Below are 70,635 nucleotides of genomic sequence, written 5' to 3'. Positions count from 1 at the left end.
CGTAGTATGAGGAGTTCATGTATTCACTAAGTGCTAATGCTTTGGTCTGGTTCTCTATTAAAAGGAGGCCTTAATATCCCTCAGCTTCCATTAGGACCCCACTGCCACCGGGGGAGAGGGCAAAAGATGTCATGCAAGTTGTTTTCCATAAGCACGAATGACTATATTCGGAATACATGCCTATAATATATTGATGAATTGGAGCTAGTTCCGTGTCACCCTAGGTTATAACTGTTGCATAATGAATGCCATCTGACATAATTATCCATCATTGATCCATTGCCTATGAGCTTTTCACATATTGATCTTTGCTACGTTACTTTGTCGTTGCCACTGTTACAATTGCTACAAAACTGCTAATAGTTTTGCCACCGTTACCATTACTTACATACTACTTTGCTACTAAATACTTTGCTACAGATATTAAGTCTTTCAGGTGTGGTTGAATTGACAACTCAGTTGCTAATACTTGAGAATATTCTTTGACTCCCCTTATGTCAAATCAATAAATTTGGGTTGGATACTCTACCCTCAAAAACTGTTGCGATCCCCTATACTTGTGGGTTATCAGTGGTTAGGAAACCTTAACCATCTTTGATCAATGAGCTAGTCTGGTAGAGGCTTACTAGGGATACAATGTTGTTTATATATTCACACATGTATCTAAGTTTTCGGTCAATATAATTCTAGCATGAACAATAAACATTTATCATGAACAAGGAAATATGATAACAACCAATTTATTATTGCCTATAGGGTGTATTTCCAACAACAAAGACAATGAGTACACACCCGACCTCTGCATAGTTAGGACGCACACAGCCAACACCAATGCACACAAATAAACACGCTGGCAAATAACAAAGTCATATTAGACCAAAGTTCTGCCTAAGTGAGGAAAAAGAAAAGACAAAAGCAATCAATGCAGCGATCGACGAGCTACAGAAATGACTAAATCCGCATCAATCATTTCCTGACACCATAAGGACAATAAGAAAGATTCTTCGACAATAATGCCTTCAGGGAGGGAGTGATGCTCAAGCGACGCCATTACTAGATCCAACCACCAAAGGCCAGATTCTAAGTTTCCACCCTAAAGAACAAGTCTAAGCATACCCGAGCAATGCCTTCAGCAAGGTCACGACACAAAAACATCGTAATTGCCAGGTAAAACCAACTCGGTTCATACCGGGTTTTCACCTCGAAGCTCCAGACCGGGTACTCGAGAAGCACCAACAAATCAAAGTCAAGCATGTGTTGTCACCACCACTTCCCGCAATCCCAACAGCTACATGTGTTGTGTCAATAATCCCATTGCTACCGCTGCACAACCATTCCTCCATGTCAAGCCATTGTTCATAGGTTGCATCTCGCTATTGAAGGCAATCATGCCGAAGTGGGAGCCGCCAAAACTCATAAAGAGCCTTCCGTCAGCATCTCATAACATAGCGAGTACAAGCCACCAACAATAACCACCAGATCTGGAGAGTTTTCGGCGTCCACGCCCGAGGGCCGGTCGGTGCCGCCATGTTCAGGTCACCAGATCCAATCCTCATGAGCAGTCGTCACTGGGGAGATCCACTGATGGACTAGTCCGCACGGCCGGCCAGATTGTGACACCCTCGATTCAACCGTACACTAGTCATACATGCAAATGTGTACGATCAAGACCAAGGACTCACGGGAAGATATCACAACACAACTCTAGACACAAATTAAAATCTTTATGTTATAAGCCAGGGGCCTCGAGGGCTCGAATACATCAGCTCGAATACACAAGAGTCAGCGGAAGCAACAATATCAGAGTACCGACATGAGTTAAACAAGTTTTCCTTAAGAAGGCCAGCACAAAAGCAACAACGATCGAAAAGGCAAGGCCTCCTGCCTGGGAGCCTCCTAACTACTCCTGGTCATCGGCGGTCTTCACGTAGTAGTAGGCACCCTCGGTGTAGTAGCAGTCGTCGTCGAAGGTGGCGTCTGGATCCTGGGTTCCACCATATGGTTGCAACAACCAGCAAGAAGAAAGAAAGGGGAAAAGGAGGAGCAAAGCAACCGTGAGTACTCATCCAAAGTACTCGCAAGCAAGGATCTACACTACATATGCAACATTATCAAAGGAAGGTTGTATAAGTGGACTGGGCTGCAGAAATGCTAGAATAGAGGGGAAAGCCTAGCCTATCAAAGACTAGCATCTTCAAGTATCTTCAAGCATCTTGCAGCATATAGAAGAGTACAGATCAACATAATGTAAAGTAGTAGTAGTAGTGTTATCAACCTCGGCCAGAGATCCTTTCTTGACTCCCTGCGAGAAAGCAATCCCAGAGCCATACTATCCATTTCTCATAACCATTTCTCATCTCAAGTATCCAATTCTAGTTGTATCGATCGGGATACAACTCCAAGTGTCCATTACCGTAGGACAGGCTATCAATAGATGTTTTCTTCCATGCAGGGGTGCACCAACTTACCCACCACGCTCGATTAACTCCGGCCGGACACACTTTCCTGGGTCATGCCCGGTCTCGACCAAACAATACGCCGCAACCCGACCTAGGCTTAATAGAGAGGTCAAGCATGTCGGACTAAACCTATGCCCCCATGGGTCATGGGCCATCGCCCCGGGAACTCCTGCACGTTGCATGAGCGGCCGGTGAGCAGACATAGCTACCTCCTTCAAAAAGGCAGGTGCTTACGCAGTCCAACCCAGCGTGCGCCGCTCAGTCGCTGACGTCTATTAAGTTTCGGTTGATGTATACGATGTAGAACGCCCATACTATGCCCACGTGATGGTTAGTGCTATCGGGCCAGAGGCCCCTCGGATCAAATATCCAAATCGTAGTGGATTAGGAACGCAGGGTAACAAGCAGAGACTCAAGAAAGATGTGACCCCATCGCCCCGTCTCGAGGACTTGCGGCAAGGGCTAAGAATGCCCGGCCACGCCTCGTAATTATCTCGCGGGCACCCTCCAGGTCAACCCGTCTCCACATCACTCACAATTAAGCTCGGGCGGTACCCCTCAGGGCCGACCCGTCTTTAGTAACACGGTCCAGTTGTAAAGTCATAGTAACCATAGTAACTGTGAGTCTAACATCAAGGGGAAAGTGTTGTGCGGTGCCGGGACCTGGTCTTCGATCCCGTTGATCGGGTCTTCTAATAATCCAGTGGGGCGGTCGGGACAAAGTGGGGGCCTCTGATGGGTCTCTACGCAGCCTATACTAAACAGTTTAGGATAAGCAGGTAGGTAACAACAGCAGGTTACAATAAACAAGCTATGCATCAGAATAGGAGCAAACAATAACAGTAGCAAAATCTAATGCAAGCATGAGAGAATGGAATGGGCGATATCGGGATGATCAAAGGGGGGGCTTGCCTGGAAGCTCTGCTGAAAAGGAAGAAGTGTCATCGTTGACGTAGTCGATCATAGGGGCAACATCAGTCTCGGGGTCTACCGGAGAGAAGAGGGGGAAGAAACAGTAAATACAGAGCAAACAGATGCATCACTAAGCATAATATGGCAATATGATGTGCCGGGTGTGACCTAACGTATGGATACACGATAAAGGCGAAGGGGGAATTCAACCAGGAATGTTTTCCCAGTTCCGGACCTGTGTCAGACAGATGACCAGAGGGGGAAAGTTCCATGTTCAGATAGTTAGAGGCATCTGACAAGTATCTGGGTAGCGTATTCGGGTTCGTCTCGTCATTCTGAGCAACTTTCATGTATAAAGTTTTTCGATCCGAGCTACGGTTTATTTTATATTAATTTTCAAAGTTTTAAAACGTTTTTCTGGAATTACTTAAATTAATAGAAAAGGAAAATGACGTCAGCATGACGTATGTGTGACGTCTGAAGTCAACAGTTCGGTTGACTAGTCAAAACTAACACGGGGGACCCACCTGTCATAGACAGTGGGTTAAACAGAGTTCAAACTAATCTAAATTTAGTTAGTAAAACTACTAGGCCCACCTATCAGTGCCTAATTAACTAAACTAATTAGTTTTAATTATTAAAATGTTTTACTCAGATGATTAAGCGGTGGGACCCGCACGTCACTCTCACTGGGCAGCCCAGTCAGCAGTTGACTGGGTCAACCTAATCAACTCGGACTCGTGGGGCCCACGGTCAGCCACCCATAGGTGGGGCCTGGCCTTGCCACGTTGGCCGGCCGGCGGCTGAACATCGGCGAGCACGAAAACACGACGGAGGGCACTCGCCCTCGTCGGAATTTGCCTATAGGGTGTTTCCGGGGCTGGGGTTAGACGCGTTCAAACGGGGAGTGAGCGGCGCAGCAGCTGGTGGTGGTGGTTTTGCCGAAAATGGCCGGAATCGACGCTGGCGACGAGCGGAGGCAGCGACGTTCTCGGGCGCTCGTCGAGCTAGGTGCTAGGGGCACAGGAAGGCGTGTGCGCGTGCGCGTTGGGCTCTTGTGAGCACTAGGAGCTCGATGTCATGCTCAGGCGAGCACGACAGGGGCCGTGGCCACGACGGCGAAGCGTACTGTGGAGCTGAGCTCGGCCTAGGGCGGCGAGCATGGCTACGGGCGAATAGGGGTGTCGCGGGAAGGGGAGGAAGGAAGCAGAGGCTCACCGGGAGCCTGCAGGTGTGCAATCATGGGCTCGAGGGAGGCTCGGCGGAGCGAATCGACGGCGGCGAGCTCGAGCGTCCCGAGGAGGAATATGGGGTGGATCCGGCGTTGTGGTGCCTTCCGGCTCCAGCGGCGGGCACCGATCGACGTGGAGGAGGACGGCGGACACCTATGGCATGACGGAGATGCGGGGCGATGACGGTGGCCGCGGGGTCGACGCGGTGTCGGCGGGCGCGATCAGGCAGTGGGTAGAAAAGGGCGAGTGCGAGCAAATGGGAGAGGGGAGTGGATCTAGGAGGGAGAGGGAGAGTCAGAGAGGCCGGGGGGTAGTGGGAGAAGGGCCTGAGGCGCCGGGGGCATGGAGGCCTTATCCTCCTCGTCGCCGACGAGCGGGTCCGTTGGGGCGCGCTAGGGGCGCGCAACAGGTCGGTGGAACAGGAGGGAGGCGCGGTGCAGGGAGCTAGGCCGTCCGGCTGGCCGAGGTGGGCCGAGGCCCAAGGGGAGGCCAGGGCTCTCCCACCCCTTCTTCTTTCCTTTTCCCTTTTTTAAACTTTCTGTTTTAGCTATTTTAGGACATTTAGACACTTTGAAAAAAATGTTGGACCACCACCAATATTAACAAAGGATTATTTGCCACATGATGAACATTTTAGTTTTCATGTTTAAGCAATTTAGAATTTCACTTAGCATTTGAATTCAAAGGGAAAATTGAAAGAAACATGAGACAATAATGATCAAAAACTTGTTTAGCAAAATTATGAACTTAACCCCAAGGGTTACTGTAGCGTCATTACACAGGGGTGTTACAACTCTCCTCCTCTAAAAGAAATTCTTATCCCGAGAATTAAGAGGTAGAAGGGAACAGGTCGGGGTATTCATCCCGGAGGTTATCTTCGCGTGCCCAAGTGGCTTCCTCTTTAGTATGATTCGACCATTGTACCTTGAGGAACTTGGTAACCTTCTGGCGGGTTCGACGTTCAGCTTCTTCAAGAATGCGGATCGGATGCTCTTTGTATGTGAGATCATCTTAAATTTCAATCAATTCCGGATCCACTTCACGTTCCGGATCCTTGAAACATCGACGAAGTTGCGACACATGGAAGACATCATGGACGTGAGAGAACTGAGGTGGAAACTCCAATTGATAAGCCACCAGTCCACGACGGGCGAGGATGCGGAAGGGACCAATGTAGCGCGGAGCTAGCTTTCCCTTGACTCCGAACCGATGAGTGCCTCTCAAAGGAGTGACATGCAGATAAGCTTGTTCACCAGGTTGATAAGTTGAACCCCAGTGTTTCCGGTCATAGTTGCTCTTCTAGCGGGACTGGGCCGCCTTGAGATTATCCCGGACAATGCGAACCTGCTCTTCAGCTTATTGAATAATGTCTGGACCAACGAGCGTCCATTCCCCGGGTTCTGACCAATTCAGAGGGGTTCGGCACTTACGTCCATAGAGCACTTCAAAGGGTGCCATCTTCAAGCTGGCTTGATAGCTATTGTTATAAGAGAACTCCGCATAAGGGAGAGATTCTTCCCACTTCTTGTCGAAAGAAATAACACAAGCTCAAAACATGTCTTCAAGAATTTGATTGACTCGCTCAACTTGGCCTTGGGATTGGGGATGATAAGCAGTGCTCCAAGTAATATGAGTTCCCATTGCCTCTTGGAAACTATCCCAGAACTTGGAAGTGAAAATACTGCCATGGGCTGAACTGATCTCCTTCGGAATGCCGTGGAGTGACACAATTCTGGAGATATACAAGTTTGCTAATTGACTAGCAGTGATAGTCTCCTTGACTGGCAGAAAGTGAGCAACCTTCGAGAATTGGTCGATGACGACAAAGATAGCATCGTTACCTTTCTGAGACTTGGGGAGGCCAGTGACGAAGTCCATTTGGATCTTATCCCACTTCCATTCAGGAATCGGAAGCGGTTGTAGAAGTCCAGTCGGTTTCTGATGTTCCGCTTTGACGCGACAACAAACGTCACATTCTTCGATATATCGAGCAATGTCTTGCTTCATTTTAGACCACCAGTACTTCTGACGGATGTCTAGATACATCTTGGTACTTCCCGGATGAATAGAGAGAGGGGTGTCATGCGCTTCTTTCATCATCTTCTCTGTAATAAGCTCGAACTGGAGCACTACAATGCGATCTCTGAAGTATAAGGTTCCATCTTCACCAAGTGAGAAATCTCTGGATTTCTCTAAGGCAAGATCCCTTTTCATCAAATCCACATGAGCATCTTTGGCTTGTGCAGACTTAATAGCTTTGAGAAGAGTTGGTTCCAGGACAAGGTTATTTAGAGAACCCTGTGGAACTAGTTGAAGGTTTAGCTTGCATAGCTCTTCATAAAGGCGGGGTTGAGCTTTGTAGACCTGGTGATTATTGCAATAAGACTTGCAGCTCAGGGCATCGGCCATTACATTAGCCTTACCAGGGGTATAGGATATACCACAATTGTAGTCAGCAATAGCTTCCATCCATTGCTGCTGACGGAGGTTCAGATCCGGCTGAGTAAACAAGTACTTCAGACTCTGATGATCAGTGAAGATCTCACAACGATTACCGAGAACGTACTGTCGCCATAGCTTCAGTGTAAAGATAACCACAACAAGCTCGAGGTCATGAACTGGGTAGTACTCTTCGTGAGGACGCACTTGATGGGAGGCATAAGCAATCACTCTGTGCTCTTGCATTAGGACACAGCCTAATCCTTGTCGTGAAGCGTCGCAATAGATGACGAAGTCCTTGCGAGAATCAGGGGGAGCAAGCACTAGGGCAGAAGTCAGCTTGTCCTTGAGTGCCTGGAAACTTTCCTGACACTTTTCAGTCCAATCAAACTTAACACCCTTGTGAAGCAGATTGGTCAGTGGCTTGGCAATCTTCGAGAAGTCCTCGACAAAGCGGCGACTGATACGTCTCCAACGTATCTATAATTTTTGATTGCTCCATGCTATATTATCTACTGTTTTGGGCAATATTGGGCTCTATTATCCACTTTTATATTATTTTTGGGACTAACCTATTAACCGGAGGCCCATCCCAGATTTGTTGTTTTATGCCTCTTTTAGTGTTTCGAAGAAAAGGAATATCAAACGGAGTCGAAACGGAACGAATTCAACTGGAGAAGTTATTTTTGGAACGAAAGCCACCCGATAGACTTGGACCCCACGTCAAGGAAGGAAGGAGGAGCTCACGAGGGTAGGGGCGCGCCCACCCCCTAGGGCGCGCCCCCTGCCTCGTGGGGCCCCTATGGCTCCCCTAACGTGCTTCTTCTGCCTATATAACTCCATATACCCTAAAACTTCCAGAACGCACAATAGATCGGGAGTTCCGCCGTCTGAAGCCTTCGTAGCCACCGAAAACCAATCTAGACCCGTTTCGGCACCCTGCCGGAGGGGGCAATCCTTCTCCGGTGGCCATCTTCATCATCCCGGTGCTCTCCATGACGAGGAGGGAGTAGTTCTCCCTCGGGGTTGAGGGTATGTACCAGTAGCTATGTGTTTGATCTCTCTCTCTCGTGTTCTTGATATGATACGATCTTGATGTATCGCGAGCTTTGCTATTATATTTGGATCCTATGATGTTTCTTCCCCCCTCTACTCTCTTGTAATGAATCGGGTTTCCCCTTTGAAGTAATCTTATCGGGTTGAGTCTTTAAAGACTTGAGAACACTTGATGTATGTCTTGACATGGATATCTGTGGTGACAATGGGATACCACGTGCCACTTGATGTATGTTTTGGTGACCAACTTGCGGGTTTCGTGACATTGGGAACCTATGCATAGGGGTTGGCACACGTTTTCGTCGTGATTCTCCGGTAGAACTTTCGGGCACTCTTTGAGGTCCTTTGTGTTGGTTGAATAGATGAATCTGAGATTGTGTGACGCATATCGTATAATCATGCCCACGGATACTTTAGGTGACATTAGGGTTTTGGTTGATTTGTGTCTTAAGGTGTTATTCTAGTACGAACTCTAGGGCTGTTTGTGACACTTATAGGAATAGCCCAACGGATTGACTGGAAAGAATAACTTTGAGGTGGTTCCGTACCCTACCATAATCTCTTCGTTCGTTCTTCGCTATTAGTGACTTTGGAGTGACTCTTTGTTGCATGTTGAGGGATAGTTATGTGATCCAATTATGTTAGTATTGTTGAGGGAACTTACACTAGCAGAAGTATGAACCCTAGGCCTTGTTTCCTAGCATTGCAATACCTTTTACGCTCACTTTTATCACTTGCTACCTTGCTGTTTTTATAATTTCAGATTACAAATACCTTTATCTACCATCCATATACCGCTTGTATCACAATCTCTTCGCCGAACTAGTGCACCTATACAATTTACCATTGTATTGGGTGTGTTGGGGACACAAGAGACTCTTTGTTATTTGGTTGCAGGGTTGCTTGAGAGAGACCATCTTCATCCTACGCCTCCTACGGATTGATAAACCTTAGGTCATCCACTTGAGGGAAATTTGCTACTGTCCTACAAACCTCTGCACTTGGAGGCCCAACAACGTCTACAAGAAGAAGGTTGTGTAGTAGACATCAAGCTCTTTTCTGGCGCCGTTGCCGGGGAGGTGAGTGCTTGAAGGTATATATTTAGATCTTGCAATCAAGTCTTTTAGTTTCTTGTTTTATCACTAGCTTAGTCTATAAAATAAAACTATAAAAAAATGGAATTGAGTTTGTCTCATACGCTTCACCTTTTTAATATCTTTCGTGAGTATGATGGAAAGGATAATTGTGCTCAAGTGCTAGAAGAAGAAATCTATATAATGTTTGGCACTTAATATTTGAATGATGAGCATGATTGCAATGTTGTTAGTATGAATTCCTTGAATATCTATGATTCTAATGATATGCAAAGCCACAAGCTTGGGGATGCTATGTTTGATGAACATGATATTTTTTATCCCCCAAGTTTTGATGAGCAAATTTACTATGATGAAAGCATGCCTCCTATCTATGATGATTATTGTGGTGACACGTATGCTTTAAAGAATAATGATAACCATGAAACTTATCATCTTGATCTTAATTTCCAATCACATGATGGTTATTTTGTTAAGTTTGCTCCCACTATTATTCGAGAAGAAATTTGCTTATGTGGAGAGTAATAAAATTTCTATGCTTATAGATCATGAAAAGAATGCTTTAGGTGCTGGTTATATTGTTGAATTCATTCATGATGCTACTGAAAATTATTACGAGGGAGGAATATATGCTTGTAGGAATTGCAATAATATCAAGTTTCCTCTCTATGTGCTTAAAGTCTTGAAGTTATGCTTGTTTTACCTTCCTATGCAAGTTGATTGTTGTTCCCACAAGTTGTTTGCTCACAAAACCCCTATGCATAGGAAGTGGGTTAGACTTAAATGTGCTAGTCATATTCTTCATGATGCTCTCTTTATATTTCAATCCTTATCTTTTATGTGAGCATCATTGAAATCATCATGCCTAGCTAGGGGCATTAAACGATAGCGCTTGTTGGGAGGCAACCCAATTTTATTTTAGTTACTTGCTTTTTGTTCCTGTTTAGTAATAAATAATTCATCTAGCCTCTGCTTAGATGTGGTTTTATGCTTTTAATTAGTTTTTGTGCCAAGTAGAACCTTTGGGAAGACTTGGGGAAAGTCTTGTTGATCATGCTGTAAAAAACAGAAACTTTAGCGCTCAAGAGAATTGCTGCCATTTTTATTTGGATAGTGATATTTAGTTAATTCTTTTTGAAGAGATTAATAGATAAATTCCTCAGGTCCAGCAATTTATTTGAGAATTTTATGAGTTACAGAAGTATACGTTTGATCCAGATTAATACAGACTGTTCTGTTTTTGACAGATTCTGTTTTCTATGTGTTGTTTGCATATTTTGATGAATCTATGAGTAGTATCGGAGGGTATGAACCATAGAGAAGTTTGAATACAATATATATTACACCAATATTAATTTATAATGAGTTCATTACAGTACCTTGAAGTGGTGATTTATTTTCTTATACTAACGGAGCTTACGAGTTTTCTGTTAAGTTTTGTGTTGTGAAGTTTTCAAGTTTTGGGTAAGGACTCGATGGACTATGGAACAAGGAGTGGTAAGAGCCTAAGCTTGGGGATGCCCAAGGCACCCCAAGTTAATATTCAAGGATATCCAAGAGCCTAAGCTTGGGGATGCCCCGGAAGGCATCCCCTCTTTTGTCTTCGTTCATCGGTAACTTTACTTGGAGCTATATTTTTATTCACCACATGATATGTGTTTTGCTTAGAGCGTCAATTTATTTTGTTAGTATTTGCTTGCTGTTATTTATAACAATGTTTTGCATCTTTTATTTCAATAAAAGTGGCATTGATAGCCTTTACTATGCCTATGTTACAAGTATACATGTTGCTGTTTGAAAACAGAAAGTTTACCGCTGTTGCAATAATTCCCTAGAAAAGTCAGAATGTGATAAAATGCTGAAACCTTTTGCATATTAAGCTCTGATAAATTTACTACAGTGGGAATTTTCTTTCATAATTTTTGGAGCTAGGGAAGTATGGATGTTGCAGCATTCTTTACAGACTTTCCTGTTTAGGCAGATTGCTGTTATGTTTGCATTGTTTGCATATGTTTGCTTCTTTAATGATTCTATTTGAGGATAGGACCATTAAATATGCAGAGGCATTTAGTATGCAATGTTGAATAATAATTTTAGTGACTTTCTACAGTAGAGTATGATAAGGTTTTTGCAATGGTTTATACTAACTTATCTCACGAGTCCTTGTTGAGTTTTGTGTGGATGAAGCTTTTGAGATTTAGGGAGACCGTGATATGAGAGGAATTAAGGAGATACAAAAGCTCAAGCTTGGGGATGCCCAAGGCATCCCAAGATAATATTTCAAGAAGTCTCAAGCATCTAAGCTTGGGGATGCCCCGGTTGGCATCCCACCTTTCTTCGTCAACAATTATCGGTTAGTATCGGTTGATCCTAAGTTTTTGCTTCTTCACATGATGTTTGCTATTCTTAGAATGTCATTTTCTTTTGCTTTGCTTGCTGTTTGAATAAAATACCAAGATCTGAAATTATTAAATGAGAGAGAGTCTTCACATAGTTGCATAATTATTCGACTACTCATTGATCTTCACTTATATCTTTCGGAGTAGTTTGTCAGTTGCTCTAGTGCTTCGCTTATATCTTTTAGAGCATGGTCGTAGTTTTATTTTGAAGAAATAGATGAACTCTCATGCTTCACTTAGATTATTTTGAGAGTCTTAAATAGCATGGTAATTTGCTTAAAATCCTAATATGCTAGGTATTCAAGAATAATAAAATTCTCTTATGAGTGTGTTGAATACTAAGAGAAGTTTGATACTTGATGATTGTTTTGAGATATGAGGATGGTAATATTAGAGTCATGCTAGTTGAGTAGTTGTGAATTTGAGAAATACTTGTGTTGAAGTTTGTGATTCCCGTAGCATGCACATATGGTGAACCGTTATGTGATGAAGTCGGAGCATGATTTATTTATTGATTGTCTTCCTTATGAGTGGCGGTCGGGGACGAGCGATGGTCTTTTCCTACCAATCTATCCCCCTAGGAGCATGCGCGTAGTACTTTGTTTCGATAACTAATAGATTTTTGCAATAAGTATGTGAGTTTTTTATGACTAATGTTGAGTCCATGGATCATACGCACTCTCACCCTTCCACCATTGCTAGCCTCTCTAGTACCGCGCAACTTTCGCCGGTACCATAAACCCACCATATACCTTCCTAAAAACAGCCACCATACCTACCTATTATGGCATTTCCATAACCATTCCGAGATATATTGCCATGCAACTTTCCACCATCTAGTTCATCATGACACATTCATCATTGTCATATTGCTTAGCATGATCATGTAGTTGACATAGTATTTGTGGCAAAGCCACTGTTCATGATTCTTTCATACTTGTTACTCTTGATTCATTGCATATCCCGATACACCGCCGGAGGCATTCATATAGAGTCATCTTTGTTCTAGTATCGAGTTGTATCATCGAGTTGTAAATAAATAGAAGTGTGATGATCATCATTCAATAGAGCATTGTCCCGAAAAAAGAAAAAAGAAAAAAAAGAAAGCCCAAAAAAAGAAAGGCCAAATAAAAAATAAAAATAAAATAAAAGGGACAATGATACTATCCTTTTACCACACTTGTGCTTCAAAGTAGCACCATGATCTTCATGATAGAGAGTCTCCTATGTTGTCACTTTCATATACTAGTGGGAATCTTTCATTATAGAACTTGGCTTGTATATTCCAATGATGGGCTTCCTCAAAATGCCCTAGGTCTTCGTGAGCAAGCGAGTTGGATGCACACCCACTAGTTTCTTTTGTTGAGCTTTCATATACTTATAGGTCTAGTGCATCCGTTGCATGGCAATCCCTACTCACCCACATTGATATCTATTGATGGGCATCTCCATAGCCCGTTGATACGCCTAGTTGATGTGATACTATCTTCTCCCTTTTTGTCTTCTCCACAACCACCATTCTATTCCACCTATAGTGCTATGTCCATGGCTCACGCTCATGTATTACGTGAAGATTGAAAAAGTTTGAGAACATCAAGAGTATGAAACAATTGCTTGGCTTGTCATCGGGGTTGTGCATGATTTAAATATTTTGTGTGGTGAAGATGGAGCATAGCCAGACTATATGATTTTGTAGGGATAGCTCTCTTTGGCCATGTTATTTTGAGAAGACATAATTGCTTAGTTAGTATGTTTGAAGTATTATTGTTTCTATGTCAATATTAAACTTTTGTCTTGAATCTTATGGATCTGAATATTCATGCCACAATTAAGAAGAATTACATTGAAATTATGCCAACTAGCATTCCACATCAAAAATTATCTTTTTTATCATTTACCTACTCGAGGATGAGCATGAATTAAGCTTGGGGATGCTTGATATGTCTCCAACGTATCTATAATTTTTGATTGCTCCATGCTATATTATCTATTGTTTTGGGCAATATTGGGCTTTATTATCCAATTTTATATTATTTTTGGGACTAACCTATTAACCGGAGGCCCAGCCCAGATTTGCTGTTTTATGCCTATTTCAGTGTTTCGAAGAAAAGGAATATCAAACGGAGTCGAAACGGAACGAAATCAACTAGAGAAGTTATTTTTGGAACGAAAGCCACCCGATAGACTTGGACCCCACGTCAAGGAAGGAAGGAGGAGCTCACGAGGGTAGGGGGCGTGCCCCCCTGCCTCGTGGGGCCCCCGTGGCTCCCCTGACGTGCTTCTTCTGCCTATATAACTCCATATACCCTAAAACTTCCAGAACGCACAATAGATCGGGAGTTCCGCCGCCAGAAGCCTCCGTAGCCACCGAAAACCAATCTAGACCCGTTCTGGCGCCCTGTCGGAGGGGGCAATCCTTCTCCGGTGGCCATCTTCATCATCCCGGTGCTCTCCATGATGAGGGGGGAGTAGTTCTCCCTCGGAGCTGAGGGTATGTACCAGTAACTATGTGTTTGATCTCTCTCTCTCTCTCGTGTTCTTGAGATGATACGATCTTGATGTATCGCAAGCTTTGATATTATATTTGGATCCTATGATGTTTCTTCCCCCCTCTACTCTCTTGTAATGAATCGGGTTTCCCCTTTGAAGTAATCTTATCGGATTGGGTCTTTAAAGACTTGAGAACACTTGATGTATGTCTTGCCGTGGATATCTGTGGTGACAATGGGATACCACGTGCCACTTGATGTATGTTTTGGTGACCAACTTGCGGGTTTCGTGACATTGGGAACCTATGCATAGGGGTTGGCACACGTTTTCGTCGTGATTCTCCGGTAGAACTTTGGGGCACTCTTTGAGGTCCTTTGTGTTGGTTGAATAGATGAATCTGAGATTTTGTGACGCATATCGTATAATCATGCCCACGGATACTTGAGGTGACATTGGAGTATCTAGGTGACATTAGGGTTTTTGTTGATTTGTGTCTTAAGGTGTTATTCTAGTACGAACCCTAGGGCTGTTTGTGACACTTATAGGAATAGCCCAACGGATTGATTGGAAAGAATAACTTTGAGGTGGTTCCGTACCCTACCATAATCTCTTCATTCGTTCTCCGCTATTAGTGACTTTGGAGTGACTCTTTGTTGCATGTTGAGGGATAGTTATGTGATCCAATTATGTTAGTATTGTTGAGGGAACTTACACTAGCGAAAGTATGAACCCTAGGCCTTGTTTCCTAGCATTGCAATACCGTTTATGCTCACTTTTATCACTTGCTACCTTGCTGTTTTTATAATTTCAGATTACAAATACCTTTATCTACCACCCATATACCGCTTGTATTACCATCTCTTCGCCGAACTAGTGCACCTATACAATTTACCGTTGTATTAGGTGTGTTGGGGACACAATAGACTCTTTGTTATTTGGTTGCAGGGTTGCTTGAGAGAGACCATCTTCATCCTACGCCTCCTACGGATTGATAAACCTTAGGTCATCCACTTGAGGGAAATTTGCTACTGTCCTACAAACCTCTGCACTTGGAGGCCCAACAACGTCTACAAGAAGAAGGTTGTGTAGTAGACATCAGCGACAATAGCTGGCTAATCCGAGAAAGCTTCTGACTTGCTTGACAGTCTTCGGAGGGGTCCAGTCAAGAATAGCATGAACACGCTCTGGGTTGACGGCAATACCATCCTTGGAGATGACATGACCAAGGTAGGTGACTTCGGGTAACCAGAATTCACACTTGGAATACTTAGCATAAAGTTGATGTTCTCAAAGCTTCTCCAGAACAAGACGAAGATGTTCATCATGTTCTTCTTTATTCTTTGAATATACCAGTAGATCATCCAGATAGACTACGACGAACTTGTCGAGGTAATCCATGAATATGTAGTTCATCAGACGAGAGAATGTAGCTGGAGCATTGGTTAAGCCGAAAGACATAAAGGTGTACTCGTAAGAACCATCACGAGTGACGAATGCGGTCTTTGGAATATCCTCTTCACGAACACGGATCTGGTGGTAACCCAAGCTCAAGTCGGGTTTAGAGAATATCGATGAACCAGCCAGTTGATCATATAGATCATTGATCCGAGGAAGGGGATATTTGTTCTGAATTGTAGTTTGGTTGATAGGACGATAGTCTTGGACCAAACGGTTCGTTCTGTCCTTCTTCTTGATGAAGAGAGAAGGTGCTCCCCAAGCAGAGGAACTTGGACGAATGAAACCCTTGCGAAGAGATTTGTCGATTTCCTCCTTAAGTTCAAGGAGCTCATGAGGCGGCATCTTGTAGGGTCATTTGGCAATAGGAACGGTGCCTGGTTTCAAGTTGATGACGAACTCGACAACCCGGGCAGGGGGTATTCCTCGAAGTTCTTCTGAAAAGACATCGAGGAAGTCGCGAACAACTGGAATCTTTTCAATTCCCTCAAGAGGGGCTGTGTTCAACGCATTCAAGGCATAAATTCGTGCTTCAGCGTTTTGAACAATCTGAGCATGTTAGCTTACTATCTCATCGGAAGGATGTAGAAGATGAACGACTTTGGTGGCGCAAACGATAGAAGCGGTATGTGCTTTCAACCATTCCATTCCCAGAATGAGGTCAATGTTGGAAGACTCCAGAATAATGGGAGAAACATGAAATTCCAACCCCTCAATTTCAACGGGGACGTCGCGACCAATCATGGTAGTTCGACAATGACCCGCATGGGTGCGTACCACTATCGGAGTGTTCATGGGCTCACACCGAATGTCGTGTGCGTATGCAAAATTTTCTGACATGAATGAATGTGATGCCCCTGAATCGAATAAAACTGAAGTTGGTACTGAATTAACAAGGAGAGTACCCATCACAGCAGCATGCTGGTCTTGAGCTTCATTCAGATCAATGTTGTTAGCCTGCCCACGACCATAAGGTCGGGCATTGTTCTTGCGGGGTTGATTGTTATGGCCAGTAGAAGGCAGAGCTAGTTGATTCTGATTCTGAGGACAGTTCCTGGAACAGTGACCTGGAAGGCCACACTTGAAGCACAGACCATCATTGGGATTGGGAGCAGAAGCTTGGGGTGGGTACAGCCCGAAGGGGCTGCCTCTGCGGTGGAGGGGAAGACGAGGTGCAGCATAAGACTGTCTTGGTGCAGGTGCAGATGGGCGATACATGTTGTGGGGGATCCATATCCGACGCTTCTGTGCTAATGAGCCCGAAGATGAGCCAGCGTCACGGTTGCGCCTGAGGGATCCCTGGTGTTCCTGAAGACCAGTCTCAACCTGAATAGCCTTGTTCACTAAGGTGGCAAAGTCGGCAAAGTCATGAACGAGTAGTGCTAGCTTGATATCAGGGTGAAGTCCATCATGAAACTTCTCTTGCTTACGAGCATCAATTGCAATGTCTTCTTCAACATAACATGACAAGTCCAGAAATTCCCGTTGATAAGCATCTACATACTTGTTGCCTTGGGTGAGGTTGCGGAAATCTCGCTTCTTCCTGTCCATGATTCCCTGAGGAATGAAGCGGGCACGGAAGGCAGCTTGGAAATCCGACCAAGAGATGACCGTCCCAGCAGGTAGGGTACGCCTGTGGCTGTCCCACCATTGAGCAGCGAGACCCTTCAGAAAGAATGATGCAAAGGTGACATAGTTACCAGGGCCACACTAGCAGACTCCATTTCATACTTGATGTCGCAGAGCCAGTCATCAGCATCAAGGGGTTGAGTTGAGCTGCGGTAGATAGTTGGGTTGAGGCGCAAGAAGTCCTGCAGAGTTATTGGGGTTGGCTGTTGATTCATGTTCGGACGAGGAAACTGAGCCATCATTCCTTCCATGAACTAGTGGTTCAGCTCAAATTGTTGCATCATTCCGGCAAAGAATTCGGGCGGTGGTGGAGTGTTGCCACCACGGCCACGACCAGCAGGTCTAACCATCCTGCTAACATGTAACAGGGGGTAGTTCAGCATTGAGCATTTGCAAAGACAAGGATCATTCATGATGAAACATGCATAACGAAAGAGGTACGATGGATACCACTTCGTAGTCAACACGACAGTGTGTGTACTATTCAGGATACTATTCTAAGGAATATCTATGGCTTATCCAACTTTGGGGTGAATGTGGTCACGGGATCCTAATGTTAGAGTTAGTAAATTCGTTTAACCCGAATGGAAGAGAGATCAGAGTCCCAGAGTATAGATGAGGAGTAAAAGATCCTAATACCATCCAATGGCGACGTGGGCCCGTAAGACACACAACCATGTTAGTAAAAGTTCTTTTAGTGACTAGACTCAACTTCAGCCAAGGAGTTGGAAAGGGGGGTTCCTATAGGCAGTCGGCTCTGATACCAACTTTTGACGCCCTCGATTCGATTGTACACTAATCATACACGCAAATGTACGATCAAGATCAAGGACTCACGGGAAGATATCACAACACAACTCTAGACACAAATTAACATAATACAAGCTTTATGTTACAAGCCAGGGGCCTCGAGGGATCGAATACATCAGCTCGAATACACAAGAGTCAGTGGAAGCAACAATATCTGAGTACCGACATGAGTTAAAACAAGTTTGCCTTAAGAAGGCCAGCACAAAAGCAACAACGATTGAAAAGGCAAGGCCTCCTGCCTGGGAGCCTCCTAACTACTCCTGGTCGTCGGCGGTCTTCACGTAGTAGTAGGCACCCTCGGTGTAGTAGTAGTCGTCGTCGAAGGTGGCGTATGGATCCTGGGCTCCACCATTTGGTTGTAGCAACCAGCAAGAAGAAAGAAAGGGGGAAAGGAGGAGCAAAGCAACCATGAGTACTCATCCAAAGTACTCGCAAGCAAGGATCTACACTACATATGCAACATTATCAAAGGAAGGCTGTATATGTGGACTGGGCTGCATAAATGCCAGAATAGAGGGGAAAGCCTAGCCTATCGAAGACTAGCATCTTCAAGTATCTTCAAGCATCTTGCAGCATATAGAAGAGTACAGATCAACATAATGTAAAGTAGTAGTAGTGTTATCAACCTCGACCAGAGATCCTTTCTCGACTCCTTGCGAGAAAGCAATCCTAGAGCCATACTATCCATTTCTCATAACCATTTCTCATCTCAAGTATCCAATCCTAGTTGTATCGATCGGGATACAACTCCAAGTATCCGTTACAGTAGGACAGGCTATCGATAGATGTTTTCTTCCATGCAGGGGTGCACCAACTTACCCACCACACTCGATTAACTTCGGCCGGACACACTTTCCTGGGTCATGCCCGGCCTCGGCCAAACAATACGCCGCAACCCGGCCTAGGCTTAATAGAAAGGTCAAGCACGCCGGACTAAACCTATGCCCCCAGGGGTCATGGGCCATCGCCCCGGGAACCCCTGCATGTTGCGTGGGCGGCCGGTGAGCAGACCTAGCTACCTCCTTCAAAAAGGCAGGTGCTTATGCAGTCCAACCCGGCGTGCGCCGCTCAGTCGCTGACGTCTATTAAGTTTCGGTTGATGTATACGACGTAGAACGCCTATACTATGCCCACGTGATGGTTAGTGCTATTGGGCCAAAGGCCCCTCGGATCAAATATCCAAATCGTAGTGGATTAGGAACACGCGGTAACAAGCAGAGACTCACGAAAGATGTGACCCCGTCGCCCCATCTTGAGGACTTGCAGCAAGGGCTAAGAATGCCCGGCCACGCCTCGTAATTATCTCACGGGCACCCTCTAGGTCAACCCGTCTCCACATCACTCGCAATTAAGCTCGCGCGGGTACCCCTCGGGGCCGACCCGTCTTTAGTAACATGTTCCAGTTGCAAAGTCATAGTAACCATAGTAATCGTGAGTCTAACATCAAGGGGAATGTGATGTGCGGTGCCGGGGCCTGGTCTTCAATCCCGTTGATCGGGTCTTCTAATAATCCAGCGGGGCGGTCGGGACAAAGTGGGGTCTCTGATGGGTCTCTACCCAGCCTATACTAAACAATTTAGGATAAGCAGATAGGTAACAACAACAGGTTACAGTAAACAGGCTATGCATCAGAATAGGAGCAAACAATAACAGTAGCAAAATCTAATGCAAACATGAGAGAATGGAATGGGTGATATCAGGATGATCAAAGGGGGGGGGGCTTGCCTGGAAGCTCTGCTGAAAAGGAAGAAGTGCCATCGTCGACGTAGTCGATCATAGGGGCAGCATCAGTCTCGGGGTCTACTGGAGAGAAGAGGGGGAAGAAGCAGTAAAACAAAGCAAACAGATGCATCACTAAGCATAATATGGCAATATGATGTGCCGGGTGTGACCTAACGTATGGCTACACGATAAAGGCGAAGGGGGAATTCAACCGGGAATGTTTTCCCGGTTCCAGACCTGTGCCAGACAGATGACCGGAGGGGGAAAGTTCCATGTTCGGATAGTTAGAGGCATCTGACAAGTATGTGGGTAGCGTATTCGGGTTCGTCTCGTCGTTCTGAGCAACTTTCATGTATAAAGTTTTTCGATCCGAGCTACGGTTTATTTTATATTAATTTTCAAAGTTTTAAAACATTTTTCTAGAATTACTTAAATTAACAGAAAAGGAAAATGACGTCAGCATGTCATATGTGTGACGTCTGCAGTCAACAGTCCGGTTGACTGGTCAAAACTAACACGGGGGACCCACCTGTCATAGACAGTGGGTTAAACAGAGTTCAAACTAATCTAAATTTAGTTAGTAAAACTATTGGGCCCACCTGTCAGTGTCTAATTAACTAAACTAATTACTTTTAATTATTAAATTTTTTAATTAGAGGATTAAGCGGTGGGACCCGCACATCAGTCTCACTGGGCAGCCCAGTCAACAGTTGACTAGGTCAACCCAATCAACTGGGACCCGTAGGGCCCATGGTCAGCCACCCATAGGTGGGGCCTGGCCTTGCCACATTGGCCGGCCGGCGGCCGAACGCCGGCGAGCACGAAAATGCGGCGGAGGGCACTCGCCCTTGTCGGAATTTGCCTACAGGGTGTCTCCGGGGCTGGGGTTAGGCGCGTTCGAACGGGGAGTGAGCGGCGCAGCAGCTGGTGGTGGTGGTTTTGTCGGAAACGGCCGGAATCGGCGCTGGCGACGAGCGGAGGCAACAACGTTCTCGGGCGCTCGTCGAGCTAGGTGCTAGGGGGCACAGGAAGGCACGTGCACGTGCGCGTTGGGCTCCTGTGAGCACCAGGAGCTCGATGCCGTGCTCAGGCGAGCACGACAGGGGCCGTGGCCACGACGGCGAGACGTACCGCGGAGCTAAGCTCGGCCCAGGGCGGCAAGCATGGCTACGGGCGAATGGGGGTGTCGCGGGAAGGGGAGGAAGGAAGCAAAGGCTCACCAGGAGCCTGCAGGTGTGCAATCATGGGCTCGGGGGAGGCTCGGCGAAGCGAATCGACGGCGGTGAGCTCGAGCGTCCCGAGGAGGAAGACGGGGTGGATCCGACGCTGTGGTGCCATCCGGCTCCAACGGCGGGCATCGGTCGACGTGGAGGAGGACGGCGGGCGCCTATGGCATGACGGAGATGCGGGGCAATGACGGTGGCCGCGCGGTCGACGCAGCGACGGCGGCGGGCACGCTTGGGCAGTAGGGAGAAAAGGGCGAGCGCGAGCAAAGGGGAGAGGGGAGTGGATCTGGGAGGGAGAGGGAGAGTCAGAGAAGACGAGGGGGGTAGTGGGAGAAGGGCCCGAGGCGCCGGGGGCGTGGAGGCCTTATCCTCCTCGTCGCCGGCGAGCGGGTGCGGTGGGGTGCGCTAGGGGCGCGCACCAGGTCGGTGGAACAGGAGGGAGGCGCGGTGCGGGGAGCTAGGCTGTCCGGCTGGCCGAGGTGGGTCGAGGCCCAAGGGGAGGCGAGGGCTCTCCCACCCCTTCTTCTTTCCTTTTCCTTTTTTAAACTTTTTGTTTTAGCTATTTTAGGCCATTTAGACACTTTGAAAAAAAATGTTGGACCACCACCAATATTAACAAAGGATTATTTGCCACATGATGAACAATTTAGAATTTCACCTAGCATTTGAATTTGCATTCAAAGGGAAAATTGAAATAAACATGAGACAATAATGATCAGAAACTTGTTTAGCAAAATTATGAACTTAACCCCAAGGGTTACTGTAGCGTCATTACATAGGGGTGTTACACAAATCTAGCGCTTGCGCCATCGCTGCTTAACAATTTTATAGGATGCAATGGCGCGAGCGATGCAACCGGCTGCCACACGCATAACCGCCATCGTGCTCGTACCAAGTCGTCGAATCCACGGGAATTGCTGACGGACGACCAACTCCATGTCCAGCCCACACACTCCACTATGGAGGCTTGGCACACTGCAGAACAAAGGGCAAGAGGTCATCACCACGCCTAGATCGCCGCCCTGCTGCTACAATGCCTCGTCGTCGGTGTGGATCGTGGCTGCTGCACCATGTGCTGTTGCCGTTGCATGTACATCACTTCAAATCCGCTGTCGTATGTCACCGCCACCACTAAGTATAGAACCGTCTGGACCCCCGCTGCCATCGTCAGCCATATGGGCTTTGCCCGGCGGCGTCATCCGACAGCGGGGGAGGGGGGGGGGGAGCGAGCTAGCGGCCAGGAAACGGAGGAGTTAGATCGAGAATCACCCATACCTTTCGTGCCCAAGCATGTATGTATACATAAGAGCAACTGTTAAAATCATTAACAATTACTTATACTATGCAACAATGAGAAATGTTTAATGTCGCGCCTGGGTTGAAGTATGTATTTTTGAAGGACGGTAAATGCCCCTCACTCAACCAATGAAGGTGGGTAGGTTTATCCCATTGTTGTCTTCTTATTACGAGAGTTGAGAGCTTTTGGACCAAAGAAATTAATTTACCACTAAAAAGGAATCTTTGGCTCCTTGGACGATGAATCTTATTTATCTTAAAAAGAATCTATACTTTTGTGAAGCATTGCCTGCAAATCCGTACATGGTTTTGTATGAGATTTAAGAAATCATACCATTTCAGCCATTTTTCATATCATCATTTTAGAATATTGCCGCATAGGTCCTAAGTTTTCCAGGCAACATAAGGATCATAGCACCAAAATCTCCCTCAATTCGCAATTATATATGTCATTTTAAATATTGATACAATTTCATCATTTAAATCTAATGTTCCACTCAAGATGCGTATTATGGCATGGAAGACGGCGACAGGTGCATTGGCAACTAATCTAGGCAGAGCGCATCGTCGTATTCATATACAGATATCATGTCCTATTTGTGGAGCGGAGATTGAAAGCAGTTTTCATGCATTGATTTCATGCATGCACGCCCGACGTGTTTGGGAGGGCTTACGTGCAATCTGGCCCTTGCCTGATGACTCACTACTAGTGGACTTTGTTAAGGACTGGATAGTGCAGCTACTTTCAAAATGTTTGGACAAGACCAGGGACTTGGTAATCATGACGATCTGGCGTATTTGGCAACTCCGAAATGATATAACACACGGGAGGAATGAGACCCCAGTAGAGGTAACTGTGGATTATCTTGACAGTTATTATAAGTCACTGAATTTGGTAAGGAACTATAGCATGGAGGAAATCGTCAAAGGGAAGATGCCGTTGTATGAGGACAGTCGGCCAAAGTGTGTAAAAAATACAGAATCCCCCACGCCTTGGCCTCCTCCGCCTATGGGCTGGGTTGCGTTGTCGGTAGACGGTTTATTCTCAGGCCAGGATGGACGCGCTTCGATTGGCATGGTGCTTCGCAGGGAGAACGGATCTACAATTTTTGCGGCATACAGATACATTTTTCACTGTAATGATGCCCTGGAAGCGAAAATTCATGCTATTATGCAGGGTATGGCACTGGCCATTCAACATTTGGAATGCCCAGTGATTGTTCAATCAGACTCTTCAAATGCTCTGGCCATTCTCTCGAGCGACAATCTTTCCAGGTCGGCCTATGGTCATCTAGCTGCTGAGATTAAAGCTCATTTGGTAGTTAGGAAGTTTGTTCCTCTAAACCTTGTATTGCGGTATGGTTGAATTCGATTCCTCCGTGGTGTGAGGAATTGGTGTCTCGTGATTGTAACCCTCTCATTGTGGAATAAAACATCCTTTCTCCCCGCAAAAAAAAACATGTTTGAAAAAAAATGTGTTTTTTTGTCATGAGAAAGTGATACAGTTTCCAGTCACATATCTTAACATTTTGTACATATCAATTGTAATAAAATTACCAAAGTTCTAATGCACGTTTTTTGTGAAGCCATACAGAGTTTTTTTGTTGTTGTAAAAATACTGATTTTGTTTTTTGAGAATTAGAAAAAGTACCGATTGACCTCTCGCCAATCGTCATTGGGGAGCGACGGAGCGCTGTTCCTCTTCTTCCCCCAACCTCACTCCTCCGCACGAACAAGCCTCCAGGCCTCCGTCCAGCGGGCGAAGCACGCCAACTCGAAGGATTTCTCTCTCATAGTCGTCGCCATCCACATAACCCGCTCTACCGAACTGCCGAGGAGAGGAGATCCACCTGGTCTGGTCGATTTCTTCTGTTGGCGACGAACCCCTAACCTGCTTGGATTGTTCATTTTTTTTTATTTGCTGTGAGCAGTCCAATCCACATATCTCTTTCCGGGACTGATATCGACGCATTCCTTTCGCCGCGGTCTCGTTTGCAGCATGGTCATGGTGGAGTTCTAACTGCAGTTGGGTTTCCAGTAATTTTGGGGGTTCAACAGTTCAACAGAACCCCCAAACCCTACGTTAGATCCGCCCCCCTGCCGAGCTCCGCTACGTTTATGATATTGTGACGGCATCGTAGAGCCCTTCACTGCTGTGAGGCTGGGACTTCTAATGGGCCAGATGGTGAGTGCGCCACTGTTATGCTTTAACATTTTATTAAGGCTGGGTGCTCGTCTTGTCTGACGACTGAGCCTGTTCCGATGCCCCTGAAATGGCGAAATTGTGCAGGTTTCCGATGGTGTCATCCAAGAACAGGCAGCTCGCAATGGTAATCACGATGTAAACTTACATCTTCTTGCAGCATGTTGTTTTGGTTATTTGGTTGAGCACCTGATTGGTATGCGGTTGCTTTGTTGCATTTTCTTTGCCAGGCGGGATCATTAAGAACGGGAGGGAAATCCTATTGCAGGTGAGAATATGTCTAAGCATGTATTTTGTGTTTGTTGAAATATATTGCCCGCCTCTCTCCATCAGTTCGGACTTACGGATGAGTTGGCTGGAGCATGAATTCAATAGTGTCATGCTGTGTATCAAATCTAGAGACATGGATCTTAGAAATGCTACTGGACTTAGAGACTGTTCATTCCAATCGATAGACATCAGGATATGTGCTCACTTGCTGTGAAAACACAGCCAATAAGCATGTTCTGTAATCTGCTAGCACATACTTTTTTTCTTTCAATTACTATAAACCAGATATAATTTCATTTTTTACCGATAATTATTCGGATGTATCTGACCGGCATCGGTGTGGAAACTCAATGACGTATCAGGGTAATCTAGCATCTAGTTTCTGTTCAGTTTGAGTTATTTTGCTCCTTGTGCAAAGTACAAATAGGAAAGAAGCTATTGCTTATAGTAGTTGGTCTTGTGGTCTTAAGGTTGCCCATGTCTTGGTGAGCGTGCATTTGTGCATCATCGTAATTTGCATTTAGCTTGACATGGCCCACTCACCAATTTAAGATAAGCTATGAATATTTCCCGTATGACAATGGCAACAGGACTAGTGCCTTTCATGAATACAGAAAAGCTCATTTAATGAACAAGTACGAGTTCTCTCACATATCTCTTGATATCAATTGTGTGTCAGGCTTTTAACTGGGAATCCCATAAACACAATTGGTGGAGTAATTTAGAGGGCAGAGTTGCCGACATTGCTAAATCTGGGTTTACATCAGTATGGTTGCCTCCACCGACACAATCGTTATCTCCAGAAGGTAAGCTAGTCATGAGTTCACCATTACTCTTTCTTATCAAAAGAATAGTTGCAGAAAGTCTGACTGATGCGTTTCTCCACAGGCTATCTGCCACAGAACCTGTACAGCCTTGACTCTTGTTATGGTTCTCTTCAGCAGCTAAATTCGTTGATTCAGAACATGAATGACCACAATATAAGGGCTATGGCTGATGTAGTTATTAACCATCGAGTTGGGACTACTAAAGGATCAAATGGGATGTATAATCGTTATGATGGTATCCCAATATCATGGGACGAACATGCGGTTACATCTTGTTCTGGTGGGAAGGTAGCCATTTTACAAAGACTAAGAATAAAGAAAACAAAGAACAAAAAGAAACCCCCGTATAAAACAATGACCAGGGTACTAGCGACCTGGAGTTTTACTTCTTATAGTGATGCATAAGTATGACTTGGTTTGTACAAGATATTCCTATTTTGTGCAGCCTTTTTCTTATCACCATATCTTGATTGCTAAGCACTATTATTAAGCATTACTCAACTTTGGTGCAACTTGTTTATCAGGGGAACAAAAGTACTGGCGATAACTTTGATGGGGTTCCCAACATAGATCATACCCAGCCATTTGTAAGGAAGGATATTATTGAATGGCTGATCTGGCTTCGGGAAACCATTGGTTTTCAAGATTTCCGCTTTGATTTCACAAAAGGGTAAATAGTCAATTGGCTAGAAACATACTATTATTAAACAAACAAATTAACTACTGTTGCCATATTTTTGCATTGTTAATGTGCTGATTGGCCACATTTTCTGTTTAGTGCAGTTATGCTTCGAAGTTTGTGAAAGAATACATTGAGGAATCAAAGCCTCTTTTTGCAGTGGGGGAATACTGGGACAGCTGTGAATATGCCCCCCCTGACAACCGTCTGAGCTACAATCAGGGTAAGAGATACATAATGGCATCTGTACTGATTACTATGCCACAATGATGTAATTTCTGGCCAAAGCGCTCTTAACCAATCCCTTGACTGACTACCATGAATATTATGGTAATATACATATTATGCCCATGTTATCGAAATTTATCAATGTTAGATTGTTACCACTGTCCTGGTTTCCTCTTCATTTGTCTGCCCATCTCTCTGAACCGTTCTTGACATGGAAGGTTTAATTTACTACTACGAATGCAAGGCAGTTCTGTAACTATATCAGATTGTCTCCACGCATTTGTCGTATTGATGAAACCAAATAAAGACATACAAGCAACATCTTTCATTTTTTTCAGATAAACACAGGCAGAGAATTATCAATTGGATAGATAGCACTGGAGGACTTTGCGCTGCGTTTGATTTCACAACGAAGGGTATTCTTCAGGTTAGAAATGATCATGGTTCTACGGAGCAAGTAAGTATCTTTGGTGATTTGTTTGAGCAGTTTGGTGTTGCTGGAGCAGGAGGCTGTGAAAGGAGAGTTGTGGCGTTTGCGCGACCCTGAAGAAAAGCCGCCTGGTGTGATGGGGTGGTGGCCTTCAAGATCAGTTACATTTATTGAAAATCATGACACAGGGTCAACTCAGGTCCATGTTTCCCCCCTTCTTTGCTCAAGGCTAACTTTTCCAAGTTAATATTTGCTTGGAATTGTTCATTGGGTTCTATTAAGCACATCTAATTGGAAGTTATATTATTTCAGGGCCATTGGCCATTTCCATCTGACCATGTCATGGAGGTATGGCATCAGTTGTTTGCATTACTTATCCATAGACTGGTTTTAGTTAGAAGTGAATTGCATGTTCTACGCAATCAATTTATACAACGATGATGATTTTATAAAACCCTGACGCAGTTAAATAATGATCGTAGGCATCAAAAAGTCGTTCGTCACATTAAGAATTTCAAGACAGGTATCGTCAATAAGGATCACATGTTTATACTGTATTTGAATAGACAAAGATTTCACCCATATTGTATCTGACTTGATCTAGATATACTGTTAGTCTGTTTCAAGATGTGACCACTGACCATGCTGCTGCAGCTGGAACTAGTATAGAAGTGAATTGTGTATTAACAGCCGCTTCCGCATCATTTGCTTTAGAACAAGTGAGCTGTTCTCTTCGGAGATATAACTGTTAGTCATTTACTAAACACATGCACAAACTAATTGTCTTTCAGGGATATGCTTATATACTCACGCACCCTGGAATCCCCACAGTGTTCTACGACCATTTCTTTGATTGGGGAGATTCTTTCCACGATGAAATAGCAAAACTGGTATTCTGTTCATACCAATCTATTCTAGCATACATCCATGACAGCTGTTTGCCCTAAACTTTGAATATTATTTTTTGTACCCAGATGGAGATTAGGAAATCCCAAGACATACATAGTCGTTCAGCTGTCAAAATTTTGGAGGCAAGCTCAAATCTGTACTCGGCAGTAATCGATGATAAGTTGTGCATGAAGATCGGAGAGGGCCCCTGGTGCCCAAGCGACCCAGAGTGGAAGCTGGCGGCATGTGGAGACAGATATGCCGTGTGGCACATGTAGGCAGCGACAAGCCGCATCAGCGTGCCATATTTCTGCTGAAGAGAAGATTAGCCTGGTAACTGAAGTACACCACACCAGATTACCGCAGCATACCTACACCTATCTATTATGAATAACGATATGTGTGAGTGGAACCGGGTATTCCTGAAGAGGCGCTAATGCCGCGCTTCTCCTGCCTGCCTAGGTTCGAGTTCTGGGACAAACCTGACGGCCACCTTACTTTATTCAAGTGCTAAACTTCGAAAATAGAATAAATTGTTATGAGTGCACCATGTCACTGCATTCATTTGGCTAGCCAATAATAGAGGGCATCATCCTATCTCTTTATGTATGAAATGCAGAATGTACATTTATAATGTGACAACTACACACAGCTGCTTGATTATATAGTACTCCCTCCGCCCTACAATATAAGACGTTTTTGTAAGCTATGTTCGTTTTTGTAAGCTAACATAGCTTACAAAAACGTCTTATATTGTGGGACCGAGGGAGTAGAAAAGAAGTTTCATGTTTTAGTTTCCCCCATGTTATGTATTCGTGGAAAGTGTATCTGGGCAGGTTGAGGCAATTTTCAAAGGTCGTCTGCTCTCACAGCATTTTGCCTGTTTGCATCGTGGCAATGTTGACTTAACCTGTTGGCAATCTTCCAGCGGAAGGAGGGATTCCTTCCCAGCCAAGGAGTCGCCTGGCATTCTCGCACACGACTCCCTTAGTTACTGTAATGCAGTTTTTAATCTTCATTACAATTAAGTCCGTTTTCCCTCTCTTCGCTAGGTGTTGGAGAGAGGGCATGTTCTGTAATAATCATCTTATGAGTATTTCGGAACAAAAATCTCATGTATACATACTCGTGCAAAATAAATGGCGGGAACAGGTACAAAATATAAATCCCTGGCTCACCTTCCCGCCGCCGGCTCTTCACCCCTTCCAGTTCCGTTCCTCCCACCTCATGGCGGTGGAGCCGCCACCAAGCAACCACCACGGCGACCCATCTACTTCTGGCGGCCTGGGCTACTTCCATCTCCGCCTCCTCGGCCCCGCCGCGTCGCTCTTCCTGCTCCGCTCCGACCGCCTCTATTCTCTCTCCTTTTCCCGCCGCCGGGGCTACCGCCTCCGCCTCATCGCGTCCCCTGCGCGTCGCCGCAGGCGCTGCCGCCGCCGCGATCTTCTGCTCAGCACTGCCGGCTGCGTCCTCCGCCTCACCCACTGCTTTTCCAGTCCCGACGCCGTGCGCGTCAATGGGCTGCCCCTCGACGACGGCGGCGGCCCGGTCAATCTGGCCGTGGGCGACGAGGTCTCGCTGCTCCTCCTCGGCTCCAGGTACGGATTTGTGGCGGAGAAATTTGTCGCTTGCGAAAGGGGTGACGAGGTAGCGGGGTCCTGCGAGGAGGTTCTTGTGCTGAGGGCAGAGTCGCTCCGGAAGCGGCTAAGAGCGATCTCAGAGAGCCAGGACCCTATTTCTTTCTTGAGGGATCCACACCGTGCACATGCCGGAGTGAAAAAAGCGAGAGGAGAGGGTGATTTATTGTGTCAGGGCAATCCAATTAACTCTTTTCCTCAGGAGAATTTGCGGCAACAAGAATGCAATTCTGATCAAAACAGACCGGGACACCAACCTGATGTTACAAACGAAGATACTGTTCAGGTGCCTCAAAGAAGCAAACGATGCAGCAATGTAGAGCTCAAAGGGTGCAGTAATGGGAATGTAGAGCAACATCACACGGAGGGTTGCTACTCAGACGGGAGCATATTCTTCCTGAACCGCCTCACTGGCGTAAGACCTGAAATGCGAGCGGAGCAACACAGTGGAGTGACCCTACCACAGCTTCTCCACCCTATTGGCAGCTTGTTGCGAGTGTTTATTGCAACGTTTACCTCTGACATTTCCTGGTGCGTGCTCTCTCCACTGTTGAATTTCCCCCTTTGTCATGTTGAGATCCATGATTAAATTCCCCATGGAAGTCGTAATTGATGTACGTCTCTCAGGTTCCTGGACTACTGTAAGATTCCCCAGTACCTGCCAGTAACAATAGCATGCCACAACAAGGACAGATGCTGGAGTGCGAACAGTGAAAATAGAACTGCAGTCCCTTTCGAAAACCATCCTAATTTACTTCTAGTGTAAGTGGCTACCCAAAAAATCCTTGCAAGCTAATATCTCATGCTTTCATATTTTGAATCCATAGGGTGTAGGCAAGTCAGACACAGCATCTTAGTTTGCAGTATTTGCTGAGCTTTATGGTAGACCAAAACAAGTTAAGCATAACTTTCCTGGAGGATTAATACTGATTTGTTGATGTGTATTTTGCCTTTAAGATACCCCCGATTTCCAGAAGTGATAGCATTTGGAAAGGATAGGAAGAATCAAGGAGTTGCATGCCACCATCCAAAGCTCATAGTGTTACAGAGAGAGGACAGCATGCGTGTTATTATTTCTTCAGCTAACTTGGTACCTAGACAGGTCAGTGTTACAATTCATGCCATAATGTCTTGTCTTGAATTCTTTATTTTTTTCCTGGTGATTTCTGTTGCTATGCTCTTACTGAAAGCAAACTATACTTTGTGCAGTGGCATCTCATAACAAACACAGTGTGGTGGCAAGACTTTCCCCGTAGGACATCCCCCGATTATTCAGATCTTTTTAGTGCATTCGAGGGACCAAAATCTGATTTCGCTGCTCAGTTAGTTTCATTCATAGGATCCCTTATCAATGAAGTCCCTAGCCAAGCATATTGGATAAATGAGATAGCGAAGTATGATTTTGAAGGAGCTGGTGGGTACCTTGTTGCTTCAGTACCAGGGTTGTATATGCCAAGTCCTTGTTATTTGGAGTCCAATTATTGCCTTTCAGTAAGTCTACTCTTATTACTGATATAATATGTGATGTATATTTTCTTGTTTAGTGAAGCCCTTAGGAAGAATAACTAAACATATAAACTATATTCAACCAAACAACATGCTATCTATTATTTGCGTACATTCTCAAGTACAAACACTTGTCCTAACTTCTAGTTCTTCATTAAAATAGTTTTGACCTATTCCCTGACCAGACACTATCGATTATTTATGCAGGAAAAACAGATTATACATACAAAATCTTCATATAGAATATTCCTTGGTTCTGTGCAAACATCTGTAGTTGGTTTATCCCATCGGTTTCACTTACCATCTGATGCCGGTTCACAACTGAAAGCCTTGTCTGTATTTCTTGGAAAATGCCGTGAAAACATGCATGGAACTACAGAAGTGATCTTGAAAAGAAATACAAATATACCTGCAGATGCTAATGCTGTGAGTGTCCTTGTTGCTGATCTGGATAAATTTTGTGAGGAAGGTACATGCAAACCTCAAAATGTGTAACTTTTACTGCACGTTAACTCGCATCCTGATGTGCTTTGTGTTTCATGATTCATGTGCAAATCAACATATTTGCTTCCCTTTCTGTTATTTTAATCAATAACCATGTCCAATGCCCCGAAGCAGATTCTGTCCAACTTGGTTTCTTGCCTAGAGAGGTTGCGAAATGGGTATCTCCCCTTAGTGACACGGGCTTCTTCAAATTTTCTGGATTTATCTACCCTAGAGAAGCCCTGGAAGCTGCATTTGGAGCAACTAACACAAAAGTGCAGTTGCTTATGTATGTATCAAAGGTATTGTAGGAAGATCTCAAGATGCCTTTTGATATCTTTGCAGTAGTTTTGAGAAACCCATGCTGATCTTAAACTCTTTCTATGAAATTCAGGGTCCAGAGTTTTCTCAAATTTCAGGGCTGATTCAGGATGAACATCTCCCTTCATTGTGCTCACTTGTAGCGTGCTTGAAAAGAAGCCCTGGGCTTTGGCGGTTAGAAGAGGTAATAAACCAAACTAAAGTTTGATAGCATAATTTACTATTCCATATTTTTTGTTAAATTAGTGGTAATACTTACTCTGGGATACTTGAAATTTGTAGCTCCATAGCACTATCAGGTGATTGACGTAGCTCACATTAATTTTTTGCCACCATTTAAAGGGAACAGTCTTCCATTCTTCGGTTTCATACGACCTTACATATTTTATTTCGTTCAAGTATCATTGGCGTAAGTTGAATTATCGTTTGTATATGACTTGCCAATATATATGATAAATTACTCCGTGAAGAATCCTGTGAGAATTACAAATAGTACAGGATAGATGCGATAGTGCAATTTCTCCCCAGTCCCCACTGTTCCGCGCGCGCACTCTATGCAATATGATTCTGTTAGTTCTTAAATAGCCTGACTAGTAAATTCAGCGTTTATTCTTCTTGCCTCTCGTATTTTTTCACGGGGATTTCATGCCTCTTTTTATCAGCTTGTGTTTAAAGTTTCCTAAGTTACTTAGTGACTGTCTAAGTTAATCCCTTGTCCCCTGCTATGTTTAGTAACCCATTGTCTTAAAACTATGATCTGCATTGTTCTGCAACAGGTATTATCACACTTTAAGTGGCCTGAAACACTGGAGACTGATTTTATGTACAGTGAGTAAAACCATCTTTCTTTTGTTACTGGAAGCCAATCATCTTAATATGGGATTTTTTAACTAAACACGTTTATTTACGAATTATATTATAGGTGCTTCATCCATCGGGACTTCTATTAATCCACAGTTCATTGCACACTTCGCTTCAGCGACAGGTAAACGATCCAATCACGATGTTGACTCCGAAGAATCTGATCCAGAGGTAATATTTAATTGCCCCATGAACTACACCATCTCAGTAACTTCCTGGCTTTTTACTCATTATTCATGGACATTCATTTCCCATGTTCCCCAATCTTCCTAGTGGGGTGGCTGGACAGCAGGCCATGAGCTAAAGAAGCCATCAATCAGTTTGTTATTTCCAACAATTGAGAGGGTGAAAAGCGCGGCTTGTGGAATTCAGTTGTCCAGATATTTGCTTTCTCTACCTGAGGTTGATTTCTCTTTCCAAAATCTTGATTATGTGCTTATTTTATCGGTTAAAGAGCTCATGACACATTCACATCATATTTGAAGTTCCCATGGCCTAGCTACTTCCTTCAGGATGAAGTTCCTTATTAATCTGGGATGCTTTAGTTCAATGAATTATGTAGCTGTGCACAATGAAATAGGCGACACACATCTCTCTAGTTAGAGAAGCAAGTGATAAGGATATTAGTGACTTAGAGGTGTTCCTTGTATAGCAGATACATTGCGGTGGGAATAGTTTTTCTTCCATTATAATATCCTGTCCAGAATATTGTAGTCTGGTGGTTGAAGAAAGAAGGCATAAGTTATATTTTATGGTTCTACTTCTACCCATCTCATATACTCCATTTTTACAGAAAACGTGGCAAAGATTGAGATCTACCGGCATATTTCATGATGCAATCCCACATCCACATGATAGGATAGGGCATCCTATGCATGTTAAGGTATGCTCAATATCATAGGGTAAATATTCATTGCCTTCTCTTGTTAATGCTGAGGTGGATAGCATATGTAGGTCTTAGGCGACATCTATATTAGGGAGGATGATGATTCAAGGAAAATTATTACTCCCTCCGTCCCATAATATAAGAGCGTTTTTGACACTAGTGTAGTGTAAAAAATGCTCTTATATTATGGGACGGAGGGAGTATATAACAATGCGATTTAATGGATAACGAGGGAAAGGAATTCACAATGATGAAAAAAATTCTCTCACCCTCAACAGGTCAACGGAGTGGTCAGCTTAGCAGAACTAGAGGCTAACTTTAATCATCATCCCCAATATGGATGTTGCTAACTAATGAACCCCAGTTACAATATTGACATCATACTCTATACCAGGTTGCTCAGAGGCGATTCCGGTCTCGGTTAGGTGGCTATTCATTTGGCTGGACTTACTGTGGATCTCACAATTTCAGCCCAGCTGCCTGGGGACAACCGTTGCGCCCTCCGTCCAAAGCGAATCCTACTGATGCCACCAGAGGAGCTCCTTCTGGGTCAAGGCTGCACATTTGCAACTATGAGCTGGGCATCATTCTCATTGCCCCGCCGCCAGGCATGTCAAAGGAGGGCAATGGAAGGAGGCATGGGATTGATGGCATATCCCTTCCATTTGTCATCCCTGCACCACAATACAAGTACAGTGATAGGCCCGCGACACCGCTGGCTATACGACAAGCCATGGCCGAAGCTTGTATTCCGCAGAGCGACTTGTCGGAAGAGACTGACGAGGATATACCAGATGAAGATGATGAGCATGTGGTTGAGCTATCTGACTGTTGTCCTGAAGAGAAAGAAGAGGAAAAGATCTACGCAGAGACTCTATGGGGGCAGGTGGATTCTTCTCAGAGCCAGGGAAAAGATTCCTGAAATTGGAGGCTGGCTCTGCAGTTTTTCAGAAAGTACAGACCAGATATTCATTGGATAAGAGCGTCCAAGGAGAGTACATTAGATCTAAACATGACAGTTGACAGACAGATTCCAAAGCTGGTTCTCATATCACAGTGAATTCATCATTCTTAACAAGAGAAAATTATCGTCATTGATTCTCATATGAAGTTACAGGCATAAATCACATGAACAGCCGCCTGAATCACCAGGATTATTTCTTATTAAAGGATTGTAGATGATTCAATTGCTTTTTTTTAGCTTGTATTGTGTGGTGTATCTTGTCATTTATTGGTGTATTGATAATTATCATTTGTACACTTATCAACAGAGCCTGGAAGGCAACTATTTCTGATGTGAAGAAACATTGGAACGAAATGTTTTACTTCCTCTGTTCCTAAATATAGGTCTTTTTAGAGATTCCAGTACAAACTACACGTATATAGACATATAGATTCACTCGTTTTGCTCCGTATCTAGTCCATAGTGGAATCTCTAAAAAGACTTATATTTAGGAACGGATGGAGTACTTTACTGTGTGTGATGTGCCTTGCCTAGTTGAGTATCATCAATCTTCAATCTGTTATTCCATTTTTTTTCTGCATGAATACCTTTGTAATCCTGCTATAAGGTAATCTGCAAATCAAATAAATTTTCTCCTTTGAAATTAAAATAAAACCTGCATCTTTGATATATTTTGTAGTTTCATCCTTTCCATCTGCAAATTGCATGTAAGCAAGAAATAATGTGCTGGTTGACCACACGTAGATAATTGCAAAACCCTTGGGGCATCTCTAGCCGATGAGTTAAACGGTGTTTGGACCTAGTTGAACCCTTGTATCACATACTCCCTCCGTTCCAAAACAGATGACCTAATTTTATACTAACTTTGTACTAAAGTTAGTACAAAGTTGAGTCATCTATTTTGGAACAGAGGGAGCACATTTAAAATTATTGTTTGAGTATCCATGGGATCTTCGACCTCCTCCACATAAGTATTATTGTTCTCCTTGAGCATACCTAGCACTATCATGACTGAGATCGTCGAGGCCTTGGATGTGATGAATGCAATTGAGACATGAAACTTGCACCCCCTCCCTCCACACTACAATGAACAACAACAAGCTCAAACCCCACGGCTGCAAACCATCATCAATGTTTCGGCCGAAAAAGAAAAGGAATTTATTTACCTATGGCATTTCATCGAGCACTGGAGTGCGGGTGCGGCGGCCAATTGTCGGAGGAGGTGTAGGGGTGGCCGGAGTGGGGCTACGATCCTCCGAATGAGAAGAAGGTGGTGTGGGCGTCGGCGCAACCTTCTTCTTCATGCTGCCTCGGTGATCGCCTCCATCAGCTACCTCGCTCGCTTGCCATCGATCGGAGCAGTGGGAGGGCGCCAGTGCATCGTCGCAGCCGTTGGGGCCTTGCCACCGGCCTTTGATGCTGGCGCGACGGTCTGGAGTAAGTTTGTTTGTCCCCAACCTCTTCCTTGGCACGCACAGCGGTGGAAGTGTTGTTTCCGAGGACGTTGAGCCAATGGGGTCGTGAAGTCGGCTTCCGGTTTCATTCCGCCTGGCATACAAGGCAACAGTGGTGCTGACGACAAGGTTTGGCGGGGGTGGCGAGGAGAGATGGCGCCTCAGACGGGACAGGGACAAGCGGAAAATTATTCTAAGAAGTGATGTCGGTTAAGTATATTTGAGAGAGTTAGGTTGCCTTTGGGAAAACTCTCGTAAAATTTTGCTTCTCTAAACCTCCTAAAACTAGCCTACCACAAGAATGACAAACTTTATTAACTTTCTGAAACGTTTCACACAAAACACCAACTTCCTTGTAATTGAACCTGCCCATACGAATTCAAGTCCTAGACTTGCGTAGGTGATCGTATTTTCCTGGATTTATTGCACGCTTTCCATCACTACTCTTTCAAAAATATAGTGTGCCCCTTAAATATAAGGTGTACAAGGTGACTTCGTCAATATTAAAAGATCTGCGACAGTTTCTCGAAGGTGTTTATATGGATATGGTGTGCGTACATGTTTGTTTCTCAAAAGAAATTAAAAGTAACACTGACATACATACCCTTAGAGAAACTCTAATGGGGCAACCCATTTCGTCCGCGGCCGTTCGTTTGGGTCGGTCGGATAGTAAAGGCGACCCAACGCGCCGACCCAGCAGACGTGCGTCCGTTTTACGTCCGCGGGCGACCCATTCCCGGCCCATTTTTTAGCCTGATTTGCGTTAGTGCGGACACGCGACGGACGTGCGCGCGCTCGCCTACTCCTGTCCCTGGGCCCGCTGGTCTGTGGCACATTGGCCTCCCCTCTCACCCCCCGGCCAACAAGCAACCCTCGCCCCGCCTCCTTCGTCATCGACGCCGCCGCCCATTTTTGCCAGCGACTCTTCCAGCTACCGCCGCCTCCATATCCGCCCAGCACGCCGCCCTGCCCCCAGTCGCCCGCCGCCGCCGTTTTGCCGTCGGGGAGCAAACTGGTTCCTGCTGCTGCTTCCCCCACCGCACAGCCGCCCGCGACCAAGAAGACGCCTCGCCGCCCCCGCCACATCCGACCGGCACGCTCGTCGGACGCCGTCACACTCGTCGGACGCCGGCAGGGCAGCTAACTAGTCTGTGGGCGCCGCGTCTCCCCTCGTCGGTCGTCTCCTTCTTCGACGCCCACAAGTTGTTCGACAGTTTGCCAAGGTACGAAAATGGACTCCGCCGACGAGTTCTTTTTCCACAATTTCCTTTGCGACTCCGACGATTCGTCGTCCGACGAGGAGGAGGAGATATTGGTTGCCGTGTTGGTTCATCACCACCTCAACAACCAACGGCCGTTGTTCCGTGGCTCCATTCTGGGCCACCTTCCGGCGTTGAATCGTAACCGAGAGAGCAGGCATTTTCTTCTCTGGAAGGACTACTTTGATACAACAAACCCGTTGTTCAAACATCACAAATTCCGCCGCCGGTTCCGTATGAGTAGGCATGTTTTCAACCGTATTAGAGAGGGAGTGGTCGGCTATGATGACTACTTCGAGTGCAAAGAGGATGCCGTCGGCAAGATTGGTTTCTCCTCTTATCAGAAATGCACTGCCGCCATCCGAATGCTTGCATACGGAGTGCCCGGTGATCTCATTGACGAGTACGTCCATATGAGCGAGTCTACATGCCTAGAGTCCCTGTATAAGTTCTGCAAGGCTGTGATTGCTGTGTTTGGCCCTGAGTACTTGAGAGCTGACAACTGAAGATATAACCCGTTTGTTGGCGATGAATGCTAGCAGGGGCTTCCCGTGGATGCTTGACAGCATAGACTGCATGCACTGGGAGTGGAAGCACTGCCCTTCTGCTTGACAAGGATAGTATAAGGGATATGTCAGGGCTTGCACTGTCATACTAGAGGCCGTGGCGTCTCAAGATCTCTGGATCTGGCACTCTTTCTTTGGCATGGCTGGATCACACAATGATATCAACGTGCTTCAGCGCTCGCCGGTGTTTGCTAGGCTTGCCGAAGGCAACAACCCACCGGTGAACTTTACTGTCAACGGCCACAACTACGATAAAGGGTACTATTTGGGTGACGGTATCTATCCTCAGTGGATCACTATTGTCAAGACAATATCCAACCCTGTCGGAGAGAAAAGGAAAAGATTTGTCCAAGAGCAAGAGAGTGCTAGAAAGGATGTCGAGCGTGCCTTTGATGTTTTGCAATCTCGATGGGGCATTGTTCGGTATCCTGGTAATACTTGGAGCACGCAGAAATTATGGGAGGTGATGACTGCTTATGTGATCATGCACACTATGATAGTAGAAGACGAGCGTCCGGAACGTCTGTATGATCAAGGCTTTCAGTTTCAGGGTGAGAATGTTGTGCCTGAGCATGGAGTAGCGGCAACATTTGAGCAGTTCACTCAGTTTCATGAAGACATGCGTGATTGGGAAACTCACGTGCAACTGCAAAATGATTTGGTTGAGCATATGTGGACTCATGTTGGCAACCAATAGATGTATCTTCTTTTATTCGTCTGCAAAACTATGTGAAACATTTTTTTTGTATTTGGCTTGTAAAACTATACTCCCTCCGTTTCTTGATATAAGGTGTATAGATTTTTAAGAATTTTTTCGAAATATAAGGTGTATTACCTTGCACCACTCGTTTGGATAACTTTTAAAGGAATTTGATTACATTTCCTTACATAGGGCAAGCTCCTCTATTTTCTCATGTCAATTGTTCAGGTGTAGTCTCGCCCAAAACTTGTGAAATTTTCCCTCCACATGCGTTCTTTAATTTCCGTGCCAAAAACTATACATCCTATATTTAGCAACGGAGGAAGTACTATTTATTTGGCGGCTAAACTATTTTGTTTGTTATTTCATTTCACAATATGTTTGAATGCAAATCAATGTAAAATTGGGCGGCCAGTCGGTCACGCCTGCACATCGGCGTGTTAGGCGCGCTGTCGATCTATACGAAAAACAGGGCGGACATTAGACGGGCGGCCGATCCAAACGAACAAAAAGTGAACGAAATCACCGTTTGGGTCAGCTGGAGTTGCTCTTAAACCAGCACGCAAAATAAAATGGAAACAAAGAAGGTGCCGCGCCCAAATTAACATTTAACGTTCGCATCCGCATTTGGTCTAAGGATGCGATGGTTATCTTTTTTTTATACGAAAGACCGAACCAAGGACGCGACGTTGGATCGTCGATCAAACTGATCGGACGATCGGCAGTCCCCGCAGCGCGTTCACACCACACCCTATTCGTTTCCCACGCCACGCCACTCCTCCTCCCCGTTCCTCTTCTTCCCTCCCCACTCCCGCCGCTCGTTTCAAACCCTCCTTGCGACCCCAGCCGCGATGGCCGCCGCCATCGCCGGCGACGCCGAAACCGACCTGACCCTGCCCATTTCGGACGACCTCGACGACAACGGTTTCCCCGCGTCACCCCCCACCGCACCCGCCACCAGCAGCTTCGCCGACGACTTCTACCGCAGCGGCATCGACTGGTCCTCCCTGCAAGCCCCTCCTTCTCATCGGAGAAGGCCAGCCGATGGAACAACGGAGAAATTTTGCGGCCCGTTGGTTCAGAAGAACCTCTTCCAGGCGTGGGGGATCGAGAAGCCAGCCTCTGGAATGACGGAGAAAGTTTGCGGCCCGCCGGTTCAGAAGAACCTCTTCCAGGCGTGGGGAATCCAGAAGCCGCCGCGGGAAGAGGCGGCGCAGGGGGTCCCCGTTGGGGCTGGGGCTTCCTCCTCTTCCCCTTCTCCTTCTGTTGCTGGGTCCGGTAGGAAGCGGCGCTGGGGAGGCTTGGACGAGAACGGGGCGTCCAGGAAGCCCGTCGCTTGCCCCTTCTACAAGAAGATTCCCGGTAAAGGCTGTTCCTGCACTCACGGTTGGAATTATGGCCGCGTATTGCGTTACTAGGGTCTATTGAAGAATTGCTGTAGTGATTTAATTAGTTCACTACCGCGTGTCTCTGTGTATGTGGCTCCGCGCTAACTGAGAACAGTAGCATATTGAACGCTAGCTATGTTTGATGTCACTGATTTGTTCTTTTCATGTATCTTTAAATTGGGATCTAGGTACGCCGTTCACGGTGGACGCATTTCGGTATGGAGCAGTTGAGGGGTGCTCTGCTTATTTTCTCAGCCATTTCCATTATGATCATTACGGTGGGTTAACCAAGAAGTGGTGTCATGGTCCTATCTATTGTACTGCACTCACTGCACGCCTGGTGAAGATGTTACTATCAATTGACTCTGCGTAAGGCTTCATTTTTCGGAGTGTTTGATGATGACCTCTCCAATTCTCTACCACCAACAGCAGCAGCAGTGATACCAACTACTGAGTGGCAAATTGATGTTTGCAGGTATGTTTGTCCCTTGGAGCTTGATACTGAGTATGTCATTGACGGAGTGAAGGTTACCTTCTTGGAGGCCAATCATTGCCCTGGTGCAGCTCTAATTCACTTTCGTCTTAGTGATGGCAAGACCTATCTCCACACTGGGGATTTTAGAGCATCAAAATCCATGCAATTGCACCCACTCCTCCAAACTGGCCGCATAAGTTTGCTTTATCTGGATACAACATATTGCAATCCAAAATACAAGTCAGCTCACAACCTTGAAATTAAGCATTTCCTCTATAATGTTTACTTTGATAACCTGATAGCTGTTTCAGATTTCCACCACAGGAGGATGTTATTGATTTTGTTGTCAGGACAGCTCAAAGGTATCTAAAGAAGCAACCAAAGACACTTATTGTTGTTGGGGCATATAGCATCGGGAAAGAGAATGTCTATCTAGCAATTTCTCAAGCTTTAGAGGTACTATATAGCTGGGATTTCACTATTTATTGCTGTCTTTCTTGCCAAGTAGTATTTCCTAATGCTGTGCTGTCTGAAATGGCCATGAGCGTCTTTTAGTTTTCAGATACTCCCTCCATTTACTTATACAAGGCCACTATGGAATATACATTTTGCATCTATACAAGGCCACCAACAGTAATCGAGGCAAAAATTTATGATATTTTCTTGGACTAGTAACCTGTTTAAAACTTGCATGCATGCATGCAGTCGTAATGACACTCAGCTATTTCCTCCACTCAGACTAGCCACAGTGGGAGTAACTTCAGCAGTAACTTCAAGTCCAACTAAGCAAATTTGTCTATGTGGCAAACTGGCAATGAGTTAATGAAGAGAGGTAGTTCTAGTAACTTAGCTAGTTACTGTAACATCACATGTCCCAATGCAGTATGAGTCTATAACCTAATAAATGGAGCTTTGCATGACACCACACCTATGTTACTACCCACTATGAAGGTAGTAACATAGTCTAGGGATATGTGTATGTTACTAGTGTATGTTACTCTCCATTGTGGCTAGTCAGTTTTCTTGCATGCATGTGGCGTATTAATGATCCTAGTAAACGAAAAGAAAAGCTAGCTTGCAAAGTATGTATTAAATTTTATCCTGGTACCTGTAATATGAGATTGTGGCCTTGTATATAAAAATGGAGGGAGTAAGACATTTTTGTATATTCTTTAAAGGTCCCTATATACACTGATGCATCACGAAGGCGGATTCTTCACTCATTTGGCTGGCCGGACTTGTCCAAAAGGATAAGTTCATGCAATCAAAGTTCACCACTTCATGTTCTGCCCCTTGCATCACTGCAACATGAGGTCGGAAATGAATATCTGATTAAATTAAATTTTGTGGCTTTATCTAGTAACATCTCTCACCAGAAAGTAGCTTTTAATAGAACTTGAAGAAGTACTTGGAGACTCTTGATCAAAGATTTCTAGCTGTGCTGGCTTTTCGACCTACAGGTTAATGATCTCTAGGAGATAAATTCTGTATTCCATAATTTGTGATTGCATAATTCTTAGTTCTCTTTCCTAATCTTTTATCAGGTTGGACTTTTTCTGAGGCAGCTGGAAAGGAGCTTGACTTAATTAAACCTAGCTCTAGAGGCAGAGTTACAATCTATGGTAGGATTTGTTAGAGCTGATCATGTATTTTCCGTCCATGTTTGCTTTATTAATGTGAAGGTAGGTAACCACCAAATTCATTCTCAGAAATTAAACCACATCTTATGCGCCCTATATTAGGCCGTCCTACATGGATTATGTGTTTTGTTGAACTTTAAAATGAACTATCCTTTTAAACCAGAAGCTGAACCGTATAAAAAGCATACGTGGTTCAAATTCAGATTTTTAACTGTAATATGATGATTAACCTCATTCTTATCCAATCTGTGTCAGGTGTCATGTTCAGCAATTCCAAACTTGCATACATTTTCCGCCCCTTTATGAGTTCTGAAGTAATTTCTTCTCCTTGTAGGTGTACCTTATAGCGAGCACTCAAGTTTCAGCGAGCTTAGGGACTTTTTGAAGGTAAATCCCCAAACTGTTGTTACATTGTTAGTCTTTGCTGCGATGTTTTCTAACCATAGGATAATATTTTTCTGGTTAGTTTCTGAGACCTCAAAAGGTAATTCCCACTGTTAATGTTGGTAATGCGGCAAACCGAGATAAAATGCAAGCTTATTTCCGGGAATGGCTCAAGGGCACGTGATGGATGGAGGCATGAAGCGTGATCAGTTATGTAAGCCTCATATGTGGAATTTTCAGTGTGGTATCTGTTGTATGCCTTCCTACATTTAACAGTCTAATAATGCTTTGTATCTTCGTGAATTTTTCTGTGGAGAATATTTTCTACTCCCTCCGTCCTAAAATAAGTGTCTCAAGTTTAGTATAACTTTGTACTAACGTTAGTACAAAGTTGAGACACTTATTTTGGACAGAGGGAGTATATACTTTAACAGATGCCTTATTTATGTCCCAGCGGCATCGTGATGGTACATGAAGATCAACCAAAACCTTTAGAGGATTATGCCTTTTTATTCTTTTCTGTGCTGAAAAGACATGTTTGAAGAGGTGCCATTTCTCCCCACATTTTGTAAAGGCATGCATTTTTTTGCAAGGAAACACTAAAGCTTTTGTCTTGATGCATCGATAGAAATAGAAGTTTTTTTGTACAAGCCTAAGAATAGGGATCACAACCCCAGCAGATGATGCTACACCTGACACCCCTGAGCACTAAGCTCTGCCAGTAGTGACGCCTGAAGTCCTTGTACTGGCCCACAAACTGTCGTCTGCCTGTATTGTGTCGCAACAGCTTGGTGAGTGACATTGAGCCTCTCTGTTGAAGATGGCAGCGTTTTGTTGCTTCCGGATCCAGTATGCTGTGAGCATTGTCATTTGAGGCATGTATTTTACTGAAGCAGATAAAAATGTATTCTGTTGCTTTCTCATTTGAGAGGCAACTCTGTTTTTTGTTGCTCACATGTTGCTTGTCATTGAAGTCATAACATTCCAGACTCTGGTTATTAATTATTGTTCAATCAAATACATATTCTGCACTCTCTATTCCAGCATCCATAATTATAATTTTGCACTGAGCTTTATTCTTATTGAATGCAATACCAGATTTCTGTAAAGCCACACTGTCCGTGTCAGTTTTGTGTCAGCTAAGTTTTCAGAATTTCATGAAATCATCTTCTAGCCATATTTGACTTAAATAATAAAGGTTTATATTGTAGTACATGTTATTGAAGGAACTTCAAGCTGAAACTATTTGTTGTAAGTAAACTATTGTGCTTATGAATCCCAAATGGGTCTATAGATTCATGAGACTACTGATGGTAGGAGTAGATATCTTGCTCAGATTTCTGCTGCTCATTGGAATAGCTTAATGCCATTTCCCCATTGTAGGTGTCATCGTGCATCTCGGCATTACCATGGCCTCCTAAACCTAGAAAGTCTTGCGTTAGTCCCACATCTCTAACCCCAAAAATGGTCTCATGCGCATTTTGCTGCATATGATCCTCATCAACCATGCTAGAGCTTCTATTTTCTGCCCCCATGGAAAATGGCGGTAGTCCGATCCAAGGCACTGCATTAGGAGGTCTCATGCAGCTACCAGTCCATGGTGAGTTCATGTAGGAGCTGTTGTCTTCAGCAGTCTTCTTTCTATCACTATTAGCTATCGGGGTCCCTAGGATGCCAGAAGATATCCCAATGTGACCTTTGGTGGTGAAATAGTTCGGGAAACCTTTCAGAAGCAATGGTGTCGTAGGATCTTCACTGGTCTTTGCTCCCATCTCTGCTGCTTTCTGTAGCAGGGCTGTGGCTGACATGTATGGAGAGCTCATGGACATGTAAGGAGAGCTTGGTTCACTCCCATCTGCTAGAGTGCCAGAATCGTGTGGTAATATCATCTGGTTGGAGAACAATGAAGTGGACCTTCGGATGAAAGTATAAGGTGATAAAGACCCCAGATGGTCGTCTGAACTATGGTCATTACCAGAGAAGTTTCCGGCTGCATCATTTGGGGAAGAGTCTGGACCAGGTATCGTGTGCGGAAAGATGCTCTGCTGTTGGCCATGCAAACTTCCCACCATGGCAGCGAGGCTTTGGTTGATTCTGGAGTTATCTTCAGTTAATGCATCACAGAAGGCTCGATGTGTGATGAAGCTGTCCTTTCTGTAACAATATTGTAACGGGAAGAAATGTCAGTTTGTAAATATCGGCACTTCAGATGGTTACACTTGTGATTGTTCACTCATGTGGTGTAGATTGCCTGGAGAAGGTAGGGAAATGTTTTTCTACTAGGATTCCCAGCTTATTGTGTTTGAGATTCACTCTGAAACAAGAGCAACTTGGCAAAACATCATGTAACACTTAGAAACAAAGATATTCTTTGACAAAACTAAAAAAATGTGGCAAGGATATTCAGGTGAAATGGATGGTGGATCTATGCACGCTAGGTAGCATGCATGGCAGAAAATAAACTATATATGATTCAATCCTATGTTTGCACCAAGTGTGGGAAACTGATGCTGGCTTGTTTTGTTTTTGTAATTGAATTTCTAGCCGGTGAATACACGGTTCTTTTAGGTCAAAGGATTATTTAAAGAATTTCGTAGGATTCTAATCCAGATGAAATTTTCCTTTAGGTTCATCTGATTCAAAGGAATGGATCCTCCCAAATTCCTATGGATTGCTTTTGTACACTACAATTCCATAGGATTCCTCGCAAGAGGTTAGATTGCATGGAAAATTCCTTCGAGTCTATGACAACTACGATATCCACTCAAATCTCTAGAAAATTAGTGTTTTCCAAATGGTGAAACCAAATAACCTTAATACTAAATCCCTTGTACTTTTGATTTCTGTAGGATTTGAAATGCCATGACATCCTATTCCTATGATTTTCCTATTCCGGTGCTTTTTGAATACTGCAAACCAAAGAGGCCCTCAGGGGTATTGAATATCACATTTGGAGCAGTCATAATCAACAATTAATCTAGCTGAAATATCTACTTGTTGAAATACCAGACAACTCCAGGATTTAAGAGCCTGTTGTGCATTATAGTTCTTGATTGATGAGAAAAATACCTTGAGAATATTGTTCCGCAATCACAGCGGTACTCCTTGGTGCCACATATCTTCGTGTGTGCTCTCCAGTCCGATTGGACTGCATATTTCTTAGAGCATCTTTCACACTTCCATTTCTTCTCGCCATGCTTCCGTGAGTAGTGCTTCTTTATCCCTGTTAGATCACCCAAAGCACGGGTTGCATCATGGTGAGGGCAGGTGGCTTCAGGGCAAATATACACCTTCTTCTTAGCGTCGGTGCCGCTTGTCTGCTTGAGCTTCCATGGTAAGTTGTGACACCTCCTGTGGAGTTGAAGGTTTTGGTCTCTCTGGAAACCCTTATGGCAGACTTCACATATATATCTGTTTGTTGCCAATAATGTCTTGGGTGAGAATGCAACTACTTCTGCATCTGGATCTGCACAATGAACAAGATGAACAGATGGGTGATGTTAACAGATTGTTGCTCCTGTCCGCATCCTACTTTCATCCGTCATTTCACTCAACAACAAACTGTTTGAATGCTATGTGTTTGATTAATTGCTGCATGGCTTAGAGCTATTTATTACCCGTGAAATAAATTAACTAGACCTGGGGTGAATCATGACAGGATTGGACTGTAAAAACAATAGTTCAGCAGTGAAAGTAGGTTGTTTACAAGTGATCGTTCAGGCTCACTAATACCATAATCTGTCTTTATACGTACGTTTCTAATCAACTTGATATCATGACAGCATTCTATCATCTTTATATGAGAACCACTCCATGTTGGCACAGTTAAAGTTTATACTTGGATTATGCCTGGATCCATCTTTCGTGCCATCATGTTTTTGCCTTTGTGGTAGTTGAAAGTATGGGTTGAACTCATAAATACTGAAACAATATATGCTACAACTGTTACCTTACCTGGTTGGCCAGGATGACCTCGTCTCTTTTTCCCTGCATGGATGATGGGGTCGCCTTTGCTCAGTGCTGCTTCACAGAGTGCCAGCTTCTGTTGCTGCTGGAAGTTGAATAGAGACTCTTCCTCAGATGTCTGAGACATTGTTTGGTAGCTCAGTTTCTGGTGTTGGGAATGTACTCTAAGAGAGGAGAGCGCTGATTTAAGCATGAGGGAATGGAATAGGAGAGGTCAATTTCTTTTCTGTCAACATCGGTAACTGTTGCTTCACCATTTTTTTTGCGGGAAAAGCTTCACCATTATTTGCCATTAAACAGCCAAAACCATATTTTGTTTCCTCAATTATTTTATATTATTATTATCTCGTTGATTGATCTAATAGTTTTTGAGGCCACTGGAACAACTGGAGGGTCATATTAACATTAGGAAGATATTAACTTTCATATGACTTTTTTACAGGTTAGAAGCTGTACACATTATAAATACCGACAAGAGAGGATCAAGCGCATCAGGCATCTTACTCTGGGAGGGTATAAACCTACTAGCCTGTCATTGTCGACGTGAATTCTGTGACGTGTATGTATATTATATCTTGGAGACAATGTCACAATCGAACGAAGGAACTGATGGAGGATCAAGAGTAGATTATGCTTAAAGTGCAGGCATGAGACGGCGGAAGGGTAATGACAATGGAGAGATCCGCTAGATGTGACAAACGCTGGCCACATTTTTTAGTCGTTGTCCTTCGTATGAACCCTGTTTACTGATACGATTGGTTTTACTTAACTACCTGGCGCAATGTTTCAGTAATAAGGAAGAAAATTGATGGTTATGGGGTGGGGTATTGCTGTGTGGCTCATCTAGGATTGGCCACAAACCACAGAGTCACATTTCGTTGGTTTTACAAGGCCAATTACTTGCATTTGTGTTAACTGAGTTAGAAAAAAGAATATCATTTTCATTAAAAAAACGTGCTTGAAATCTTTCCTTTCCTTTCCTTTTCCTATTTTAGATGTATCTTCCTTTCCTTTTCCTACTTTGTGGCTATGTTAAGAAGCTCTGGAATTCGTGCTGTCCCGGCGCTTGTTGGAATGGAAACGTATGTTTAAACTCGGCGCTTGTTGGAATGGAAATGTATGCTTAAACTTTGCATGCGATGATTCCAGAGAACCGAAAGCTGGGAGCATTTTGGTTGCGTGGTGGAGCTTTCTGATGGGCGGTTTCCCCGAGAGAGCACGGCGAGTGACACCCCGCTCTCTTTGGCTCCTTGTGTGTGCGAGCCTGCAGCCAGGGCTGAGGCAAGAACAGGCAACAGGTCTTCCAACAGTATTCACCAAACGGCCATGCTCAAATGTCCGGATGTGTCCATGGACAGCGGACACCGGCCGTCCAACCTTATACCCAAAATTTCATATTTATTCGCCCCTTGTCCAATGAAGAGAGAAGAGATAGAGGCAAAAGAATGGATTTGTAGTAGGGTTTGAGGCTGCGTTAGCGCTGTCCGTGGACAGTCCAGACCCCTTTGGTCTCTAGAGCTGTGCTTGATTTGAGGATAGTCTAGGGGAATTTCGGACGTTCGGATAATTAAGGAATGGCGCTGGAGACCTAAAAGTGTACAGACTATTTGGTCTCGACATATAGGAAAGATTTGATGGGCCGTGTTGAAGATGCACTTAGTAGGCTAAAATCATGGTCTCTCTCTCAAAATTGTGTCCGATCAGAAAGATTAATAACGTCTTTCACTCATCGAAAACAAGAGACCATATCAATTTTCAAGCTCCATGACTTAAGTTCTTTCCCGTTTATGAAAGAACTATCCTTTTTTTGAGGAATGAAAGAACTAGATTTTATTACTCAGAAGAAAGAAAGAAAAGGTTAAAATCAGCTAGCACAGCTTGTGCTGCACCCCTGAAACCTCATGTAACCGAACAGTGTTGCACTATCACATTTGCTATAGCTAGCTTACCAAAAAAGGCTTTCGCCCTGCTTTATAAATAAAGCAAACCGCCAAGAGCACATACAAGGACTAGTTCAGACACACACACCCAAGACGCTCAACAGAGAAGTCCAGAGGTACTGCTGAGGGCACAACTCAACAAGCCCAAAACACACACGACATAAAAGATAGGCTCAGCCCGGGCTAAGGCCGGAGAGCAAACAGACGACTAATCAGGCTCAGGCGGAGGAGGCGGAGGGGGCGGCGACAGGCGGACGGCCATCGAGCGAAGATCGGCGATGAAGGCGGAGATGGCGTCCCGGTCCCGAGGGCGCCTAAGCGGCCGCCAGAGCTGCAAGTAACCAGACAGTTTGAAGAGAGCGTCAGTAGAGCGTCGAAGAGGGGAGCGCTGAATCACAAGCTTATTGCGAATAGTCCAGAGCGTCCACGCGAGGGCCCCAATCTCAAGCCACCTAATGTGGCGAGATGGCGACGGCGAGGCCTGAAAATCGGCGAAGAGGTCGGGGAAGTTGGAGTGGCACTAATCCCCACCAACCGCCTCTCTAAAGCAGCTCCAAACAAACTGAGCAGACACGCAGGATAAGAAGATGTGGTTCGAGTCTTCGGGGGTAACACAGAGGGGGCAGAGGCCGGAGCCCGGGCCATTGCGCTTGCGGACCTCAACTCCAGACGGCAGCCTGCCACGGATCCATTGCCACATGAAGATGCGGATTTTGAGGGGCAGGCGAATGGACCATACCGCCTGGAGGGGAGGCGGGGCGGAGGATGGGGCGATAGCCGCGTAAAGGGACTTGGTGGAGAATTGTCCCGAGGCCTCGAGGCGCCAGCGAACCTCATTTGGGCCCGCATCAACCGACGGTTCATGGAGAGCAATACAATCAAGAAGTTCATGCCACGCGGCCACTTCCGGATGCCCAAATGGCCTCCGGAACGCGAGGTGCCCTAAGTCAATAAGGGCCTGTTGAACTGAGATTGTAGGGACGATGGCGATGGAGAAGAGGTCAGGGAAGCGGGCTGCGAAGGGAGCGTCACCCGTCCATCGGTCAAACCAGAACAAGGTCGCAGAGCCCGAGCCGACCGAGATAGAGGTCCCAATGCGGAGGACGGGGAGCAGTTGGATGACCGATTGCCAGAACTGGGATCCACCCGAACGTTGGCAGAAGGCCAGAGGCTGGCCACGCAGGTATTTATTCCGGATGATATCTAACCACAGACCTCCCTGCCCTTGTGAAATGTGCCAGAGCCAGCGGGAGAGGAGGGCAATGTTCATGCGCTTTGAGCACATGATGCCAACTCCCTGCTCCCGGGGCTTGCAGATGTCGGGCCAGCTAACCATATGATACTTCTGTTTGTTATTGTCCTGTAACACCCTCGATGCGGCTATATCTCCCACGTGTCGAAGCACGACTTAGAGGCATAACCACATTGAAAGCAAAGTCGCAAGCGAGGTAATCTTCACACAGCTCATGTAATACATAAGGGAAAGAGATACATAGTTGGCTTACAATCGCCACTTCACACAATACATGAATAAAGCATTACATCATCCAGATACAATCAAGGTCCGACTACGGAACCAAAATAAAAGAAGACTACCCCAAATGCTACACATATCCCCGATCGTTCCGACTGGGCTCCACTACTGATCAACTGGAAACGGAACAACACAAAGGACAAGATCTTCATCGAGCTCCTCCATGAGCTTGGTTGCGTCACCTGCTCGGTAACATCAGCACCTGCAAACTGGTTTTGGAGGTATCTGTGAGTCACGGGGACTCAGCAATCTCACACCTCCGCGATCAAGACTATTTAAGCTTATAGGTAGGGTAAAAGGTATGAGGTGGAGCTGCAGCAAGCGACTAGCATATTTGGTGGCTAACATACGCAAATGAGAGCGAGAAGAGAAGGCAAAAGCACGTTCGAGAATCTATGATCAAGAAGTGATCCTAGAACAACCTACGTCAAACATAGCTCCAACACCGTGTTCACTTCCCGGACTCCGCCGAGAAGAGACCATCACGGTTACACATGCAGTGGATGTATTTTAATTAAGATCAACTTCAGGTTTTCTACAACCGGACATTAACAAATTCCCATCTGCCCATAACCGCGGGCATGGCTTTCGAAAGTTCAAATCCCTGCAGGGGTGTCCCAACTTAGCCCATCACAAGCTCTCACGGTCAACGAAGGATATTCCTTCTCCCAGGAAGACCCGATCAGGCTCAGAATCCCGGTTACAAGACATCTCGACAATGGTAAAATAGGACCAGCAAAGCCACCCAGATGTGCCGACAAATCCCGATAGGAGCCGCACATATCTCGTTCTCAGGGCACACCGGATGAGCAAGACGTCGGGTAGGCCAGCCCAGAGTTGCCCCTGGTAGCCTCGGACATCGCTCAGTTGGACCAACACTCAGAGGAGCACTGGCCCGGGGGGGTTAAAATAAAGATGACCCTTGAGTCTGCAGAACCCAAGGGAAAGAAAAGGCTAGGTGGCGAATGGTAAAACCAATGTTGGGCCTTACTGGAGGAGTTTTATTCAAGGCGAACTGTCAAAGTGTTCCCATTATAACCCAACCCTGTAAGGAACGCAAAATTCGGGAACATAACACCGATATGACGGAAACTAGGGCGGCACGAGTGGAACAAAACACCAGGCATAAGGCCGAGCCTTCCACCCTTTACCAAGTATATAGATGCATTAATTAAATAAGAGATATTGTGATATCCCAACAAAATATCCATGTTCCAACAAGGAACAAACTCCAATCTTCACCTGTAACTACAACGCTATAAGAGGGGCTGAGCAAAACGGTAACATAGCCAAATAACGGTTTGCTAGGACAAGGTGGGTTAGAGGCTTGGCTCAACAATATGGGAGGCATGATAAGCAAGTGGTAGGTATCGCATCATAGGCATAGCAAAAGAGCGAGCAACTAGCAAACAAAGATAGAAGTGATTTCGAGGGTATGGTCATCTTGCCTGAAATCCCGCAAGGAAGAAGAACGAGTCCATGAAGAAGACAAACGGATGTAGTCGAACGGGTCCTCACATACGCGACGTTATCAGAACCAACCTGAAGAAGCAACACCAGAAAGAAACACACAACATAGTAAACAACCAACACATGAACATGGCATGATATGCGGGATGCGGTATGTGATGCATATGCAAGATTTGGAAAGGAATGATTGAACCTGGCCTCAACTTGGAAATCCAAGAGTGCCATTGGAACGGTGAGTTGATTTCGGTTGAAATCGATATAAAGATCACTGGAATCGGATGCACGGTTTGGAAATGGCAAGCAAAACAAACATGGCACCGGTCTGCGATAAACAGCAAGTAGCCATCTAAATGCAACAAGATAAATATGCTACATCACTCAAACATGGCAACAAAATACATGGCAGGGATCCACTCATGATGCTTGACGAACTATGAACACTGAGCTATGGCTAATTCACTCATTAACAGGTTCAAACAAGCATGGCAAAAGTGCAAATGATAACAGGTTTCAGACTTAGTGAAAATAACACAAGTCAGGAATTTATCATCAGGAAGCAATCTTTAGAGCATGAAAACTACATGCTACAGGAACATATCATGGCAAAGCAAGGCATGGCATGAAGATACTCAAAGCACATAACAAAAGTCCCTTAGTGACCATGAACCAAAAGGGATCAGAAAATACAATTGCAAGCATGTGAACATAGCAAAAATATAAACAGATCCAGACTTAGTGAAAAACTGGAACATGCAAAACAGTTTAACAAGTAGGCATGTTTACGAGCTCGATGCACTCACTAAAAAACTTGGCATGACAAACTAAGCATACACCCATGAAGAAGACATGGCATAGAAGCTAGACATGTCAAGAATAACAACATAGCATGCACGGATCAATAGCAACAACCTCGGCAAAATCGCTAAACATGTTAACAATCTTCCAGGAACATTTTATAGCAAACGTAGAGCTCGATTGACTCAAGCTAGGGTGCTCCATAAATGCAAACAAAGACATGGATGGATAGAGCACAACAATATTAACAGAACATCCCTACTGATCATCCTCAAAAGAGGCACGGATCACTAGGAAACAACATGAACATATGGCATAAAAATAATGACAGGGCAAGGACTTAGTGAGATTCTAAGTCCCTGAAATCAACATCATTGAGTAAGCTACTTTGCATGCTTGTGCTAATCACCACATAGATCACAAAAATACATGGCATACACCCCTGTAAACATGGAATGGCATTCTACAAAACACATGTAGAGCTCAAGATCATAGCATGCACACATTAATCATGGCAGAAATGACAAAATGCCATTTGCAGAAACAGATCTGATAAATTCATCACATAGCCCTCTTCCAACAGCATTTCGGGCATCAAGATGAGCTCAAATGAAAATGATGCAATAAAATGAAATGATGTACTCGTCGAGACGAACATTTTGATATTCTACACGCACGAATTGGAGCTACGGATGCAGAGTTATGATGCGACAAAGTATGCAAAAATGCTAGGGTTTCAGGGATAAAAGTCAACCGAGATATTTTCAGATCTGTATCCAGATCAGTGCGGATTACGAGGATCAACGGAGTTCACTGTAGCAGCCGGGTCTCGCCGGAAAAACTGTTCACCGGAGAGGCGGGACTTGTCGGAGGAAGCCATAGTGGAGGCGCGGTCGAGCCCCGGCGACCGGACCTAGCGGCGGCGAGACGGAGCGACGTCGTCGGGCGGCGGAGCCGGCCGGTGCCAACCGGAGTTGAGGAAGGAGCGGGCGGTGAGGCGCTCCCAGGCGCGGGGCGCTGCACACAGGAGGCGGCCACGGGTAGCCAGCGGCGATGGGATGGGCGGCACGGGCCCGGAGGGCCAGATCCGGGCCTCGGCGGGCCGGACGCAGTGCAATGCGGTGGTGGGAGGCGGCGCGCGCCAGATGGCGGGTGCCTGTTGGCTGCGGCGGTGGGGGAGGGTGACGTGGCGAGTCCGGATTGGTGAAGGTGAGGTGGCCGGCGGCGCGGACATGTCCGGCGGCGCGGACATGTCCGGCGGCGCGGGACGAAATGTCCGACGGTGGCGGGGAAGGTTAGGGTAGGGTTGTACCGCGAATTTTTGGAGAGGATCACATATATATAGGTAGAGGGAGCTAGGAGAGTCCAAATGAGGTGCGGTTTTCGGCCACGCGATCGTGATCGAACGACCGAGACGATGGAGGGGGTTTAGGTGGGTTTTTGGGCCACTTTGGAGGGGTGTTGGGCTGCAACACACACGAGGCCTTTTCGATCCCTCGGTTAACCATTGGAGTATCAAACAAAGTCCAAATGGTACGAAACTTGACAGGCGGTCTACCGGTAGTAAACCAAGGCCGCATGACAAGTCTCGGTCCAATCCGAAAACGTTTAACACCCGCACACGAAAAGAGGTAGAAAGGGACACCGGGTGACATAGGAGCGTCGGATTGCAAAACGGACAACGGGGAAAAAGCTCGGATGCAAGAGACGAACATGTATGCAAATGTGATGCACATGATGACATGATATGCAATGCATGACACGCAAGCAATGACAAGGCAACAACAGTGAATAACTGGAGGACACCTGGCACATCGGTCTCGGGGCGTTACATGTCCCCAGCCCAATAGAAGCGCGACTGGATTCTGGCGATCTCGTGATGTGGGGTCTCGTGGAGGCTGTAGAAGCTCATAAGGAATAGGAGGAGACTAGAGAGCGAGGAGTTGATGAGAATCGTCCGGGCCGCCTTCGAGAGCCACCGACCTTGCCAAGGCTCAATGCGCGTTTGCAACTTAGTCACCGCAGGACGAAGGTCCACCACAGTAAGCCGAGAGTCACTAATGGGTGTTCCCAGGTAGGTCGTTGGGAAGGAGCCCAGGCGGCAGTTGAGGCAGTTGGCAATGTCAAGTGCCTCAGCCGGAGAGTAGCCCATCACCATCACATCACTCTTGTCGAAGTTGATCTTAAGGCCAAACATTTGTTGGAAGCAGAGGAGGAGGAATTTAAGGCTAGCGATGTCCGTATCCGAGCCTTCGACCATGATGATGGTGTCGTCAGCGTACTGGAGCAGGGAGATGCCAACACCCCCAGTCAAGTGGGGGGTGATAACCCACAAGTATAGGGGATCGCAACAGCTTTCGAGGGTAGAGTATTCAACCCAAATTTATTGATTCGACACAAGGGGAGCCAAAGAATATTCTCAAGTATTAGCAGCTGAGTTGTCAATTCAACCACACCTGGAAACTTATTATCTGCAGAAAAGTGTTTAGTAGCAAAGTAATATGATAGTGGTGGTAGCGGCAACAAAAGTAAAGACAACAAAAGTAATGTTTTTGGTATTTTGTAGTGATTGTAACAGTAGCAACGGAAAAGTAAATAAGCGTAAACCAGTATATGGAAAACTCGTAGGCACCGGATCAGTGATGGATAATTATGCCGGATGCGGTTCATCATGTAACAGTCATAACATAGGGTGACACAGAACTAGCTCCAGTTCGTCAATGTAATGTAGGCATGTATTCCGTATATAGTCATACGTGCTTATGGAAAAGAACTTGCATGACATCTTTTGTCCTACCCTCCCGTGGCAGCGGGGTCCTATTGGAAACTAAGGGATATTAAGCCTCCTTTTAATAGAGAACCGGAACAAAGCATTAGCACATAGTGAATACATGAACTCCTCAAACTATGGTCATCACCGGGAGTGGTCCCGATTATTGTCACTTCGGGGTTGCCAGATCATAACACATAGTAGGTGACTATAGACTTGCAAGATAGGATCTAGAACTCTCATATACTGATGAAAACATAATAGGTTCAGATCTGAAATCATGGCACTCGGGCCCTAGTGACAAGCATTAAGCATAGAAAAGTCATAGCAATATCAATCTCAGAACATAATGGATACTAGGGATCAAACCCTAACAAACTAACTCGATTACATGATAAATCTCATCCAACCCATCATCGTCCAGCAAGCCTATGATGCAATTACCCACGCACAACGGTGAGCATCATGAAATTGGTGATGGAGGATGGTTGATGATGACGACGGCGACGAATCCCCCTCTCAGGAGCCCCGAACGGACTCCAAATCAGCCCTCCCGAGAGGTTTTAGGGCTTGGCGGCGGCTCCGTATTGTAAAATGCGATGATTTCTTCTCTCTAATTTTTTCTCTCCAAAAGCAAATATATAGAGTTGGAGTTGGCATCGGAGGGTCAATAGGGGGCCCACGAGGTAGGGGGGCGCGCCCTAGGGGGGGGGGGCGCCCTCCATCCTCGTGGAAAGGGTGTGGGCCCCCTGGTCTTCATATTTGGCGAGGATTTTTTATTGTTTTTTCTAAGACCTCCCGTGGAGTTTCAGGTCATTCTGAGAATATTTGTTTTCTGCACATAAAACAACATCATGGTAATTCTGCTGAAAACAGCGTCAGTCCGGGTTAGTTCCATTCAAATCATACAAGATAGAGTCCAAAACAAGGGCAAAAGTGTTTGGAAAAGTAGATACGATGGAGACGTATCAATTCCCCCAAGCTTAAACCCTTGCTTGTCCTCAAGCAATTCAGTTGACAAACTGAAAGAAAGAAAGAAAAACTTTTACAAACTCTGTTTGCTCTTGTTGTTGTAACTATGTCAAGCCAACATGCAAGTTTTCAACATAAATCATAACTAACCACATTTGCAATAATTCTCAGGTCTCATCATTACTCATATCAATAGCATAATCAACTAGCAAGTAATAATAATAAATATCGGATGGCAACACTTTCTCAAAACAATCATAATATGATATAACAAGATGGTATCTCGCTAGCCCTTTCTGAGACCGCAAAACATAAATGCAGAGCACCTTTAAAGATCAAGGACTGACTAGACATTGTAATTCATGGTAAAAGAGATCCAATCATAGTCATACCCAACATAAATTAATAGTGATGAATGCAAATGATGACTGTGCTCTCCAGCTAGTGCTTTTTAATAAGAGGGTGATGACTCAGCATAAAAGTAAATGGATAGGCCCTTCATAGAGGGAAGCAGGGATTTGTAGAGGTGCTAGAGCTCGGTTTTGAAATAGAGATAAATTGTATTTTGAGCGGTATACTTTCATTGTCAACGTAACTACTAAGAGATGGCGATATCTTCCATGCTAAACACATTATAGGCGGTTCCCAAACAGAATGGTAAAGTTTATACTCCCCCTCCACCAACAAGAATCAATCCATGGCTTGCTCGAAACAACGAGTGCCTCCAACTTACATCAGGTCCCAGGGGGAGTTTTCTTTGCAATTAATTTTGATTTAGTTTGCATAAAGCATGGGACTGGGCATCCCGGTGACCAGCCATTTTCTCGTGAGTGAGGAGCGGAGTCCACTCCTCTTGAGAATAACCCGCCTAACACAGAAGATAAGGACAGCCTTTGTTGATACACGAGCTATTCGATCATACAAAATAGAATGTTCATTTGAAGGTTTAGAGTTTGGCACATACAAATTTACTTGGAACGGCAGGTAGATACCACATATAGGAAGGTATGGTGGACTCATCTGGAATAACTTTGGGGTATAAGGGATTGGATGCACAAGCAGTATTCCCGCTTAGTACAGGTGAAGGCTAGCAAAAGACTGGGAAGCGACCAACTAGAGAGTGACAACAGCCATGTACATGCATTAAAATTAATAAACATTGGATGCAAGCATGAGTAGGATATAATCCACCATGAACATAAATATCGTGAAGGCTATGTTGATTTTGTTTCAACTACATGCGTGAACATGTGCCAAGTCAAGTCACTTAAATCATTCAAAGGAGGATACCATCCCATCATACCACATCATAATCATCTCAATAGCATGTTGGCATACAAGGTAAATCATTATAACTCATAGCTAATCAAGCATGGCACAAGCAACTATGATCTCTAATTGTCATTGCAAACATGTTTATTCATAATAAGCTGAATCAAGAACAACAGACTCATCATATTTACAAAAACAAAAGAGGTCGAGTTCATACCAGCTTTTCTCATCTCAGTCAGTCCATCATATATCATCATAATTGCCTTTCGCTTGCACGACCGAATGGTGTGAATAATAATAAGAGTGCACGTGCATTGGACTAAGCTGGAATCTGCGAGCATTCAATAAATAGGAGAAGACACGGCAATATGGGCTCTTGGTTAAATCAATCAATAATGCATATAAGAGTCACTTCAACAATTTAATTATGGTCTTATCCTACTGACCCCAAGAAAGGAAAAGAAATAAAACTATTTACACGGGAAATCTCCCAACAAGCGAAAGAAGAACGGGAAATATTTTTGGGTTTTCTTTTTAATTATTACTACTACAGCAGAAAAATAAACTACTACTAATTTTTTTGGTTTTTCTTAAGGTTAAGCAAACACACAAGAAGAAAGCAGGAAAAAGAAAATAAACTAGCATGGATATTACAGTGAAAAAGCATGAGCACCCACATCTAGCAATGAGTGCGTGTGAACATAAATGTAATGTCGGTGAGAAATACGTACTCCCCAAGCTTAGGCTTTTGGCCTAAGTTGGTCTATGCCCACGGCTGGCCTGGCGGATATCCATAATAATAGTTGTTGGGGTGGTACTGCGACGAAGAATAGTTGGGATCATACTGTGATGAAGAAGAAGACTCTGACTGCCACTGGCTGACAGTCATCTCTGGATCCCAAGAATAAACAGATTGTCGCGGAGGCTCATCTTGTGGTTCCTGTTCTGGCTCCTCGACTGGTGCAGGGTTTCGGTAGGCGTGAATAGATGTCAACGGAACAAGGTACGTGCCTACAGTCAAATCAAACAAAGAAGGAGCAGGCAGGGTAATAGTCTCGGGATGATGTTTATTAAAGAACAATTGATATCTAAGCTCCCCTGCCCTATTCTTAACAATAAAATCATGTGCCACCATACTTTTATGATCTAGATAAACACGGGGTAGCACTTTTTCTTCCTTCTCAGCATGCCTAATAGGTATGTTAAAATGTGTGGCTAGGCGTGTGGCATAGATGCCTCCAAAGATGGGGCCCTTAGTACGGTTCATATTTAACTGTTTAGCAATAATACCGCCCAAACTAAAAGTGTTATCACTATATAAACCTTGGAGCAGAATAATTAAATCAGGGATACTAAGGTTTCCAGAATTTCCGCGTCCAATTAAACAACGACTAGCAAATAATGCAAAGTAACGCAAAACAGGAAAATGTATGCTAGTGATTCGTGCATCGGAAACCTTCCTGGTTTCTCCTACAGTGATATTATCAATAAATCCAGCCACATCATCATGATGTGGTTCTTCTGTCTTGCCCTCAAAAGGGACTAAACAAATCCGACAGAAATCATAAAGCGACATCTCCTTAGGCTCATCATATAAATGAAATTCCACCGTAGGTGGTGAGTTCCTAGGATGAAAATAAAAGTTTTGCACAAAGGTATTTGTGAGTAAGAGATACTGATCGCATTGGTCGTGGAGGAAAGCGGTGAGGCCTGCATTGTGGGCCAATTCATGAAAATCTTCATAGATACCGGCTGCTCTCAAGAAATCTTCAGAAGGCCATTCACACGCCCGAATCTCCGCGGTGCGTGGCAAATTATACTTAGGCTAAGGTGCCTTTTCCTTTGAGCTTTGGCTTGATGAGCCCCTCAATAATCTCCTCATCATTTTTCTGAAACAATCTGAAATTTTTAGTAAGTTCAAAATAAAAGTAAACCAAACTCAATTAAACTGATAGCAACTACTCCTACAAGTGCCTAGTGTTGGGGATCGTAGTAGAAATTTAAAATTTTCTATGCATCACCAAGATCAATCTATGGAGTTATCTAGCAACGAGGGGAAGGAGAGTGCATCTACATACCCTTGTAGATCGCTAAGCGGAAGCGTTGCAAGAATGCTGATGAAGGAGTCATACTCGTAGCGATTCAGATCGCGGTTGATTCCGATCTAAGCGTCGAACCACGGCGCCTCTGCGTTCAACACACGTGCAGCCCAGTGACGTCTCCCACGCCTTGATCCAGCAAGGGGAGAAGGAGAGGTTGGGAAGACTCCGTCCAGCAGCAGCACGACGGCGTGGTGGTGGTGGAGGAGCGCGGGACTCCAGCAGGGCTTCGCCAAGCACTACGAGAGACGAGGAGGGAGAGAGGTAGGGCTGCGCCAAGAGAGAGATCAAATCGTATATTGGGCAGCCCCCATACCTCAAGTATATATAGGGGGAGGGGAGGGGGCTGCACCCCCTCTAGGGTTCCCACCCCAAGGGGTGCGGCAGCCCTAGATCCCATCTAGGGTGGCGGCCACAAGAGGGAGAGGGGGAGGCGCACCTGGGGTGGGCCTTAGGGCCCATCTGCCCTAGGGTTTGCCCCCTTCCCCTCTTGGAGGCGCCTTGGGCCTTGGTGGGAGGCGCCCCAGCCCACCTAGGGGCTGGTCCCTTCCCACTATTGGCCCATGTAGGCCTCCAGGGCTGGTGGCCCCACCTGATGGACCCACGGACCCTCCTGGTGGTCCCGGTACGTTACCGATAGCACCCGAAACTTTTCTGGTGATGCCCGGAACACTTCCGGTGGCCAAAACCATACTTCCTATATATCAATATTTACCTCCGGACCATTCCGGAACTCCTCGTGACGTCTGGGTTCTCATACGGGACTCCGAACAATATTTGGTAACCGCGTACATACTTTCCCTATAACCCTAGCGTCATCGAACCTTAAGTGTGTAGATCCTACGGGTTCGGGAGTCATGCAGACATGGCCGAGACAACTCTCCGGTCAATAACCAACAGCGGGATCTGGATACCCATGTTGGCTCCCACATGCTCCACGATGATCTCATCGGATGAACCACGATGTCAAGGATTCAATCAATCCCGTATACAATTCCCTTTGTCTATCGGTACGATACTTGCCCGAGATTCGATCGTCGGTATCCCGATACCTTGTTCAATCTCATTACCAGCAAGTCTCTTTACTCGTTCCGTAACACATCATCCCGTGATCAACTCCTTGGTCACATTGTGCACATTATGATGATGTCCTACTGAGTGGGCCCAGAGATACCTCTCCGTTACACGGAGTGACAAATCCCAGTCTCGATTCGTGCCAACCCAACAGACACTTTCGGAGATACCCGTAGTGTACCTTTATAGCCACCCAGTTACGTTGTGACGTTTGGCACACCCAAAGCACTCCTACGGTATCCGGGAGTTGCACAATCTCATGGTCTAAGGAAATGATACTTGACATTAGAAAAGCTTTAGCATACGAACTACACGATCTTTGTGCTAGGCTTAGGATTGGGTCTTGTCCATCACATCATTCTCCTAATGATGTGATCTCGTTATCAATGACATCAAATGTCCATGGTTAGGAAACCATAACCATCTATTGATCAACGAGCTAGTCAACTAGAGGCTTACTAGGGACATGGTGTTGTGTATGTATCCACACATGTATCTGAGTTTCCTATCAATACAATTCTAGCATGGATAATAAATGATTATCATGAACAATGAAATATGATATAATAATAACTAATTTATTATTGCCTCTAGGGCATATTTCCAACACCTAGAGCCTACATCAAGCATTAGAACTACTAGGAACCATATAAATTTGACATGCAAGCTCAAGAACATGGTCACCTATGCAGCACAAATTTGCAAAGAATAAAGCACTAGAACAAAAACTAATTGGACCAATGGAGGAGTCACATACCAAGGAACAATCTCCCCAAGCAGTTTTGCGAGAGGTGCTTTGAGCAAGGAGATCGAAAATCACAGCAAAAGTGGCTGGAACTCGTGCTTGAGTTGGTTTTTTGGGTTTGTGTGAGATAGAGGAAGAAGATGGGTGCTGGAATAAGTGGAGGAGGGCCACCGTGGGCCCACGAGGCAGGGGGCGCGCCCTATAGGGGGGCGCCCACCACCCTCGTGGCCAGGTGGCAGCTCCTCCCACGGTAATTTTTGCACAGTAAATCCTCAAATATTCCCGAAAAAATCATATTAAATTGGCATGACATTCTGAGAATTTTTATTTTCGGGATATTTTTATATTGCACGGATAAGTCAGGAAACAGACAGAAAAATACTATGTTTACTTTATTTAATATAAATAATAGAAAATATAAAGAGGGTACAGAAGTTTGTGCTTCTAGTTTCATCCATCTCATGCTCATCAAAAAGAATTCGCTAACAAGGTTGATCAAGTCTTGTTAACAAACTCATTCCGATAATCATGAAACCGGAGAAATTTCAAATAACACTAAGTTACCTCAATGGGGATATGCACATCCCCAATAATAAGAATATCATATTTCTTTTTGACAGTAGGAAGAGGAAATTCAAAACCTCCAAATATAATCGATGGAATTTTTCCAATAGAGTTGATACTATGAACTTGAGGTTGTTTCCTCGAAAAGTGTACCGTATGCTCATTACCATTAACATGAAAAGTGACATTGCCTTTGTTGCAATCAATAACAGCCCCTGCAGTATTAAGAAAAGGTCTTCCAAGAATAATAGACATACTATCATCCTCGGGAATATCATGTATAACAAAGTCCGTTAAAATAGTAACGTTTGCAACCACAACAGGCACATCCTCACAAATACCGACAGGTATAGCAGTTGATTTATCAGCCATTTGCAAAGATATTTCAGTAGGTGTCAACTTATTCAAGTCAAGTCTACGATATAAAGAGAGGCATAACACTAACACCGGCTCCAAGATCACATAAAGTAGTTTTAATATAATTTCTTTTAATGGAGCAAGGTATAGTAGGTACTCCGGGGTCTCCAAGTTTCTTTGGTATTCCACCCTTAAAAGTATAATTAGCAAGCATGGTGGAAATCTCAGCTTCCGGTATCTTTCTTTTATTAGTAATGATATCTTTCATATATTTAGCATAAGGATTCGTTTTGAGCACATCAGTTAATCTCATACGCAAAAAGATAGGCCTATCATTTCAGCAAAGCGCTCAAAATCTTCATCATCCTTTTTCTTGGATGGTTTCGGAGGAAAAGGCATGGGTTTCTGAACCCAAGGTTGTCAGGACCCCGATTCCAAGTCACATCGATCTAGCCGGTAACACCTCATATCACTTTGCGGCCTCACGCACGGTATCCCACGGGTGTCGCCTTACCATGGCCCGGGATCGTTTGCGCCATTTGGCTCACGTATATGATAGTGTCGCTAGCATCCATATGACAGAGAACCCGGGCCGACATGGCTAGTCGTGAACCCAAAGCGGCACAGACCTATGGAGACAGGCATACATGAATCACATCGAACATGTCGGTCATCAGCGAGTGATTCCGGGCTGTAGCACTGGGCTAACAGGACTCCGGTGAACCGGGCTGTAGTAGGCTAGGCAGGACTTCCGATATCACCGCGTGGCATTTCCCCGAAGGGACAGACATAGGAACGAAGTGAAACACATGCCAGCCAGTCAAGTGTCCTAAACAGTAGTGCTGGGCTAGCAGGACTCCGGTGAACCGGGCTGTAGCGGACTACTATGGCTCGAGGAACACTAGACTACATTTCCCCATAAGAAAGGCTGCCAAGGATAAACAACTAGATTGTCGGATCCCACTCATACCAAGCATTTCAATCATACACACAATATGCCCGATATGAGTACATACAACATGGCATCACAACAAAACTCTACAACTCATGTACTTTATTTAAAGGCTCCAGGGATCCATACATAACATGTTCATACAGATAGGGGTCACATGACCCGACACTCAAGTCATACAAACATACAAGCACATGCGGAAGCAACTAGTCTGAGTACAGACTCTAGAAAGAAAGAAGGCTTCTCGAAGCCTGTCTATCTACATAGGGCCCTCCATGGCCAGGATCACCACCTGGGTGGCTAGTCACTCGTCGATGTCAAAGTCTACGTAGAACCCATCGGAGGGGGCGGTGTTGTCGTCTGAAAATAGTAATTAAGCAAACATGAGTACAAAGGTACTCAGCAAGTCTTACATCAGAACCTGCTAAACATGCTTATTCTCAAGAAGGTGGTGGGGTTAATGCAGCAAGCCAGCTTTGACTCTTGGCTAAGCTATCCTACGGAACTCCACCAGTAAAATAGTTTTCGTACACGAGTCCACTACTCACCAACACAATACTCCACCGGGGATCCTCCCTCGTCATCCTACGAGAGGGCCATCCTCGGTACTCACACTTATCCTGAGTCTTTTAGTAGTATCCATTAACTTGTCTATGAACTGTATAGGCAACCAAGTAGTCCTTTACCGCGGACGCGGCTATTCGAATAGTTTTATACCCTGCAGGGGTGTACTTCTTCATACACGCTTTCACCACTTACCGCCGTTTACACGACATGTACTCGGCAACCTTCAAGCGGAAGCCCAACGAGGGTGTCGGCCACGGCCTACCTAACACTTAAGTCTCTAATCCAGGTTTATCGCCTATCCAGGTTCCATCCGCAGGGAGTCCGGCCGAGGTTTCCACATACGGCCCCGAACGATGTGAACAGGGTCCCGAGACGCCAAACGGGCGCCCGGCATACCCGGCCACGGTGTATCTACCGCAACATAGCCCACCCCTAGGGTCAGCGCTATGCACGGCCGCCAACACATAACCTACAAACACCAGAAACTATTTGCAACTCCTGGACAGAGTACTAGGGTGATTAAGAAGCCGAGAGGGTCCATTGGTTTCGGGCCCAATGTACGGTAGTAACTGCATCTTAAATCACACATACAGATCTCAGTTCTTAGGGACGGCCTCAATGAAACAACCCACCATGTACTCCTACATGGCCTCTCATCGATACCTTTACCAAAACATGTTCAACACATCCCTCACATTACCGACATAAGCATTTCACTCTAGCCCATCACCCAGATGAACCAGACCTGACACAGCTCTAAGCATAGCAGGCATAGCAAGGTAGGAATCACATACATGGCTCAATCAACTCCTACACATGCTAGTGGGTTTCATCTAGTTACTGTGGCAATGACAGGTCATGCAGAGGATAAGGGTTCAACTACCGTAGCACACAGCAGATTGAAACGCGTTGTCTTAATGCAGTAAACAAGAGCAGAAGCGAGAACATGGGTTGTATCGGAATGATCAATGGTTGCTTGCCTGATGGAGTGGTAGTGGGATACTGCCCTTCAGTTGGATACTCGTGAATATCCTCGGAGGCAGAACCTACCACGAAGAACACATCGGAACACAATCAACACATGACGATATGCAACAATATGATGCATGCTATGATATGGCAATATGAATGTGTCTTGGCCTAATGCAAGCTATAACAGCAAGGATTGAACTTATTTGAATCAAAGATTCAATTATTAGCTTATTAAACATGGCTTTAATGGTGCATTTCCTTATTCTGCTTAAACAGCAAGGTAAACTTGTTTTATCATGCATGAAACCATTACAGATGGATAGATTGAATTTTTTCTAATCATTTTTCATATATAAATCTTTGCATTTGGAGCTATGGTTGATTTTCTATGATTTTTAGAAGTTTTGACTATTTTCTGGAATTTCCTGTATAAGAATAAATCCAGTAATTTAATTACTGCGTCAGCATTACGTCAGGGTGATGTTAGTGGTCAACGGGGACGTCCAGGTCAAACCTGACTGGTGGGTCCCGCGTGTCCATAGTTAATTAAGCTAATTATCTTTAGTTAAAACTAATCTGATTTAATTAACAGAGGGGGCCCACTTGTCATTGACTCAGGGGAGTCAAACTGGGGTCAAACCCCTGGTCAGCGGGGCTAATCCCGCCGGCGTTGAGTCGCCGGCGAGGCCCAAGACGGTGGCGCGGCTCGGAAAACGCCCACAGGGCACGGACGAGGCCGTTCTTGGGCTCGTTGGAGAGCTCTTGCAGTCACGCATCTAGTGGTGGTGGAGGCCGGGCCTATGGTGGCCGGAGACAACGACGGCGAGCTCCAAGGCGGCGGCCAGAGTTTGGCCATGTGCGGGGTTTGGGCTGCGGCGTGCAAACACGGAAACTGAGGCGCTAGCGAGGCACTACGCGATGCGGCAAGCACGTTGCATAGCACGGGATGACCAAATGGTCGCCGGAGCGACGCCGGCGACGAGCTTGAGCGGAGACGAGCTTCGGCCATGGTGGAACTATGGCCTAGAGGATGCAAATGCGTGGGAAAGAAGAGGGGGAAGGCGGCGGAGCTCACAGGGAGGTCGATGAGCAGCTCAGTGGGCTCGGGGGCGACCGGAGCGAGGCGAATCGATGAATGGCGTCCAGCGGGTACCGAGGTTGAAGACGGCGCGATAGCGGCGATGCAGGGCCTCCGGCGAGGTGTGGCTCGGTAGGGAGGGCGAGGGCGTCGTGGCGGAGCGATTTGGCTTGTCGGAGGGGCGAGGGGGTGGCTCTGGCATTGTCTACGGCGAACGGCGGCGAGGAACGCGCTCGGGCATCGCGGGAGAGAGTGAGGGAGACGAGGGGGAGAGTGAGCGAGGATGAGAGGGGGACGTGGGGGTCGCGTGGCATCCCCGGACGTCTCTAGGACGTCGGCAGAAGCAGGAGGTGGCCGGCGTGTGGCCGCGGGCGCCGGCCATGCGCTCCGCGTCCCTCTGGCGCGAGGAAGAGGACGACTGGCAGGGCCAGTCGGCTGGGCCGAGCCAGGTGGGCTGGGCCAGCACAGGTAAGGCCCAGGTAGCTTCCCTCTCTCTCTCTTTTTTATTTGTTTCTGTTTTTCTATTTGACTGCAGCTGTTGGGCTTTAATTAAAATACTAAAACGTTTCCAAAAATCCTGAAAATAATTGTGGGCTCTGTTTAGATTATTTCCAATAGCAAACATTTATTTCCAGAATTATTTGGGCATTTAAATTATTTTATAGCATTTAAATGCCCAAATTCAAATACTTATGACTTAATTCAATGACCTTCTGTTGACCTAGAAAAATGTGCACCAATTTTGCCAGAGGTTTTAACCCAAGACAAAGAGGGTGAACTTTTTAGAAGGGCATTTCAGGTTCATTGAAAATAATTTTAGTAAACCCTAGTTGTTTCCAGGGGGGGTGTTGGGGGTTTCTGCCTTCCCCATTTCAAATTTAAGAGAAATTTAAACATGATGCACACTCTAATGCTTGAACTAGCTAGGGTGTGACAACTCACCCCCACTCAAAAGAATCTCGTCCCGAGATTTAGGATCCTCCGGGAAGAAGGTGGGGTACTCGAGTCGAAGACGATCCTCCCTTTCCCAAGTGGCTTCTTTCTTGGAATGGTGTGACCATTGAACCTTGAGAAACTTGATATTATGACGTCGAGTGGTACGCTCGGCTTGATCAAGGATACGAACGGGATATTCCCGATATGAGAGGTTATCTTGTAGATCAAGCGTTTCGTGGTCCACTCCACGGATGGGATCCGCGAAGCGCCTGAGTTGAGAAACGTGGAAGACATCGTGAACTCTGGAAAGATGCGGAGGTAGTTCCAATTGGTAGGCAACTTCTCCTCGTTTGGCAAGAATGCGAAAGGGTCCAATGTAACGAGGAGCCAATTTACCTTTGATACCGAAACGATGGGTTCCCTTTAACGGGGTAACCCGAAGGTAAGCCTTCTTGTCGACTTCATAATTCATAGGCTTATGTTTACGATCATATTGACTCTTTTGACGGGATTGGGCTGTTTTCAATTTCTCACGAATAACGCGAACCTGCTCTTCTGCTTCCTGAATCATATCCGGGCCAAAGAGTTGTCTTTCCCCAGTTTCTGACCAGTTAAGAGGCGTTCGACATTTTCGTCCATAGAGAACTTCGAAAGGAGCCTTGCCTAAGCTGGCTTGATAACTATTGTTATAAGCAAACTCCGCGAATGGAAGGCATTTCTCCCAACTCATTCCGAACGAGATGACAGAAGCTCGGAGCATATCTTCCAGAATTTGATTGACTCGTTCTACTTGACCACTTGATTGAGGATGGAAGGCGGTGCTAAAGGAGAGACGAGTTCCCATAGCATTTTGGAAACTTTCCCAAAATCGAGAGGTGAAGAGACTTCCACGGTCTGAGTTAATTTCCAATGGAACACCATGAAGAGACACTATTCGGGAGATGTATAAATCAGCTAGCTGGCTAGCGGTGATATTCTCACGAACAGGTAGGAAATGGGCTACTTTGGAAAGACGGTCGATCACGACGAAGATGGCATTATTCCCTCTCTTGGTCCTGGGAAACCCAGTGATGAAATCCGTATTGATTTTATCCCATTTCCACTCGGGAATAGCCAAAGGTTGAAGGGTGCCAGCAGGCCGTTGATGCTCTGCTTTAACACGACGACAAACGTCACAATTAGCAATGTATTGAGCGATTTCTCTCTTCATCCTAGTCCACCAAAACCTCTGGCGTAGGTCTTGATACATTTTAGTACTACCGGGATGAATGGTGAGAGGGGATTCATGAGCTTCCTTAAGGATCAGCCGCCTCAGGTTTCGTGCCTTTGGAACCACTAGGCGATTCCCAAAGTATACGACACCTTGATCATCAATGGAGAAACAATTCGCGACTCCTTTCTTAATGTTTCTCTTAATACGGGAGATTCCCGGATCTACCTTCTGTGCCTTGATGATCTGATCCGTAAGGGTAGGTTTCGCCACCAGGGTGGATAGGAATCCTCGAGGAACAATGTGAAGATTTAGCTTACGAAATTCCTCATGGAGAAATGGTTGACTTTGTTGTAACATCAGGTTGTTACAATAGGACTTACGGCTTAGCGCATCAGCCATGACATTGGCTTTGCCCGGGGTGTAAGTTATTCCTAAGTCGTAATCCGAGATCAACTCAACCCAACGTCTTTGCCAGAGATTCAAATCTGGTTGGGTGAAGATATATTTCAAACTTTGGTGATCGGTGAAGATCTCGCGACGATTACCGAGAAGGTAACATCGCCAAGTTTTAAGTGCATGGACTACAGCTGCAAGCTCTAGATCATGTGTGGGATAATTTTCCTCATGTGGGTGTAATTGCCGTGAAGCATAGGCAATTACCTGACGATCTTGCATGAGTATGCAACCTAGTCCTTGTCGCGAGGCGTCGCAATAGATAATAAAGTCCTTGGAGAAATCTGGTGGTACCAGTACGGGAGCAGATGTCAGGCATCTTTTCAGTTCCTGAAAACTGAACTCGCACTGTGGAGTCCACTCGAACTTTTTATCTTTCTTGAGGAGTTCAGTTAGAGGTTTAGCAACCTTGGAGAAATTCTCGACGAAGCGGCGGCAATAGCTCGCTAAGCCAAGGAAGCTCCGAACTTGCTTAACCGTCTCAGGTGGAGTCCAATCAAGGACGGCTTGAACTCGCTCGGGATTGACAGCAATACCCTTACCAGAGATTACATGGCCTAGATAGGTCACTTCTGGCAACCAAAATTCACACTTGGAGAATTTGGCGTAAAGGCGATGCTCTCGAAGTTTCATCAATACCAGCCTTAGATGTTCGGCATGTTCCTCTTCATTCTTGGAGTAGATGAGTATGTCATCGAGGTATACTACGACAAATTTGTCCAAGTACTCCATGAAAACCGAGTTCATTAACCGGGAGAAGGTGGCTGGGGCATTGGTTAAACCGAAGGACATCACGGTGTACTCGTATTGGCCATAACGAGTAACAAAGGCCGTTTTGGGAATGCCCCCGTTTCTGATTTTGATTTGATGGTAGCCCAACCTCAGATCCATCTTGGAAAAGACTGAGGATCCAGCGAGCTGATCATATAGATCGTTGATCCTGGGAAGCGGATATTTGTTCTTGATGGTGACCAAATTGACAGGTCGGTAATCCACAACCATTCGATCCGTTCCATCCTTATTCTTAACGAAGAGGACGGGGCAAGCCCAAGGAGAGGAACTAGGACGGATGAAACCCTTTTCAAGGACTCATCGAGTTGGTTCTTAAGCTCGGCTAGTTCTAAGGGTGCCATCTTGTAGGGTCTTCTAGAAATTGGAACGGTTCCTGGAATAAGGTCTATCACAAACTCAACATCCCTGTCAGGTGGAACACCTGGCAGTTCTTCTGGAAAGACATCCGGAAAGTCTCGGACTACCGGAACATCCTCAAGGTCTGGAAGGGGGTTGGCATTTAAGAAGTAAAACTGGCACTTGGCCACTCGAGTTAAGACATTGACTGTCTTGCCCGATGGGTGAGTAAGTTGAACGGTTCTAGTGGCACAGTGTATCTTAGCATAATGAGCTGACATCTAGTCCATACCCAAGATGATGTTTATGTCCGAGGACTTGAGAGCTATTAAGGATGCAAGGAAGACAAGTCTATCGACAAGAATTTCGTTCCCATGGCTTACTCTAGAAGTTTGCCATCTAGAGCCAGGAGTTTGAATTTCCATGGTAGAGGGCATGTCACAGAATGTCGTGTTGTGCAATCGAGCATATTTCTCGGATATGAATGAATGAGATGCTCCAGTATCGAAAAGAACAGATGCCGGATGGCAGTTAACAAGGAGCGTACCAAGGACGACGTTGGGATCCTCATGAGCCTCCTCGGCTGAAACATAGTTAACATGGCCACGGGCAGTGGTGACCGGCTTGGCGTAGAATGTCTTTCCCGCGGGCTTACCACGGCCAACGGACTTTCCAGTCTGAATGGGGTTGTTTTTCTGGGGACACTCTCGACTATAGTGACCCGGCTCTCCACACTTAAAGCATGTCACCACATTGGGGCGTGGAGCAGCATTAGCAGCGGGGCCACCATAGGGCTTGGGCGGTGCAAATTGCTAGTTGGGACGAGGCGCCTCAAAGGATGGCCTCGGGATGAACCTGGGTGGCAGTGCCGTGCTTGGAATCCACACCCGACGCTTCTGAGTTCTAGAGCCGGATGAAGAGCCAAAATCACGGGAGTGCTTGCGTGAAGCGTCATAATCAGTCTGGCCTGTCTCAGCACTGATGGCTTTATTGACCAACTTCTGAAAGGAGGTGCACTCGTGCAGACGAAGATCGCGGAGAAGCTCAGGGCTAAGTCCCTTGTGGAACCTTGCCTGCTTCTTAGCGTCAGTAGATACCTCTTCAGGGGCATAGCGTGCCAGATTCCCAAATTCACGACTATATGCATCCACATTCAGTCTTCCTTGGGTGAAGTTGCAGAACTCCCCCCTCTTGCGATCCATGAGACCTTCCGGAATGTGATGCTCACGGAAAGCCTCACTGAATTCAGCCCAAGTAGTGATTTGGCCGACTGGGCGCATAGCTTTGAAGTTTTCCCACCAAAGGCTAGCAGGGCCTTCAAGGTGATAGGCAGCATAGGTAACCTTGTCGGCTTCGGCTACGTTGGCAGAACGTAGCTTGTGGGTAATGCTGCGAAGCCAGTCATCCGCGTCGAGGGGTTCGACGGAATGGTTAAACTTTGGTGGGTACAGCTTGATAAAGTCATTGATCGACACCAAGTCATTTTGCGGGTGGCGTGCAGTGTTCTTCT

General features: G+C 45.4%; 5 protein-coding genes across 9 annotated transcripts; 4 read left to right on the top strand and 1 right to left on the bottom strand.

Annotated features, from left to right (window-relative positions):
• The first annotated feature begins 23,871 nt into the window (after window positions 1-23,871).
• On the top strand, window positions 23,872-28,391 carry AMY2 (alpha-amylase-like 2). 3 transcript variants are annotated; one of them, XM_048701286.2, is made up of 13 exons: window positions 23,872-24,072; window positions 24,218-24,404; window positions 24,510-24,549; window positions 24,653-24,690; window positions 25,372-25,498; window positions 25,581-25,807; window positions 26,044-26,189; window positions 26,303-26,421; window positions 26,765-26,853; window positions 26,933-27,055; window positions 27,169-27,204; window positions 27,648-27,746; window positions 27,831-28,391. In XM_048701286.2, the coding sequence occupies exons 2-13, from the start codon at window positions 24,393-24,395 to the stop codon at window positions 28,020-28,022; spliced, it is 1,248 nt and encodes a 415-aa protein (XP_048557243.1). In that variant the 5' UTR covers window positions 23,872-24,072; window positions 24,218-24,392; the 3' UTR covers window positions 28,023-28,391. The 3 variants fall into 3 exon arrangements, with proteins under 3 accessions (XP_048557243.1, XP_087400263.1, XP_087400264.1); XM_087544137.1 differs by having other exon boundaries at window positions 23,879-24,072; window positions 24,151-24,404; XM_087544138.1 differs by having other exon boundaries at window positions 23,879-24,077.
• Window positions 28,392-28,948: 557 nt separating this feature from the next.
• On the top strand, window positions 28,949-34,973 carry LOC125537965 (forkhead-associated domain-containing protein / FHA domain-containing protein). Its single transcript, XM_087544136.1, has 12 exons — window positions 28,949-29,912; window positions 30,009-30,143; window positions 30,339-30,483; window positions 30,591-30,872; window positions 31,095-31,356; window positions 31,506-31,672; window positions 31,765-31,875; window positions 32,468-32,519; window positions 32,614-32,723; window positions 32,826-32,954; window positions 33,346-33,435; window positions 33,833-34,973. The coding sequence occupies exons 1-12, from the start codon at window positions 28,972-28,974 to the stop codon at window positions 34,358-34,360; spliced, it is 2,952 nt and encodes a 983-aa protein (XP_087400262.1). The 5' UTR covers window positions 28,949-28,971; the 3' UTR covers window positions 34,361-34,973.
• A 2,114-nt stretch (window positions 34,974-37,087) lies between these two features.
• LOC147985556 (uncharacterized) lies at window positions 37,088-37,621 on the top strand. Its single transcript, XM_087541639.1, has one exon. It carries the CDS (start codon window positions 37,088-37,090, stop codon window positions 37,619-37,621), a length of 534 nt encoding a protein of 177 aa, XP_087397765.1.
• A 1,532-nt stretch (window positions 37,622-39,153) lies between these two features.
• On the top strand, window positions 39,154-47,049 carry SNM1 (DNA repair metallo-beta-lactamase family protein). 3 transcript variants are annotated; one of them, XM_048701282.2, is made up of 10 exons: window positions 39,154-39,743; window positions 39,958-40,138; window positions 40,245-40,484; window positions 40,556-40,700; window positions 41,423-41,557; window positions 41,638-41,704; window positions 41,789-41,866; window positions 42,219-42,271; window positions 42,351-42,477; window positions 46,677-47,049. In XM_048701282.2, the coding sequence occupies exons 1-9, from the start codon at window positions 39,233-39,235 to the stop codon at window positions 42,450-42,452; spliced, it is 1,512 nt and encodes a 503-aa protein (XP_048557239.1). In that variant the 5' UTR covers window positions 39,154-39,232; the 3' UTR covers window positions 42,453-42,477; window positions 46,677-47,049. The 3 variants fall into 3 exon arrangements, with proteins under 3 accessions (XP_048557239.1, XP_087400261.1, XP_048557237.1); XM_087544135.1 differs by having other exon boundaries at window positions 42,351-42,482; XM_048701280.1 differs by lacking the exon at window positions 46,677-47,049 and having other exon boundaries at window positions 42,351-42,571.
• On the bottom strand, window positions 43,249-46,361 carry LOC125537964 (protein indeterminate-domain 12-like). Its single transcript, XM_048701283.2, has 3 exons — window positions 46,223-46,361; window positions 45,338-45,734; window positions 43,249-44,422 (listed from the first exon to the last, which is right to left on the bottom strand). Exons 1-3 carry the CDS (start codon window positions 46,359-46,361, stop codon window positions 43,573-43,575), a joined length of 1,386 nt encoding a protein of 461 aa, XP_048557240.2. The 3' UTR covers window positions 43,249-43,572.
• Window positions 47,050-70,635: the final 23,586 nt, after the last annotated feature.

Source organism: Triticum urartu, chromosome 2A, assembly GCF_056163025.1.
Source record: "Triticum urartu cultivar PI428250 chromosome 2A, HENAU_Tu73, whole genome shotgun sequence".
Taxonomy (NCBI): Eukaryota; Viridiplantae; Streptophyta; class Magnoliopsida; order Poales; family Poaceae; genus Triticum; species Triticum urartu.
Note: the sequence above shows the minus strand (reverse complement) of the source record. Positions and strands in the feature narration are given on the sequence as shown.

What these genes read in the sequence shown, in the direction of transcription:
- LOC125537964 (XM_048701283.2), bottom strand. Translation starts at nt 46,361, where the DNA reads ATGTCTCAGACATCTGAGGAAGAGTCTCTATTCAACTTCCAGCAGCAA. An exon ending in AGGTCATCCTGGCCAACCAG is followed by an intron (nt 45,735 to 46,222) that starts GTAAGGTAACAG and finishes TTCATTGTGCAG; the next exon opens with ATCCAGATGCAGAAGTAGTT. An exon ending in TGCGGAACAATATTCTCAAG is followed by an intron (nt 44,423 to 45,337) that starts GTATTTTTCTCA and finishes ATATTGTTACAG; the next exon opens with AAAGGACAGCTTCATCACAC.
- AMY2 (XM_048701286.2), top strand. An exon ending in AGAACAGGCAGCTCGCAATG is followed by an intron (nt 24,550 to 24,652) that starts GTAATCACGATG and finishes TTTCTTTGCCAG; the next exon opens with GCGGGATCATTAAGAACGGG. An exon ending in ATGACACAGGGTCAACTCAG is followed by an intron (nt 27,056 to 27,168) that starts GTCCATGTTTCC and finishes ATATTATTTCAG; the next exon opens with GGCCATTGGCCATTTCCATC.
- LOC147985556 (XM_087541639.1), top strand. Translation starts at nt 37,088, where the DNA reads ATGGACTCCGCCGACGAGTTCTTTTTCCACAATTTCCTTTGCGACTCC.
- SNM1 (XM_048701282.2), top strand. Translation starts at nt 39,233, where the DNA reads ATGGCCGCCGCCATCGCCGGCGACGCCGAAACCGACCTGACCCTGCCC. An exon ending in CTTCTACAAGAAGATTCCCG is followed by an intron (nt 39,744 to 39,957) that starts GTAAAGGCTGTT and finishes ATTGGGATCTAG; the next exon opens with GTACGCCGTTCACGGTGGAC. An exon ending in AGGCAGAGTTACAATCTATG is followed by an intron (nt 41,867 to 42,218) that starts GTAGGATTTGTT and finishes TTCTCCTTGTAG; the next exon opens with GTGTACCTTATAGCGAGCAC.
- LOC125537965 (XM_087544136.1), top strand. Translation starts at nt 28,972, where the DNA reads ATGGCGGTGGAGCCGCCACCAAGCAACCACCACGGCGACCCATCTACT. An exon ending in CATCCTAATTTACTTCTAGT is followed by an intron (nt 30,144 to 30,338) that starts GTAAGTGGCTAC and finishes TTTGCCTTTAAG; the next exon opens with ATACCCCCGATTTCCAGAAG. An exon ending in AGTCCAATTATTGCCTTTCA is followed by an intron (nt 30,873 to 31,094) that starts GTAAGTCTACTC and finishes TTATTTATGCAG; the next exon opens with GAAAAACAGATTATACATAC.